General features: G+C 38.0%; 1 protein-coding gene and 1 pseudogene across 1 annotated transcript; both read left to right on the top strand.

Annotated features, from left to right (window-relative positions):
- The first annotated feature begins 8,164 nt into the window (after positions 1 to 8,164).
- LOC147340961 (uncharacterized) lies at positions 8,165 to 11,807 on the top strand. Its single transcript, XM_086388819.1, has 2 exons — positions 8,165 to 8,552; positions 9,563 to 11,807. Exon 2 carries the CDS (start codon positions 9,825 to 9,827, stop codon positions 10,908 to 10,910), a length of 1,086 nt encoding a protein of 361 aa, XP_086244945.1. The 5' UTR covers positions 8,165 to 8,552; positions 9,563 to 9,824; the 3' UTR covers positions 10,911 to 11,807.
- Positions 11,808 to 43,891: 32,084 nt separating this feature from the next.
- Positions 43,892 to 48,670, top strand: LOC147340960 (glutamate dehydrogenase 1, mitochondrial-like; annotated as a pseudogene).
- The last annotated feature ends 23,419 nt before the right edge of the window (positions 48,671 to 72,089 follow it).

The raw sequence follows: 72,089 nt of genomic DNA, 5'->3' as shown, positions 1-72,089 counted from the left end.
TCAGAGACCCTCAGTATAAGGGTTAGGATAATATGTTGCCTTAACAATTTAGGGATCACTCCCCTAAACAGCAGGAACTAGTTATGGAATGAAAACGACACCCCTTTCCCTTGGAAACATAATTCTCCTAAAAGAAAAGGGGGGAATGACTATGCTAAAGCCTTTGACTGTGGAGATCACAAAATCATTGTGGACATTGACTGTAGCCATGAAATTAAAGGACATTTTCTCCTTGGAAAGAAAGCTATGACAAACCTAAACAGCATATTCAAAACCAGAGGCATCACCAAAAAATTGATATTTTTGAGTTGTGATGCTAGAGAATTCTCTTGAGCATCCTGAGAGAGTCATTTCCTAGGCAGGTTGATAAGAAGTAGGGGTCTCCAAAGACAGAGGGCTCTGGAATTCTCAAGGAGGAAGAAAGGACAAACTTTTTTTCTCTCTACATTCCTTAGGATTATATAACAATAATGTATCCTGCTTGAAGACAGTCTCTAGAAAAAACCTTCTGGCTAATCTTGTTATCTTAAAATGTAAATTATGGGAGTAGGTCTAGTGAGGTCTTTACAACCTCCAAATATTCTTTTGATTCACAGCAATAACTAATTCACCAGATGGTCAACACCGAAATCAGATTGATTATGTTCTTTGCAGCCAAAGATGGAGAAGCTCTATACAGTCAGCAAAAACAAGACTGGGAGCAGACTGTGACTCAGATCATGAACTCCTTATTGCCAAATTCAGATTGAACCTAAATCAAATCCCTTATGATTATACAGTGGAAGTGAGAAATAGATTTAAGGGCCTAGATCTGATAGATAGAGTGCCTGATGAACTATGGAATGAGGTTCGTGACATTGTACAGGAGACAGGGATCAAGACCATTCCCATGGAAAAGAAATGCAAAGAAGCAAAATGGCTGTCTGGGGATGCCTTACAAAGAGCTGTGAAAAGAAGAGAAGTGAAAAGCAAAGGAGAAAAGGAAAGACATAAGCATCTGAATGCAGAGTTCCAAAGAATAGCAAGAAGAGATAAGAAAGCCTTCCTCAGTGATCAATGCAAAGAAATAGAGGAAAACAACAGAATGGTGCCGAGGACCAGCCCCGGCTGATCCAGGGTATTCGAAGGGGAGACGGCGTCGGCGACTATTTATATGCTAATTAGAGATATAGAGAACAATAGAATGAGGATAGCTCAGTAGGAAAATTCAGTGGAGAAAAGAAGCTGAGTAGCTTGGTTTACGCGGGAGACCAATAAAACTTCAAGACAAGAAGTTTGCACCACTTACGTAGGCCGCAGGCGCCCTCTCGAATAGCGGAAGGTGCCTCACCCTAGACACCTTCTCGAGTGGGTCTTAGAAGCCCAGGCATAATTAGTAAGCGTGGTGGGTTCCGCGCTCCAGATGGAGACTCAGCTGGAAGTTTAAAGAAAGAATGACATGGGGAGACCAAGTGTTGGTGAGCAAGGCCCGTAGCTTTATTTTTAACTGGGGCTTTTATACCCTAAGTTACACATAGAGGATAATAGGGGATGCAAAGTCAGCAGTCTTTGATTCTTATCAAAAACCAAGGTTTCTTTCCTGCAAATTTATCGTATACAAATGGTTTAGGTGATTTACATCATCTTCTGGCCAGAAGGCCTACTAACATTTTATGACTCTTGACAAGGACTTATCAACAAAGACTTATTTTCTCTAAGAGTAATTATTTTAAGGTTTGGCACCATCTTCCAAAGATAAAATTGCATTCCTATAGGGCGGATGTGTAATGGGTTTACAACAAAGAAAGAATTTATTACCTTAAGGGTCTAAAGTTACTAACACCAAGGCCACTACTTATTTTTTACTATATACCAACTATTAATTAATACACATTCAAGGATACAATTCAGGGGATGTGAAAACTTGGCAACAAGCATTGACTCATCAATGAAATCCTTTACTAGTTTATTCTGACAGTTTTTAACTCTCTGAGAGGCTCTAAGCTATTTGAATATCTTAAGCTTCCCGTGCCTCTGGAGGCTAGGAGACTGTAAACAATCGTATGCATAGCTGCAGGAGTCCGGGTAAACTTGTCAGGCGAGTTAGAGAGCCATCTGAGGGGTTTGGATTTAAACACTCCTAATTGCCCAGGAACTTTATTAATTGGAGCTGTAAGTTAACTCTTTGACAGAGAGAGAGAGAGAGATGGTGGTAGGGGACAGCCCCCAGTAAAGTCAGAGGTGAGAGCACAAAGCAATAAAGTAGGCAGACTCTGGTTTTTGGGGGGAAAATGCTCGAGAATATCCGGGGGGACTCCTGAGGCTCGATCCCGCCTTTGCGTATGCCGAGCCTCCTTCCTCATGACCTTTGTCATGAGCAGAATGCCTCACCGGCTCCCCGCAGAATGGGAAAGACTAGAGATCTCTTTAAGAAAATTAGAGATACCAAGGGGACATTTCATGCAAAGATGGGCTGGATAAAGAACAGAAATGGTATGGACCTAACAGAAGCAGAAGATATTAAGAAAAGGCGGCAAGAATACACAGAAGAACTGTACAAAACAGATCTTCACGACCAAGATAATCACGATGGTGTGATCACTGACCTAGAGCCAGACATCCCGGAATGTGAAGTCAAGTGGGCCTTAGAAAGCATCACAGGAATAAAGCTAGTGGAGGTGATAGAATTCCAGTTGAGCTATTTCAAATCCTGAAAGACGATGCTGTGAAAGTGCTGCACTCAATATGCCAGCAAATTTGGAAAACTCAGCAGTGGCCACAGAAATGTAAAGAGTCAGTTTTCATTCCCATCCCAAAGAAAGGCAATGCCAAAGAATGCTCAAACTACTGCACAACTGAACTCATCTCACATGCTAGTAAAGTAATGCTCAAAATTCTCCACGCCAAGCTTCAGAAATACGTGAACTATGAACTTCCTGATGTTCAAGCTGGTTTTAGAAAAGGCAGAGGAACCAGAAATCAAATTGCCAACATCCGCTGGATCATGGAAAAAGCAAGAAAGTTCCAGAAAAACATCTATTTCTGCTTTATTCAAAGCCTTTGACTGTGTGGATCACAATAAACTGTGGAAAATTCTGAAAGAGATGGGAATCCCAGACCACCTGACCTGCCTCTTGAGAAATCTGTGTGCAGATCAGAAAGTAACAGTTAGAACTAGACATGAAACAACAAACTGGTTCCAAATAGGAAAAGGAGTTCGTCAAGGCTGTATATTGTCACACTGTTTATTTAACATATATGCAGAGTACATCATGAGAAACGCTGGACTGGAAGAAGCACAAGCTGGGATCAAGATAGCCAGGAGAAATGTCAATAACCTGAGATATGCAGATGACACCCCCCTTATGGCAGAAAGTGAAGAGGAACTAAAAAGCCTCTTGTTGAAAGTAATAGTGGAGAGTGAAAAAGTTGGCTTAAAGCTCAACATTCAGAAAACAAAGATCATGGCATCCGGTCCCATCACTTCATAGGAAATAGATGGGGAAACAGTGGAAACAGTGTCAGACTTTATTTTTTTGGGCTCCAAAATCACTGCAGATGGTGCTTGCAGCCATGAAATTAAAAGACACTTACTCCTTGGAAGGAAAGTTATGACCAACCTAGATAGCATATTCAAAAGCAGAGACATTACTTTGCCAACAAAGGTCCGTCTAGTTAAGGCTATGGTTTTTCCTGTGGTCATGTATGGATGTGAGATTTGGACTGTGAAGAAGGCTGAGCACTGAAGAACTGATGCTTTTGAACTGTGGTGTTGGAGAAGATTCTTGAGTGTCCCTTGGACTGCAAGGGGATCCAACCAGTCCATTCTGAAGGAGATCAGTCCTGGGTGTTCTTTGGAAGTAATGATGCTAAAGCTGAAACTCCAGTTTGGCCACCTCATGCGAAGATTTGACTCATTGGAAAAGACTCTGATGCTGCAAGGGATTGGGGGCAGGAGCAGAAGGGGACGACAGAGGATGAGATGGCTGGATGGCATCACTGACTCGATGGATGTGAGTTTGACTGAGCTCCAGGAGTTGGTGATGGACAGGGAGGCCTGGTGTGATGCCATTCATGGGGTCCCAAAGAGTCGGACATGACTGAGTGACTGAACTGAACTGAATAACTAATTAGAGAATATATAATTCCGTTGCTAACACTAGCAAGAGGGTACTCTTTCTACCCCCTTCTGATGCCTATGTCAGAAGATTTCTCTATCTCCTTTATACTTTAATAAAACTTTATTATACACAAGCTCTGAGCAATCAAGCCTTGTCTCTGGCCCTGGATTGAATCCCTCTCCTCCGGAGGCCAATTATCCTGGTGTCTTTTCATAGTTCAGCAACAACCTTTCAATCCCCTGGACTATAAGGAGATCAAAACAGTCAATACTAAAGGAAATCATTCTAAATATTCATTGGAAGGACAGATGCTGAAGCTTAAACTCCAATAATTTAGCCACCTAATGCGAAGAGTTGACTCATTGGGAAAGACCCTGATACTGGCAAAGATTGATGGCAGTAGAAGGAACAACAATGGATGAGATGGTTAGATAGCCTCACCAACTCAATGGACATGAGTTTGAGCGAACTCCCAGAGATATTGAAGGACAGGGAAGTCTGGTGTGCTTGAGTTCATGGTGTTGCAAAGAGTCAGACATGACACACTGATTGAACAACAATGAAAATATCACAATAGCCTTTGCCTCAAACGTAATCTGGGCTTTATCTTTCTTTCTGACTTTTCCTCCTCACCTACAAATTCCTATATATCTGGCCTGTGCCACTGAGTTGGGTATGATTTTGAGACTGAACAACACCCTTTCTATTCGATCACAATGCCTTATACTAGATTATCCTCACCTGTTGCCATTAATATGCATATCTATTTAAAAAATAATAATGCCTGATACATAATTAGGGCTGAGCTCTGAGGAATTGATGCTTTTGAACTGTGGTGCTGGAGAAGACTCTTGAGAGTCCCTTGGACTGCAAGGAGATCCAACCAGTCCATCCTAAAGGAGATCAGTCCTGAGTGTTCATTGGAAGGACTGATGTTGAAGCTGAAACTAATACTTTGGCCACCTGACGTGAAGAGCTGACTCATTTGAAAAGACCCTGATGCTGGGAAAGACTGAGGGTAAGAGGAGAAGGGGATGACAGAGGATGAGATGGTTGGATGGCATCACCGGCTCGATGGACATGGGTTTGGTTGGACTCTGGGAATTGGTGATGAACAGGGACACCCGGTGTGCTGTGGTTCATGTGGTCACAAAGAGTCAGACACGACTGTAATACTAAACTGAACTGAACTGAATACATAATTGGTATTGACTATGTACCATAAATTCTTCTAAGAACTTTTAATGTAGAGATGTATAATCCTCATGAGAAGCATATATGGAATGTCTTGTTATTATCTAATTACTTATAAAGAAAATTAGGTACAGAGACATTAAATCACTTGCCGAAGGTCACACAGCCAGGAAGGAATGGTTTTCAAACTCAGAGACTCTTGCCCTCAAGTTTAAACTCGTAACGTTAAATGAACTAATTCAACAAAAATAGGAAGCTATGAACTCTTTATTCCTTTGGAAACCCAATATATTAAAAATTAGACAAAATGTGATACTCTAGTCATAATTAGCTACTTTGGTCCCCAATTATTTATTCTTTTTCTGTCCTCTGTCTTCACTTCATAGATTCTAGTCCCCAGAATAATTCTACCACCCCCTTTCCCATCCTCACTTGGATATCTACTAATCATACTCCTTCAGGACACTCAATTTAGCTGTCCCCTTTTCTAAAAGGCCTTTCTTGAGCTCCAAATATGGGATGAGGTATGTGTTCCCAGAGCAATTATTGCAGCTATTTTCATTGTCTGTTACTAGTCTGTCTTCCAATTAGACTTGAGAAGTCCCTAATATTTGGGACTGCATCTTACATATGTTTGATTACACCCAATCTAATTACTTACTTGTTTACAGGGATAATGTTCTAAATGTGTGTTGATTTCTTAGAACCTCTACTTTTTAGCACTTATAGATCTGATTAAATGTTTAGATTCTTACTAGGTACGTTTTACACTAGAATATACACTCTATGAAGGTAGGAACAATGTATCTTTTTTTATTCTATAACACAGTGCCTAACCTACAGCAGGCACTCTATCAATAGTTTTTAATTAAACAGAACCAAGTAAAAGAGTTAAGAATAATTCACAGAAACAGATAATCAGTAATTTCTTGGAAGACACCAGGTACAAATTAAAGTACACTTTTCACTTGGTATCTAATAACTGAAAAAGAAAGACAAGCCAATAGAAATAAGCAGGAAAAATATATGGAAGGTTGTGATCAGGATAAATTTTCACATAAAATATCTAAAAATGCTTTTGCATAAGTGGAAAACAGAAGTTAAATATATAATAGATGGTGAAATTCAAAAAATTCTTCATACAACACATAAAGAAATCTCAATATAGTTGCCTTAATGTATTCAAAAGTAATGTTGTTATTCACCTATGTAAAATGAGAGAAACCAATTTTTTAAAATACACATTCAAAGTATATTTTTCCATATGTCATTTGTCTAAACACTCATAAGTAGATTAAACAGGCAAAACCTAAGAAACAAGAGTAAACCGAGTTTATAAATTTATAGAGAATAATATCAATATAGATTCATACCTGGTTAATTCAGGTTTTAAGCAGAAAGAAATTTAATTTCAATTACATAGCAAAATAGATAAAATTTTGCCCTTCACTAGAATATGACAAATACTATGTAAAAATAACTGAATCAACTATGTTCTATTTACTCTCAATAATTTAACAGAAATGGAAACATACATGCATGGCAGCTTGTTTAGTTTTATTTACACATAGCCTATGTCTGTGAAAAAAATTTATTCTCCTTTATAGCACTATTCTTATGACCCCAGTAAAATTAAAGTTTAAAGGTGACAAATACACTGATCATCTAACATTTCTCTTATACACAAAGACAAACTGTAATGAGAAGGCCATGAAATATATATATATAATGTTACACCAGAATTCAGTCAAAATTTACCTCTGTTCTGACAGATCTAGACAAAGAGAACTTAATTTATCCATGAGTAGTGCTTCCCACAGGTCTAGCTATTTAGTTGCATAAGAAATACTCTAAGTTGATTTGATTATCTAGAGACAAATGCATATATATCTGATTGATTTTTTAACTAAAAGAACATGTTATGTTCCAAAAATCATTTACTTTTATGTATGTGTGTTCTTAAGTGCTTCTAGAATTATCTTTGCATCACTGTTGTTAAAATTCTCATGTCTTTCTTCCACCTTCAGTGGAAACCATTTGCTCTATCTTGAGCTTTGCTTTTTTTCCCTCAAGTGTCTGAGGACTCTTAAGAGAGTTGCAGGTTTTTTTTTTTTTTTTTTTTTTCTTTTCCAGCTAATGGATTTGTGTTCTTTTATTATCCATATAAGTGAGGTTACTGGGCACTCTCAAGATGCACTACACAAGCAAGTGCTTGAAGGTAGAGCAACTGCTATTTCTATAATCTGACCGAACACATATAAGAAACCACTCTCTCAGCTGAGGCTCTGAGAAAAATATCCTATTCTCAGTTCTCTCCAGGTTCAAGTTGGAGCTTTCTCGTAATCACAGGAACAAAAATCCATTTGCATTATGAGTGCAGGTCTCCTACAGGTTTACTTAGGTAAAAATATTGTAAAGTTCTAAGTATACCAAAGTAAGTCAAATAATTTGTAGATTCATCAGTTACTAAAGGAGATTCATGCACATCAGCAAAACAAAGTTTCTCGGGGAATCTGAAAGTCCTAAATTTCACTTATTTCTCCTCATGGGGAAGCAAACCTCGTATTCTGCTCCTTCACTTTGAGTCCCCAAAGCACAAAGCTTCAACAAATACAAGAAACTAAATTTCCAACCTCTATCTTCCTCTCTTGCTAAGAAACATGCACACACACTATCTCATCTCAATAAAAAGAAAATAAGAGTCTCAGAGGACAGATACAGGATATTGAGAGAGTCATTTCCTAGGCAGGTTGATAGGGAGTCTAGGGGTCCCCAAGGAGAGAGGGGTCTGGAATTCTCAAGGAGGAAGAAAGGACAAACCTTTCCTTCTCTACATTCCTTAGTATTATATAACAATAATGTATCCTGCCTGAGGATAGTCTCTGGATTAAGGACAGTCTTTGGGTTAAACCTTCTGGCTAATTCTGTTATCTTAAAGTGTAAATTATGGGAGTAGGTGTGGTGAGGTCTTTACAACCTCCAGACACTCTTTGGATTCATTGGAGAGTATATAACTTCGTTGTTAACACTAGCAAGCGGGTACTCTTTCTGCCCCCTTCTGATGCCTATGTCAGAAGCTTTCTCTATCTCCTTTATACTTTAATAAAACTTTATTACACAAAAGCTCTGAGCGATCAAGCCTCATCTCTGGCCCCGGATTGAATTCTTCTCCTCTGGGGGCCAAGAATCCCGGTGTATTCTCGTGATTCAACAACAACCTTTCATCTTGGGGGCTCGTCCGGGATCCTTCAGGACAAGGTAAGGATGCTTGGAGCTTTAGTTCTTTGTTCTCTTAGTGAACACGTTTTCTGCCATGCTTTACTAACTCTACCGTGTGCTTGTGTGAATGAATGGCATGCCCTGCGTGAAGCAAGTAAAGGGCCCTGCTCTGCGGTTCCACGGTGATCTCATAGGGTTTATGGCAGAAACCTGTCGGGGAGTTATACCGACCTGCCAATGCCAAGAGGCACCCAACGTCTCCTTCGGGAACCGACCAGAAATGGGCAAAGCATGTGGACAGAAATCTTTCTCAGTTAAACTTTTCAGTCTCTTTGACCATTTCATAACTCCTTGGGAATTAGAAGTACTAACTTAATCTATTGGATCATAGACTTTCAAGGGACTTGTGATCTATACTGTTATTGTGTACTGCAGCTTAGGTCCCAAACTTGGATTGGTATTCAAGAAAGCGCCTAGCCTCGCTAGGAATCAAAAGTTCAGAAGCTAGATGGAACTCTAGCTCCAAGAACATCTCTGAGGTTAAAGGTTACTCAGATTGGGACTGCAATGGGTTTTTTCTTTGGTAACGCTGGCTCTTAGTAGATCAGAGGAGGCTATTATACTGGTGTGGTGATGCTTGGAAAGAACATCTCAGTTTTATGTTTGCGTCAGTCTTACTGTAGTCAGGAAATTCTCAGGGTCGTGCACAGGCACTCAGGTGATGAATGTTTCTCACAGTGGTCTTAGCTTGGGAGGCATTCCAGAAGGTTACTCTGATTCACCCCGGGTGGCATCAGAGGCAAGCAAGGTTAAGGGTGAAGAGCTGGACGTCTAGGGATGCTATCAGGTCTACCCCTGGTACATCCTCACCCCATCTCAGTGGTAGAACTGGGAGGGATGCAGACTGCGCCTGCGTCGGTAAGGGACAGACTAAGTCCGACGAGGAAGGAAAAGCTTTTGGTGTAACGTCTGTCTACACCCCCATCTAGAGCAGGGAAGGACACCTCCGGTAGAAAAATGGCCTTGGTCACTTTTTTTCTCTCTTACAGATGGGAGCTAACAATTCCAGCCTCACTCCTTTGAACTGTATCCTGAAAAACTGGGATAGATTTGATCCCCAGGGCTTAAAGAAGACACACCTGGTCTTCCTATGTGATCCTGCATGGCCATGGTATCCATTGGAGGACGGCGAACGGTGGCCAGTTGGAGGGTCTCAAGTATAATACTGTTCTACAATTAGACTGGTTCTGTAAGGAACAAGGGAAATGGGTAGAAGTAGCATATGTGTTGCCCATTTTCTCTCTGCGAAATATGCCAGACTTATGTCCTAAGGGTATAGATTTGGGCGTGAAACCTTCAGCTCCCTCCTGTCCTCTTACTTTGCCCCTGTACTGGGGACTCCAAACTGGGATTCAAACTGCCCACATGGAGGTCCAAACAACTCCTGTCTCAGTACGACCTCAGACTACTCTGGTTTCAGTAGAAACTCAGACCATTGAAGTAAGAGATGAGATGGAGGACAGGAGACAAAGAGAAGAGGAAAAACAGGTTTCTCCAATCTATCCCTGGGATCATATGTGCAGAGCAGCCAAAGAGACTGAGGAACAGCCACACAAGTTGTTGCCTCTTTATGAAACACCCACCGGGAGAAATAATCAGTCTGTGAGAGTTAATAAGCCTTTCTTTTATCAAGAAATACAAAGAATCAAGGAGGATCTGGGAGACTATTTAGAAGACCCAGAAAAATATATTAGAGCTTTTAAAGGTGTTACTCTGCTTTATGACCTCACTTGGAAGGGTGTGATGTGTATCTTGGGACAAATGCTGACTCCCGAGTCAAAGACTCGAGTTTTGGGAAAAGCGGTTGCTTATGGAGATGAATGGCTTGGTAATAAATCAGTAGGGAAGAGGGAGAACGAGATAGCGGCCCTCCCCACTGGGAATCAGGTGGTCCCAACTATAGAACCAGACTGGGACTACAACACAGCTAAAGGAAGATTGGATCAGAGTCATTTTGTTAGATGTATTCTTGAAGGACTTAGGCAAGCGTGTTCTAAGCCTTTAAACTATGGCAAATTGGCAGACATAGAACAGGAGGAGAAGGAAGCTCCTGGTAAATTCCTAGATAGACTGAGAGAAGCCCTTCGCAGATTCACTGAGATTGATCCCGAAAGTGAAGAGGGAAAAGTGATCTTAAAGGATAGATTTCTCACTCAGTCGGCTCCAGATATCCACCGTAAGCTATTAAAACAGGCGTATGGACCAAATCAGTGTTTAGATACTCTGTTACAACTGGCTCAGTCTATTATGGTAGGGAATATGAGGAAAAGAAAGAAAGGCAAAAAAAAAAAAAAAAAAAGACAAAGGAAAAGGTGGAAGCCTTCGCCATGGCCATGAAAAACGTTCTTAAACAGCCTGAGAAAAATGCCCAGAGGGGCCCAGGTGAAAAGGGATGGGCTTGCTATTACAGTGGAAAGGAGGGGCACCTCAAGCGGGATTGCCCTCAGGCATCTAAGCCGCCCTTGGCTTCATGTCTGCAAAGGACTACACTGGAAGAGAGACTGCCCCCAGAGGCGTAGGTCTCCGGAGTCGGACTCTCAAGACAATCAGGACTGAAGGTGCCCGGGGGTCCCCACACAGGCTCCCATCCTAATTACACCTGAGGAATCCCGGGTATTAATAATTGTGGGAGGCCAATCCGTCGATTTTCTTTTAGATACTGGGGCAACTTATTCTGTGCTTACTCAAGCCCCTGGCCCACTTTCTTCCCGATCTGCTTCCATAATGGTACTGTCTGGATGAGCCAAAAGGTATTATTTCAGTTATTCTTTATCTTGCAACTGGGATTCTGTGCTGTTTTCACACGAGTTTCTGATCATGCCAGAATCTCCCTCACCCCTTTTGGGAAGGGATATACTGAGCAAGGTCCATGCCTCTGTTTTCATGAATATGGAGCCCTTCCTTTCTCTCCCTTTAGTTGAACAAAATGTAAATCCTAGAGTATGGGCTGATGGAAAAATCTGTGGGTCGAGCACAAAATGCTATTCCTGTAGTTGTTAAGCTCAAAGACCCACACGTATTTCCACATAAGAAGCAGTATCCATTGAAACCTGAAGTTAAGGAAGGGTTAAAACCCATCATCGAAAATTTAAAAGAACAGGGACTATTAATTCCCTGTAACAGTCCTTGCAACACTCCTATTTTGGGTATAAAGAAATCGAATTGTAAATGGAGACTAGTTCAAGATTTATGAATAATAAATGAGGCTGTATTTCCTTTACACCCCGTGGTGCCTAATCCTTATACTCTATTGTCTGAAATTCCTGAACAGGGCAAATATTTCTCAGTAATTGATTTAAAGGATGCCTTCTATTCAGTGCCTTTGGCAGAAGAAAGTCAATTTCTATTTGCCTTCGAAGACCCTACGCAGTCAGCTTCTCAGTTAACCTGGACAGTTTTGCCCCAGGGATTTCGTGACAGTCCTCACTTATTCAGACAAAGTTTGTCACGGGATCTACAAAACTTTAATAGCTCTGAAGCAGTGGTGTTACAATATGTAGATGATATTTTTCTCTGTGCTGAGATAGAGGAAGCTTGTTCACGAGCCTCAGAAGATTTCTTAAACTTTCTGGCAGACTGTGGTTACAAGGCATCAAGAGAAAAGGCTCAGCTTTGTCAACAATATCTAACAATTTGTTAGATATCTGGGCCTAATCATATCAGAGGGGACTAGGGCCATAGGCCCTGAGAGAATTAAACCTATACTAAATCATCCCCTACCTATAACTTTAAGACAATTGAGAGGATTTTTGGGAATCACAGGTTACTGTTGCATTTGGATTCTTTGGGAACTTGCCTGGCCTTTACATAAACTTATAGCTGAAACTCAGCAGGCCCAAACTGACAAACTGGTTTGGTCTCCAGAAACTCAAAAGGCTTTTAAGGTTTTTCAGACTGCTCTCCCGCAAGCTCTAGCTCTGAGCTTGCCCACAGGGTCAGAATTTAATTTGTTTGTCACTGAAAGAAAAGATGTGGCATTGGGAGTTTTGACACAACTCCAAGGGCCTCACCGGCAACCTATTGCTTATCTAAGCAGAGAATTAGATGTAGTTTCATGTGGGTGGCCCCACTGCCTAAGAGTAATTGGGGCAGCTGCTTTATTAGCACCTGAAGCTTTAAAAATATTTAATGGACAAAACCTTACTATACTGACTTCTCATGATGTGAGTGGAATCTTAAATTCTAAGGTTAATATTTGGATGACAGACAGTAGGCTTCTTAAGTATCAGTCATTGTTGTTAGAAGGACCAGTAACTAAGCTTAAAGTTTGTGAAAATTTAAATCCTGCCACTTTCCTTTCTGAGAAGGAAAATGAAACATCTGATCAAGATTGTTCTCGATGCCTAACTTTAAACTATGCAGCTCGGGAGGATCTAATGGATACCCCAGTAGACAATCCTGACATGGGAATATTTACAGACGGCAGTTCTTTTGTTCGGGATGGAAAGTGTAAAGCAGGTTACACTGTGGTGACTGCTGAACAGGTTTTGGAAGCAAAATCTCTCCCCCAGGGAACCAGTGCTCAGTTAGTGGAGCTTGTGGCTCTGACCCGAGCTCTAGAGTTAAGCAAAGGGCAGTGGATGGGCCTGATAATCTATGTGAGTTTTCTTCTACTGACTCCAAAAATCCTAAATCTGCCGTTTGATCCTCAAGACAATGCCTTCCTGTCCTGGGCTCACTCCTACGCTGCATTCCACAATCTTTCTAACTGCTGGGTCTGGGGAGCACTCCCCTCTTCATCAGTGGAAGGCTTCCCAAGGTGGACATCCCCACTTCAAGGAAAAGACTTCGTCCAGGTCTGTGAATATCTTTGACAACAATCACATGCGATGCCTCTTCTTCATCTGATGACATCTACCAACCCTAAAATGGATTGCTGCAACACGTTGCACTTTAACTATGGACATAATGTGACTTTTAATTTTGATTCTGTTTGTTTTGTTTTTGCTGTTTGCTCCCTGCATCTGTAACTGTATAACTGGATTTGTTTCTAGCTGCATGAAAGCTTTTAAGTTACAAATGGTTGCTCAAACTCCTGCAACAGCTGTAGCTTCCTCCAGCTACTCTTTGGGGCCCCTGGATCAGATAGCCTCAATATGAGGATTAGGAGAATATGTTGCCTCACCAATTTAGGGACAACACCCCTTGTCAGCTCGGAAGCAGTTATGGAACAAGAACGACGCCCCTTTTCCCTAGGCAACATAATTCTCCTAAAAGAAAAGGGGGGAATGAGAGAGTCATTTCCTAGGTAGGTTGATAGGGAGTCTAGGGGTCCCCAAGGAGAGAGGGGTCTGAAATTCTCAAGGAGGAAGAAAGGACAAACCTTTCCTTCTCTACATTTCTTAGTATTATATAACAATAATGTATCCTGCCTGAGGACAGTCTCTGGACTAAGGACAGTCTTTGGGTTAAACCTTCTGGCTAATTCTGTTATCTTAAAGTGTAAATTATGGGAGTAGGTGTGGTGAGGTCTTTACAACCTCCAGACACTCTTTGGATTCATTGGAGAGTATATAACTTCGTTGTTAACATTAGCAAGCGGGTACTCTTTCTGCCCCCTTCTGATGCCTATGTCAGAAGCTTTCTCTATCTCCTTTATACTTTAATAAAACTTTATTACACAAAAGCTCTGAGTGATCAAGCCTCGTCTCTGGCCCCGGGTTGAATTCTTCTCCTCTGGGGGCCAAGAATCCTGGTGTATTTGCGTGATTCAACAACAACCTTTCAATATCAAGTACAAAAATAAAATTCCCAAAATGAAATAAAAAATGATAATAAATTGAGGTGGAGTAGTGATTAAACAGAGTGAAAGATTATTTCAAGCTGAAGAAAGACCAGAGAATAGGTTGAAAATTTTCTCTGAATATCAAGTAAGATTTATAAGAAAAAAAAAATATAGATATAACCTAAAGAATGCTTCTGAATTTAAAGATGAAAAAGAAAATATTACAAGCTTATCATAGGAAAGAATAGCTTACTTACAAAGGAAACAAAATCAGGCCATTATAGTATTTCTCAGCTGCAAGATGAGATAAAGTTAGAGGACAAGAGGAGAGATTTACAAACAACTGAGAGAAAAAGTTTACAATCAACAGTTTGTAATACCTCAACACAATTATGTTCATCTGTAGAGGAAAAAAATATTTAAGAACACATGAACATTCATATATCATTAACAGCAAGAATATTAAGAAAATATGCTAGAAAATGTTACAATAGCTAATTTAGTTAGAACAGAGAAATCAACACAGCGGAAAGAAAAATGAGTGATGAATGTATTTCATAAGTTATTTATAATTTATACTAATACTTTTTATGTAATTGAAAATTTACAGCATACAAGGATTCTTGAAACAGAAAAGAAACATGTAAAATAAAATATAATAATAACCTAGAACTAATTTTTAAAAAATATCTTAGAAATGCCATAAGGTTTGTGAAGATTAGAAAAATGTCACATCTAGGAAGTAAATACTTCTAAACTTTAAGTTTCATCTGGGAAGGAGAAATGGGCAAGTAAGGCATTTTAGTGGAATGATAATTATTTTTTACTTTGAAATTAGGTATATATGTTTGTTTGAAAACCACTTTTTTAAAACTTTTTATTTATTTATTTATTTTTAAATTTATTTATTATTTATTTTACTTTACAATATTGTATTGGTTTTGCCATACATCAACATGCATCCACCATGGGTATACACATGTTTCCCATCCTGAACAACCACTTTTAAGAATGGAAAACTAACCACCTGAGGAATTAAAAAGCATAGTAGAATTTCTAGTTTAACAAGGAAGGAGTAATGAAAAAAACCTTGATTAACTCAGCAAAAATAAGAACAGAGGAAAACAATAACAACAAACTAGCAAATATAGGGGAAAAAAAAACATATCAGCTATTGCTTTAAATGTGAAATGGTTGATCTACATGTTTGTTTGTTTTTTAAAACGTGAAGTTAAAAACATATTACCAAAGCATATTTTCAAGAAATATGTATAAAACAAAGTGAAACAGTTTAAAAATTTTAAATGAAACATCACATTACAAACAAGTGTAAATGAAAAGACAGCAGAAGTGTTACCATTATTATCATAAAAAGTTGATTCCATGGTCAAACAGTGTTAAAGAGGAAAAAGATGGACATTAACTTCATACATATGAAATATAAGCTAAAAGAGAGAAAACCAGCAATCCACAGATAAGAATATAAGGATTTTAAAATACATGCAATAAGCTCAAATATGCAAACTTTTTTATTCTATAAACAGAAAATATACATGTTACTTATAATACTGAAATAGTTGCCTAAGTTAATGTATTTATTGAAAATATTAACAAATTCAGCTAAGTAAAACTTTTAGGGGTGTATTCTCTAATCATAGTAAAATTTAAAATTAATAAAAACAACCTGAACTATATGAAAATTAATAAACACATATCCAATAATGCCTGACAGCAAGCAAGTAGAAACAAAGATTACAAATTATCTGTAAGCTCATGAAAAAGAGAAACATTATAATTTTGAGACACACCTAAATTTGAAATTTACATGGTATTTTAAAACTGAAAATAAATTAACTAAATATTAACCTAAGATACTATAAAAATATCAATAAAAACAAATGAAACTGGAATAAGGTGCATAAATAAATATTTAATTAAATAACCAGAAAGATAGTAAAATGGATAAACAGTAAAATTTTTTCTTGAAAATATAACTTTGAAAACCTTAAAGTCATTCAAAATTAGAAATAAAGCATTGAAGAAAATCAATAAACCCCCATGGTAGCTGGATAATTTACCTTTCTCTGTAACCAAAACAGTAGACAGGGACAAACTAGTAGGCATATAAATAATTTGAGGAACACAAGTAACAATTGTGATTTAACTGACATGGATAGAACTCTGCATTCAGCAGTAACAAAATCCAAATCTTTTCAAGTATATATGAAATATTCACCATAATTGACAATATGTTTGACATTAAATCATGTTGCCACAAGTTTGAAAAGCCTGATGTCATACAGTGTCTGCTTCTGACAACAGTGAAATTCAGCTAAATATCAATTATCTAAATAAATGTCTTAAATGTGCATCTTTGAGAACAAGAACTTTTTATTTCACAAATCCAAGAATAACTCAAAGTATATCTTAGAAATTATTTTTTAAGAAATATAATATTTAAATATTGTGAAATGCAGCAAAAGTTTCCTTAGGACATGCATAGCTTTAAGTGGATATATAAGAAAAGAAGGGGCACTAAATAACAATGATCTAAGCAGGTATCTCATAGTTTTAGAAAAATAACATGAAGTTAAACCCACAAAATAGTAGAATGTGGAATTGATAATGATATGGTTAGGAATCACTGAAATAGTAAATAAATATTATTTAGAGAAAATCAATAAAAAGGAATTTAGTCCTTTGAAAATATGGCTGGTTCATGTTGATATCTGACAGAAAATAACAAAATTCTGCAAAGCAATCATCCTTCAATTAAAATCTTAAATTTTTTTAAAGAAATAAAGTATAAAGACTTTTTTAAGAAAGAAAATATGAGTACAATTGATAAATTCCTAGAACATCAGATCAAGGGGAGAAAAGAAAAAGCAAGAGATGCTACAATTGATTAACTCATGAGAGAAAAAGAGGGCAGCACTACCAATCCTACAAATATCAAAAAGATAAGAGGACACTAAGAAAAATGTTTTGAAAATAAATTTGAAAATTGAATGATATAGGAAAAAAAACTGTGAAACAACTTACAAAAGCTTACATAAGATAAAGTAGACCATCTGCATAGCCTTATATCTAATAAAGACATTAAATCCTTAATTAAATCTTATAAAGAAAACTTAAGCTTCAGATGGCTTTACTGGCAAATATTTCCAAATATTTCATGAATAAATAGTTCTAATATTACATATGATTCTAGAGAAAAAAAAAAGAAGAAATCTTGTCCATTTGTTCTATGAATCAGATAATCTTGATTGAAAACCTGACAAGAACATTTGAAGGCTGTAGAAGGAAAATAAAAATGGAGTCAATATTGGTAAAAGAGCACTTTAAAATGGAGCCAGGAGGCCATTGAGGAAGTGTGACTTATGCATGTCTCAGTCTATTTTTCTAAGAAAGGCATCCAGAACATGTGCCAGAAAATCAATGTATTTATTGGAACTTTGCCCTAAAATAATTTGTGATTCCTTAAGGACAAATATTTCCTGACTTGTGTCAGAGTCAGTCACCAGGCCACTTTATCAAACTTGTGGCTTTTGTCTTTATAAGCCCCGACTCTGTCTCTTTTCAGAATCTGGGTCTCCTGATTGCAATTTCTAAGAGCTCAAATACGGCTCTTTTTTTTTTTTAATTTTCAGCCTTGAAATTATTTTTTGACGAGGGGGAGATGGGAATATTAAGTCAACTTATCTCCTAATCTTAAATGTGAACTTCCTAAAAAATGTGTCATTATATAAAACCTGAAAATATATAACTAGGTTAACGTTCAAATGTTTAAGTGGGTATTACTCAAAGAATATGATGTTAGTTTAAAAAATCAATCAATGTAATTTTATATATTAATAGGAAAAAGAAAAAATAAGTGCTTGATTAATGTAATATTTGTTTATGATTTCTTAATCTGATAAAGGGCATTTACATACAATGTATAGCAAGGATGATACTCAATAGTGAAATAATGAAACTGCTCTACTTTTGATCAGATATGAGACAAAAATATCAGATATCACCATATCTAGTCAGCTTTATACTGGAGATTCTAGCTAGTAGAAGAATTGGAAAGGCTGAAATAGAATTATCATTATTTATAGTCAACATGATAGCTTATCAAAAATCTAAAGTTACAGATAAATCATTAGAAGTAAAAATAATTTTGACATTTGTGGATAAAAGGTTGACAAACAGCAATTATACTTCTGTTATTTTTCTATTATTCAGTAAGCAAAAAATAAATCAAATTTAATAATAATATACTTGGAGGAGCAAAAAATCAAAAGACCTAAAAATTACCAAAGAAAAGATGTGCAAGAGCCCTACATAGTAAACTGCAAAAATAAAAACATTGAAAAAAAGAAAACCTATTTACAAGGATTTACCATGTTTTTGAATTAGAATATTCAATATTTAAAAGATGTCAATCCTTCTCAAATTGATATATTCAATGAAGCTTCATTAGAAAAGTCTTTTGGACTCTGTGAGAGAGGGAGAGGGTGGGATGATTTGGGAGAATGGCATTGAAACATGTATAATATCATATATGAAACGAGTCACCAGTCCAGGTTCGATGCAGGATACTGGATGCTTGGGGCTGGTGCACTGGGAGGACCCAGAGGGATGGTACAGGGAGGGAGGAGGGAGGAGGGTTCAGGATGGGGAACACGTGTATACCTGTGGCAGATTCACGTTGATATATGGCAAAACCAATACAATATTGTTAAGTTAAAAAATAAAATAAAATAAAAATTCAAGCACCTGTTTTTATGCAAAATGAAAAATCTATTCAAACATTTATGTGGAAAATTTGAAATAGCCAAAAATAGCCAATATCATCCTAAATAGAACAAATCTGGGGAGGTTAAACTACAAAAATGTACTGAAGTGAAAACTCTGGATAACCTTTATACAGAAACTACTACAAACATCATACTCAATGATGAACTGCTAGTATTTTCATTAAAAATAAGACAGACATATTTGTTATTATTCTACACTATTTTAGAAGTTCTGGCTAACGTAAGAAAATATTGAAATTAAAACACTTGATAAATAATTCAAAAATAGGAAATAACTCTGGTAATTATATAATCATATACTTAAAAAAGAGATGTAATTTTAGGAAAACTATTAGAGTTTATATAATTTGATAGGTTAATAGATAAAAGATAAGTATACAAAAATCAATAGCTTTTCTTCATGTTATCAGTAAGCAACTAAAATGATGTTAATAATACTCCATTTACAATCAAGAGTAAAATTATAAAATACGTTGGAAAGTATTTCACAGGAAATCAAATATACATTTTAAGTCTATTTAAAACTTTAAAAGAACATAAAATAAGCCCTAAAATATGAGAATGTATGTTCATGAATGGGAAGATTTGGCAGTATAAAATGTCAGTCTTTCCAAAATTTATTACATATTTCAGTTCAGTTCAGTTCAGTCGCTCAGTCGTGTCCAACTCTTTGCGACCCCATGAACTGCAGCACACCAAGCCTCCCTGTCCATCACCAACTCCTGGAGTTCACTCAGACTCAGGTCCATCGAGTCAGTGATGCCATCCAGCCATCTCATCCTCTGTCGTCCCCTTCTCCTCCTGCCCCCAATCCCTCCCAACATCAAAGTCTTTTTAATACTATTCAAAAGCTCAATGATTATCTTTCATCTTATTTTTTAATTCAATTGAGCTAAGTTACTATGGAAGAATGATTTGGAATAGTCAATGAAAATATGTAAACATATACATATTTTTTTATCTAAAGATTGATGTGACAATACATGTGATAACATAATTTAGATAGAACTATCTCTATTGTATAGACTTCCACATAACTTGGTGATAAAAAATCTGCCTGCCAATGCAGGAGACATGGATTTGATCCCTGGGCTGAGAAGAACCTCTGGAGAAGGAAATGGCAGCCCACTCCAGTATTCTTGCTTGGGAAATCTCATGGACAGAGGAGGCTGGCCAGCTACAGTCCATGGGGTCACAAACGAGACAGACATTATTTAGTGACTAAACAATGACAACCTATATTGTATATATGGGAATATGATACATACATATGTATACACATACACATAGATATACACATAAACAAATTCCACAACTGAAGAACTAGACAAATAGATCAACACATCATTTAAGGAGAATAGACTGATCTAAATAAAATAAGTCTATGTGTCTATGGGAAATTGAATTTTGCTACAGCACTATTTAAATTTAGTGAGAAAGTAATGTTTCTTTTAATTAATATAATTAGCATAATAGAGCAATCATTTTGAATAAAAAAGGACAGATTTCCTCTCTGGGTAATAGAATTAAAAAATAAATTTTAGGAGAATTTTAAGGGTACTAGTACATATATTAAAATCTAAGTAAATGTTTTCATAATCCAGGAGTGGGAGAAATCTTCCCAAGCATGTCAGAAAAAGAAGACATAAAGAAGAGAAAAAAAATATTTGATTTCATAGTAAAAAAATCATAAAACAAAAGACATAAAGAATGAAGCAAAAAAAAGAAAAGAAACATGCATATTCAAATGTTTGCAGTGCATAAAATTTACAGAGGATCAATTTCTCTAATATGTAAAGTTCCTATATGTTATTAGGAAAAAGAAGCAGATCAAATATATTAAAAAAAATTAAGACTATGCATTCATGGAACAAAAAATGTTACATATGTATGTATATATTTCATATATATATATGAAAAGTTAGGTGAGTCAGTAACAGGAAGATGCAAATTAAAACAACCATGGGAACAATATTTTATTTATCAGATTGCCAAAATTAACAAATTAGTGGCATTTGTTCTGGCATAAATATGGAGAAATAATTACAGATTGTTTTGGGGACATCAATTACTATAATATTTTTGAAAAAGATATCTGCAATATCACGAACTATGCATACACTGTGTTTACAGAAATAAAAGTCACATGCCTATAAATATATGTGTGGAGAGGAGCTACTCCATGTCCAAGGTCAGGAAGGGCAGCAGTGAGGAGGTAGTACCCCTCATCCAAGGTAAGGAGCAGCAGCTGAGCTTTGCTGGAGCAGCCATGAAGAGATACCCCACGCCCAAGGCAAGAGAAACCCAAGTTAGATGGTAGGTGTTGCAAGAGGGCATCAGAGGGCAAACACACTGAAATCATAATCACAGAAAACTAGTCAATCTAATCACACTAGGAGCACAGCCTTGTCTAACTCAATGAAACTAAGCCATGCCCATGGGGCCACCCAAGACGGGCGGGTCATGGTGGAGAGGTCTGACAGAATGTAGTCCACTGGAGAAGGGAATGGCAAACCACTTCAGTATTCTTGCCTTGAGAGCCCCATGAACAGTATGAAAAGGCAAAAATGATAGGATACTGAAAGAGGAATTCCCCAGGTCGGTAGGTGCCCAACATGCTACTGGAGATCAGTGGAGAAATAACTCCAGAAAGAATGAAGGGATGGAGCCAAAGAAAAATCAATGCCCAGTTGTGGATGTGACTGGTGATAGAAACAAGGTCCGATGCTGTAAAGAGCAATATTGCATAGGAAGCTGGAATGCCAGGTCCATGAATCAAGGCAAATTGAAAGTGGTCAAACAGGAGATGGCAAGAGTGAACGTTGACATTCTAGGAATCAGTGAACTAAAATAGACTGGAAAGGGTGAATTTAACTCAGATGACCATTATACCTACTACTGTGGGCAGGAAACCCTTAGAAGAAATGGAGTAGCCATCATGGTCAACAAAAGAGTCTTAAATGCAGTACATGGATGCAATCTCAAAAACGACAGAATGATCTCTGTTCGTTTCCAAGGCAAACCATTCAATATCACAGTAATCCAAGCCCATGCCCCAACCAGTAACACTGAAGAAGCTGAAGTTGAACTGTTCTATGAAGACCTACAAGACCTTTTAGAACTAACACCCAAAAAAGATGTCCTTTTCATTATAGGGGACTGGAATGCAAAAGTAGGAAGTCAAGAAACACCAGGGGTAACACGCAAATTTGGCCTTGGAGTATGGAATGAAGCAGGGCAAAGGTTCATAGAGTTTTGCAAAGAGAACGCACTGGTCATAGCAAACGCCCTTTTCCTACAACACAAGAGAAGACTCTACACATGGACATCACCAGATGGTCAACACTGAAATCAGATTGATTATATTTTTTGCAGCCAAAGATGGAGAAGCTCTATACAGTGAGCAAAAACAAGAGCGGGACCTGACTGTGGCTCAGATCATGAACTCCTTATTGCCAAATTCAGACTTAAATTGAAGAAAGTAGGGAAAACCACTAGACCATTCAGGTATGACCTAAATCAAATCCCTTATGATTATACAGTGGAAGTGAGAAATAGATTTAAGGGCCTAGATCTGATAGATAGAGTGCCTGATGAACTATGGAATGAGGTTCGTGACGTTCGTCAGGAGACAGGGATCAAGACCATCCCTATGGAAAAGAAATGCAAAAGAGCAAATTGGCTATCTGGGGAGGCCTTAAAAATAGCTGTGAAAAGAAGAGAAGTGAAAAGTAAAGGAGGAAAGGAAGGATATAAGCATCTGAATGCAGAGTTCCAAAGAATAGCAAGAAGAGATAAGAAAGCCTTCCTCAGTGATCAATGCAAAGAAATAGAGGAAACCAATATAATTGGAAAGACTAGAGATCTCTTCAAGAAAATTAGAGATACCAAGGGAACATTTCATGCAGAGATGGACTCGATAAAGGACGGAAATGGTATGCACCTAACAGAGCCAGAAGATATTAAGAAGAGGGGGTAAGAATACACAGAAGAACTGTACAAAAAAGATCTTCATGACCAAGATAATCACGAAGATGTGATCACTCACCTAGAGCCAGACATCCTGGAATGTGAAGTCAAGTGGGCCTTAGAAGGCATCACTACAAACAAAGCTGGTGGAGGTGATAGAATTCCAGTTGAGCTATTTCAAATCCTGAAAGATGATGCTGTGAAAGTGCTGCACTCAATATGCCAGAAAATTTGCAAAACTCAGCAGTGGCCACAGGACTGGAAAAGGTCAGTTTTCATTCCCATCCCAAAGAAAGGCAATGCAAAAGAATGCTCAAACTACCGCACAATTGCACTCATCTCACATGCTAGTAAAGTAATGCTCAAAATTCTCCAAGCCAGGCTTCAGTAATACATGAACTACCAGTAATATGTGAACATCCAGATGTTCAAGTTGGTTTTAGAAAAGGCAGAGGAACCAGAGATCAAATTGCCAACATCTGCTGGATCATCGAAAAAGCCAGAGAGTTCCAGAAAAAACATCTATTTCTGTTATATTGACTATGCCAAAGCCTTTGACTGCATGGAGCACAATAAACTGTGGAAAATTCTGAAAGAAATGGGAATCCCAGACCACCTGACCTGCCTCTTGAGAAACCTATATGCAGGTCAGGAAGCAACAGTTGCAACTGGACATGGAACAACAGACTAGTTCCAAATAGGAAAAAGAGTATGCCAAAGCTGTATATTATCACCCTGCTTATTTACCTTATATGAACAGTGCATTATGAGAAACGCTGTGCTGGAAGATGCACAAGCTGGAATCAAGATTACCAGGAGAAATATCAATAACCTCAGATATGCAGATGACACCACTCTTATGGCAGAAAGTAAAGAGGAACTAAAGAGCCTCTTGATGAAAGTGAAAGAGGAGAGTGAAAAAGTTGGCTTAAAGCTCAACATTCAGAAAACGAAGATCATGGCATCTGGTCCCATCACTTCATGGGAAATAGATGGAGAAACAGTGGAAATAGTGTCAGGCTTCAATTTTTGGGGCTCCAAAATCACTGGAGATGGTGACAGCAGCCATGAAATTAAAAGATGCTTACTCCTTGGAAGGAAATTTATGACCAACCGAGATAGCATATTGAAAAGCAGAGACATTACTTTGCCAACAAAGGTCCATCTAGTCAAGGCTATGGTTTTTCCAGTGGTCATGTATGGATGTGAGAGTTGGACTGTGAAGAAAGCTGGGCGCTGAAGAATTGATGCTTTTGAACTGTGGTGTTGTAGAAGACTCTTGAGAGTCCCTTGGACTGCAAGGAGATCCAACCAGTCCATTCTGAAGATCAGCCCTGGTATTTCTTTGGAAGAAATGAGGCTAAAGCTGAAACTCCAGTATTTTGGCCACCTCTTGCAAAGAGTTGACTCATTGGAAAAGACTCTGATGCTGGGAGGGATTGAGGGCAGGAGGAGAAGTGGACTACAGCGGATTAGATGGCTGGATGGTATCACTGACTCGATGGACATGAATCTGTGTGAACTCCTGGAGTTGGTGATGGACAGGGAGTCCTGGCGTGCTGCAATTCATGGGGTCACAGAGTCGAACACAAATGAGCGACAGAACTGAACTGAACTGAACTGATGCTAACTGCCAAAGGCTTCCCCAATGGCTCAGCAGTAAAGAATCTGCCTGCAGGGCAAAAGATACAGTACACGCCTGTTTGACCTCTGGGGTGGGAAGAGACCCTTGAGTAGGATATGGCAAGCCACTCCAGTATTCTTGCCTGGAAAATCTCATGGTCACAGGAGCCTGGTGGGCTACAGTGCATGGGGTTGCAAAGCATCGGACACAGCTGAGCAACTGAACACATGCTAACCCTGTCTTAAGATCGTCATCAAGGCATAATGACATTGACATTGAAGTCGCTCAGTCGTGTCCGACTCTTTGCAACCCCATGCACTGTAGCCTACCAGACTCCTCCATCCATGCAATTTTCCAGGCAAGAGTACTGGAGTGGGTTGCCCTTTCCTTCTCCAGGAAATCTTTCCGACCCAGGGATTGAACCCGGTTCTCCTGCATTGTAGACAAACGCTTTACCATCTGAGCCACCAGGGAAGTCAAGGCACAGATGAGCAATTTTTCAGGTCACATTTATTATTTAAACCCCAGAATGTGGCCATTTGCTATATAACAAAGACATGAGAATTCTAAAACCTTGCAACCTTGAATTTGTTCTAGATGATTAGTGAATACATGGTCACTGAATTGTGATGAGGTTTATATTTTATAATCCTATATATTTCCCATTGGTGACTTTCTAAATTGGTTTGGTTTCAAAATTGGACAATGTTGTTGAAGCACTAACTAAATTTACATAAAAATTGGAAAGATTTCCAAAACAATTTCTACTTTTATCTGTTGTGCCTGCAGCAAAATAAGTACAATGGACTTGGGTTTGGCATCAAAGATCACTGCTGGGCGCCAAGTCTAGCCATGCACACCTGCATCTCAGCACTTATAGGCACTATCTTTGTCAAATGTTTGGCTCATAAATCTCTGAAAATCAAAAATACTACATTGTTTTGGGTAATATTCAACATCTGATTTGGAAACACAGGAAGATTCAAAACAGAATTGTTGAAACAGAAAATTTCAGTGATTCAAATGAAAAGCTTAATTATTTTTCAATGCATAGACTTTATTGTTGAAATTAATATTGGTGTTTTCTTTTGATTTGAAATAACATGTCTTGCTCTTTACTGATGAAAGTTTAAATTGTATCAAGATGAGAAAATGGAAAAGTATTTTTAAATTCAAACTTTATGTTGCTTTCTGTGGGAGTACAAAATTTTCTTGAGAATGGGTTTATTAGAGAATTCCTTTAAAGTTCTCATTTTTGGTCAAAAGAAGTCCTCTCCTACTTCTATGTAAGCAACCTAATAATAATTTTTTATCATAAAACCAAGAACAACATATAAAACACACTGGAAAATCATTCAATGGTTTTGAAATTCAGTTTACTGTTCTGATTACCCTATGCTTTAACTATAAACCTATCACATTACTATATTTTCCCTTAGACACCCTGAGTTGCGATCAGAATACTAATCTCCAATAGTATTTTGTTTTGTGCTTTCCAGTTGAGGAAATTAAGAACATAACTCCTAGTGACTATTAAAATATTAATTCAAATTTCAAGTACTTCAAACAGCTAAGCATATCATAGTTTTATTATTTTATAACTATGGATGCTGCAAGTGAAAGACAATTGCAAGAATGACCCTTAGGTTTAGCTTGAATACAGTATTTCCTAGGAGATTTAATAGAGCTTGAAAGGCAAAACATTCAGTATCACAGTAATCCAAGTCTATGCCCGAACCACTAATGCCGACAAAGCTGAAGTTGAACAGTTCTATAAAAACCTGCAAGACCTTCTAGAACTAACACCAAAAAATGATATCCTTTCATCATAGGAGACTGGAATGCAAAAGTAGGAAGTCAAAAGATGCCTGAAGTAACAGGAAAGTTTGGCTTTAGAGTACAAAATGAAGCAGGACAAAGGCTAACAGAGTTTTGCCAAGAGAACACACTGGTCATAGCAAATACCCTTTTCCAACAACACAAGAGATAACTGTACATATAGACATAACCAGATAATTAATACTGAAATCATATTGATTATATTCTTTGTAGCTGAAGATAGAGAAGATCTATACAGTCATCAAAAACAAGACTGGGAGTTGACTGTTGCTCATATCATGAACTCCTTATTGAAAAATTCAGACTTAAACTGAAGAAAGTAGGGAAAAGCACTAGTCCATTCAGGTATGACCTAAATCAAATCCTTATGATTATATAATGGAAGTGGCAAATAGCTCCAAGTAATTAGCCCTAATAGACAGAGTACACAAAGAACTACAGTCAGAGGTTCCTGACATTGTAGAGGAGGTAGTGATCAAAACCATCCCCAAGAATATAGGAAATGCAAAATGGCAAAATGGTTGCCTGTTGAGCCCTTACAAGTAAGTGAGAAAAGAAAGAAGTGAAAGGCAAAGGAGTAAAGGAATGATATACCCATCTGAATGCAGACTTCCAGAGAATAGTAAGGAGAGATAAGACACCCTTCCTAAATGAACAATGCAAAGAAATAGAGGAAAATAATATAATGGGAAAGACTATAAATCTCTTTAAGAAAATTAGAGATACCAAGGTAGCATTTCATGCAAAAATGGTCACAATAATGGTATGGAACTAGCACAATCAGAAGATATTAAGAAGAGGTGGCAAGAGTACACAGAAGAACTATACAAAAAATATCTTGTTGACCTGGATAACCATGATGGTGTGATCACTCACCTAGAGCCAGAAATCCTGGAGTGCAAAGTCAAGTGGGCTTTAAGAACCATCACTATGAACAAAACTAGTAGAGGTGATGTAATTCCATCTGAGCTATTTCAAATCCTAGAAGATGATGTTGTTAAAGTGCTGTACTCAATATGCCAGCAAGTTTGGAAAACTCAGCAGTCACCACAGGACTGGAAAAGGTGTTTTCATTCCAATCCCAAAGAAAGGCAATGCCAAAGTAGGTTCAAACTACTTCACAGTTGCATTCATTTCACATGCTAGCAAAGTAATGCTCAAAATCCTTCAAGCAAGGCTTCAACAGTATGTGAACCGAGAACTTCCAGATGTACAAGCTGGATTTAGAAAAGAAGAGAAAAATGATCAAATTGGCAACATCCAATGGATCATGGAAAAAGCAAGAGAGTTTCAGAAAAACATATATTTCTGCTTTATTGACTATGCTAAAGCCTTTGATTGTGTAGATTACAACAAACTGGAAACTTTTTAAAGAAAGGGGGACACCAGACCTCCTTATCTGCTTCCTGTGAAACCTGTATGCAGGTCAAGAAGTAACAGTTAGAACCAGACATGGAACAACAGACTGGTTCAAAATTGGGAAAGGAGTAGGTCAAGGCTGTATATTGTCACCTTGCTTATTTAATTTATATGCAGTGTCATCATGCAAAATGCCAGAATGGATGAAGCACAAGCTGGAATCAAGATTGCTGGGAGAAATATCAATAAACCAAAATATACAGATGACACCACCCTTATGGCAGAAAGCGAAGAAGAACTAAAGAGCCTCTTGATTAAGGCGAAAGAGGAGCATGAAAAAGCTGGCTTGAAACTCAACATTCAGAAAATAATGAGTATGGCATCTGATCCCATCACTTCATGGCAAATAAATGGTGAAACAAGGGAAACAATGACAGACTTTATTTTCTTGGGCTCCAAGATCACTGCAGATGGTGATTGCAGCCATGAAATTAGAAGATGCTTGCTCCTTGGAAGAAAAACTATGACAAACACAGACAGCATATTAAAAAGCAGTGGCATTGCTTTGCTGACAAAGGTCCGTCTTATCAAAGCTATGGTTTTTCCAGTAGCCATGTATGGATGTGAAAGCTGAAAAATAAAAAAGGCTGAGTGCTGAAGAATTGATGCCTTGGTACTGTGGTGCTGGAGGAAGCTCCTGAGAGTCCCTTGGACTGCAAGGAAATCAAGCCAGTCAGTCAAGGGAAATCCAACCTGAATATTGATTGGAAAGACTGATGCTGAAGCTGAACCTCCAATACTTTGGCTACCTGATACGAAGAGCCGACTCACTGGACAAGACTCTGATGCTGGGAAAGATTGAAGGCAAGAGGAAAAGAGGACGAGATGGTTGGACAGCATCCCTAACTCAATGGAGCTTGATTTGAGCAAACTCTGGGAGATGGCAAAGGACAGGGAAGCCTGACATTCCTACAGTCCATGGAGTCATTAAAGAATCAACAAGGTTGAGCAACTGAACAACAGCAAAACTATGGATGTTGCAAGTGAAAGACAATTGCAAAGATGACCCTTGGGTTTAGCTTTAATACAGTATTTCCTAGAAGATTTAATAGAGCTTAATGCTTCAATGGAATTAATGCCTCTATATGATTAAAATGGTAAACTGATCAAAACTGAAAGGGAAGTCTTTCAACTTCCACCTTAAATTGGCAATAAGTAATTCCAAAGCCTGGCTGAAAACCATAAATAGGATGGCCAGAGTAGTTTGAACTTCCATATCTATAATGGAAGCCTACCCATTCTTTTGAAGTATGACCCCGTTGAATACTGCTAATAAACCAGTTTTCTTTCTTTTTTTTTTTAATTTTATTTTATTTAACTTTACAATATTGTATTTGTTTTGCCATATATCAAAATGAATCTGCCACAGGTATACATGTGTTCCCCATCCCGAACCCTCCTCCCTCCTCCCTCCCCATACCATCCCTCTGGGTCGTCACAGTGCACCAGCCCCAAGCATTCAGTATCATGCATCGAACCTGGACTGGTGACTCATTTCATATATGATATTATACATATTTCAATGCCATTCTCCCAAATCACCCCACCCTCTCCCTCTCCCACAGAGTCCAAAAGACTGTTCTATACATCAGTGTCTCTTCTGCTGTCTTGTATACAGGGTTATTGTTACCATCTTTCTAAATCCTATATATATGCGTTAGTATACCGTATTGGTGTTTTTCTTTCTGGCTTACTTCACTCTGTATAATAGGCTCCAGTTTCATCCACCTCATTAGAACTGATTCAAATGTATTCTTTTTAATGGCTGAGTAATACTCCATTGTGTATATGTACCACAGCTTTCTTATCCATTTGTTTGCCAGTGGAAATCTAGGTTGCTTCCATGTCCTGCTATTATAAACAGTGCTGTGATGAACATTGGGGTACACGTGTCTCTTTCAATTCTGGTTCCTCAGTGTGTATGCCCAACCAACAGTGGGATTGCTGGATCATAAGGCAGTTCTATTTCCAGGTTTTTAAGGAATCTCCACACTGTTCTCCATAGTGGCTCTACTAGTTTGCATTCCCACCAACAGTGTAAGAGGGTTCCCTTTTCTCCACACCCTCTCCAACATTTATTGCTTGTAGACTTTTGGATAGCAGCCATTCTGACTGGCATAAAATGGTACCTCAGTGTGGTTTTGATTTGCATTTCTCTGATCATGAGTGATGTTGAGCATCTTTTCATGTGTTTGTTAGCCATCTGTATGTCTTCTTTAGAGAAATGTCTATTTAGTTCTTTGGCCCATTTTTTGATTGGTCATTTATTTTTCTGGACTTGAGCTGTAGGAGTTGCTTGTATATTTTTGAGATTAGTTGTTTGTTGCTTCATTTGCTATTATTTTCTCCCATTCTGAAGGCTGTCTTTTCACCTTGCTTATAGTTTCCTTTGTTGTGCAGAAGCTTTTAAGTTTAATTAGGTCCCATTTGTTTATTTTTGCTTTTGTAAACCAGTTTTCTTGACTCCTGCAAAACATTGAGCATGATCTTAAGAAGAAGGAGCATTCTGACTTGGAACCTCAGCCTGAATGACTAGGAAACAAATGTACTTAAATGCTCCCTTACGCATGTTTCCCTCATGATACTCAGCAAAGAATACCTTAATTAAATTCATATCTATCCAAAAAATTATTTATAATTGAATTAGGCTAAAAGGTTTAGGTGAACTTTATAATGATCCCAACAAAACCACATAATAAATGTTTCCTTTTTTCATATTCTGGATTCCTCAACATCTAAAATATTAACAATTAGTGCAAAAGCAAATAAAATTACTATAAACATACAGTTTACAAACACAAACCATTCTATAATTTTTTCAAAGCCTACTCATAAGCCTTAGGTGGACTTTCCTGTGCAATTATCCTGTTGTTCTCATTTTATGGAGAAAAGGCAGATGGTTGTTGTTGTTTAGTCACTAAGTCATGTTTGACTCTTTGGGACCCCATGGACTGTAGTCCATCAGGCTCCTCTGTCCATGGGATTTCCCAGGCAAGAATACTGGAGTTGGTTGTCATTTTCTTCTCCAGTGGATCTTTCTGACCCAGGGGTCGAATCCATGTCCCCTGCATTGGCAGGTGGATTCTTTAATAGTGAGCCACCAGGAAAGCCTGAAAGGCAGATTATCATAGTAGAAAAAGGATGCATTTTGTCATCAAACATGATAGAATTCTTATGCCAGATTCATTGCTTACTAACTTGATGATTTTAGGCAAATCATTTGATCTTTCTGATACCTTGTTTCTCCATCTTTGAACCAAAATTGCTATGTGATAAATAAATTCAGTTATGGAAGCAGTGATACTAATAACTACATTCATTGCATCATTCCTCAGTGCCAATCACTTTGCCTAGATGCTTTGTCTATTTAGGAGATGGTATATTAGTTAAGGGAGTAACATTTGGAGTCAAATATTAATTCAATTCTTAATTCTGCTAACCAGCTAGCTGTGTAACACTAGGAAGATTTCTTTTCTGAGCTGAAATTCCCTCAGCAACAGCATGAAAATCAAAATGCCTATCTAACAAAAAGATTGTTTTATGATCAAATTAGATTTTCAAATTTAACACTTCACCTCCCTCAATATCACTCTCTAGTCCCCCAACTTGCCTCTACTTTTTCTCTAATAGTGTTATCATCATTTGACATTATATTGCATATGTTTAAATTTGTTCATTTTTGTCCTCCCACAAATAGGTGAGTACCATGAGGAAAGGGATTTATTTTATATATCACAAGATCCCCCTAGTGTTTATCTCATTGAAGTTATTCAAATATTTGTCAAATTAATGAGTGAATATTAAGAGTTTTGAACTAATAGATTCAAAAATAAAAATTCAGTAGCTGTTCACTAATTTTCTGAAAATATATAGAGAGGGTAAATAACTTGCCAAAGAAGCACATCTGCTCAGTGATTGGGATATATTAGGACCCAGAGTTCTTTACTTCTGGTTCATTCCTTGTGCTACTCTAGTGGTTCTTCAAGTGTGGCCCCTGGGAAGATGACATGATATCACCTTGGAACTGTGTTAGAAACACAAATTCTCAGGCCCTAACCCAGACTTATAAACATTTGGGGTAAAGATAAGCAATTTTTATTCAAACAAGCACTCGATAATTCTGAAACATGCTAAAGTTGATAACCACTGTACTATAAACCCTAACACTTTCTAATACCATGGCTGCTTTCTATTATCATAACTTCTTCAATGCCAAACTGGAAAAAAAATAATATAATTTAATATAAACTAAAAATCTATTACTTTTTATAAAGATTAACTCACTCAAATTTAACTTTTGTTTTTTTTTCTGTTAGTATCAAACAAAATACTGCTAGTTTTATCTAACCCTTGGTTTTAGGAAAGCCAGAGATCAAATTGCTATAGGACTATGGCCACAGAAGTTTGCCCTTTTGAGCTGATATATTTGTCCTGTGACATACCAGTATAAATAATCTAGATCATGATAATTTATTCCTTGGTTGCTACTTAATCAGATGTGTCATGTGCATTCACTATTTTAAAATATCTTCTCATGCAAATAATTTGCAATAACTACCTGGATCTAGCTTGCCTGCAAAATGAGTGCCAGATATATTTCCTATAGTTTTTAAAACACTTTGAGGATCTTAAACTGCACAAAAATTTAAAAAATGGGCCAAAGAACTAAATAGACATTTCTCCAAAGAAGACATACAGATGGTTAACAAACACCTGAAAAGATGCTCAACATCACTCATTATCAGAAAAATGCAAATCAAAACCACACTGAGGTACCATTTCACGCCAGTCAGAATGGCTGAGATCCAAAAGTCTACAAGCAATAAGTGCTGGAGAGGGTGTGGAGAAAAGGGAATCCCCTTACACTGTTGGTGGGAATATAAACTAGTACAGTCACTATGGAGAACAGTGTGGAGATTCCTTAAAAACCTGGAAATAGAACTGCCTTATGACCCAGCAATCCCACTGCTGGGCATACACACTGAGAAAACCAGAATTGAAAGAGACACGTGTACCCCAATGTTCATTGCAGCACTGTTTATAATAGCCAGGACATGGAAGCAACCTAGATGTCCATCAGCAGATGAATGGATAAGAAAGCTGTGGTACATATACATGATGGAGTATTACTCAGACATTAAAAAGAATACATTTGAATAAGTTCTAATGAGGTGGATGAAACTGGAGCCTATGATATAGAGTGAAGTAAGCCAGAAAGAAAAACACCAATACAGTATGCTAACACATATATATGGAATTTAGAAAGATGGTAACAATAACCCTGTATACGAGACAGCAAAAGAGACACTGATGTATAGAACAGTCTTTTGGACTCTGTGGGTGAGGGAGAGGGTAGGATGATTTGGGAGAATGGCATTGAAATATGTATAATATCATATATGAAATGAGTCACCAGTCCAGGTTCGATGCATGATACAGGATGCTTGGGGCTGGTGCACTGGGACGACCCAGAAGGATGGTACAGGGAGGGAGGAGGGAGGAGAGTTCAGGATGGGGAACACGTGTATACCTGTGGCGGATTCATGTTGATATATGGCAAAACCAATACAATACTGTAAAATTAAAAAATAAAATAAAATTAAAAAAAAAGAAAAAAAAGAAACTCAAAAAACAACAACATAAAAAATGTCCCACATTCATTGATTGATTGTTGACTTTGATTCTATAGGAGAAAGCTAAATATTTTACATGTTATTCCTCAGTTCATTGGCTGCACAGTAAAAATTGGCTGTGCTTAGATTATTCTTAAAATGATTGAACAAAAAAGACAAGGCAATACTCAGAGTATTATATTTTTGTTAAAAACTTTAAGCCTTTATTTATTAGATTTTTTTCTCTTTTTTACTTCATAAATCTTGATCTTACATTGGCATTATGGTGCATTGCAAGAATTCAATTATGAATCTTCCATTCTCTTGGAATTAATAATAGCACAGTGTTGATGAACATAATTCTCATTTTGTAGGAAAAAAATGAAAATAATATATTTTGCTCAAATAATATTTTGCCCAATAATATTTTGCTTATGTAGTTTGGCATTTCAGTAATGTAAAGTTACAGTTTTCTTATAATTAATATCATTGCACAACAGACCACAGTTATTTATTCTTGTTAGAACAATTTCATTTCATGTAAAGGCTGACTCAGCTTGTTCTTTAGGAAATAAGCATTATGAAAATTAACTGAAAAAAAAAGAATATATAGTCATGAATTCAACCTGAAAACCAATGGAAGAAAATATCTGAATGTTAGTACTTCTTTATTCGTGATAGCTAGACATTTCAACATAGTAAATTATAGATTTCTGTGTTCATGCAACCTTGAGTATCAGTATAATTCTTCATTTATTAGCTCCAGTAAACCCTGGCCAATTCTAAGTGAAGAAGATTTCCAAAGAAGATTCTAATCTAAATAATTTGTTAGCTTGAATCATTTTGCTAATAGTAAGAATTTGCCATTCCATGTTTCTTGTACAAGTAATTTATTATCTCTGTATACTAATTCACAATAAATCTTACTCCCTGTAAACAAATGAAAATGTTTCTTCAACATAGTTGGCAACACGGCATAATATTTAGACTTCAAATATTAATCTGTCTGAGAATCCTATTTAAAATTATAAGCATCACTGAAAAGGGTAAGGCATTAGGCTGGAGTAATGCCTTAGTGAGTATTAATCTTATACTAGCAATTCCTTGCTAGAAACCTAGTGATGAGTTGAAAAGAAGGAATGAGTGATTTCAGTTAGAGGACTGAGTAAATTTAGATCATGAGTAGATATTTGTGATGAAATATCAAGCAAGAGTGATGAGATTGCAATAATGTTGAGAAAGCGAGGGCTGACTAGGGAAAAGGGGGTTTGCACACTTCCATATGTGAACAGCTTGAGTCCCCAGGAGCCAATTGTCACATAATGTGCAGATAGATAAGTGCCTGGGCTGACAGAAATTCTCACATAAATGTCAGTGTGCTTTGGGAGCTTGGGAGAAATACCAGAGAGGAGCTGAGAATGAGTAATATCACCTCTGCCCTCAGACAGTGCTTTGTTTCCTGATGCAGAAGGGACAATCAGGCTCATCGCTGCAGTTGGCCAAACAAGATCACCTAAATGTCATTTATTTTATACCTGATTGATGCTATCAACGATGGGACCTCTGCTTTGGGAAATTTTAAAGTAAAGCCCAATAAAAAGAGGCTAACCCAAATTTCATTTCCTGCATTTTACCCTTTTAGCTATCTCAGATCAATAACCATTCACTGGCTACTGTAATTCTCACATGAAGGAAAGAGCTGCACATTTTTCTTAATGACAGCAAGTGTTCAATTTAACTATAAATGGTTGAGTGTGATTTAAAAAAAACCATTAAAGCACCATGGAGCATTTCAGCATTCCATAGCATGTCTTTGTCTTTATATTATGTTAAAAACTGCTTCCGTTTTGTGGTAATAATGGAGATAAGAGCATGTATTAAGGCATTTTGTAAGAAGAAGAAATAAATACACATTTTATTTTTTAGTCTCCTTGTCCTATGACAAGTCTAAAGTTTAGAAAGTAAAGAAATTGGTAATCACATACCTACAGTGGCTTCTAATAGGTATATGGTTGGATTTCATTTAAGGAGTAAAGTCAGATGGGAAAGAAGAGAGAATATCTTGTATTGATACTTTCAAGCCATTGAATACTTGATACTGTGGCTTTCCTAAGTAACAGTACTATAGTGCTAAATGGTTTGGGAAAACTATTTGCCAAACAAGAAGTTGTACGTAACTCATTCTTAACTAAATAAGGAGGAAAGTATGAAAGGAGAGCGGTTAGCCAAATAGTTGGATGCACACATGCTGTCTACACAGAAACTTACCTCTGATACCAAGTAAACTCAGACTGTTTCATCTATACTTACCTTTCTACTTAATGTACAACTGTGTATGTAAAACAACTCATTTCTCTTAATTCTACACATTTGCATATAGTTTTCCAGACAGCAAAAATCTAGATGATCAATATTTTTAATTTGCTTTTCCACGCCTCAGAATTCTGATATACCTACTTAGTCATTGTACAATGGTACAGAAAAGATACATCAGTTTTATCTTCTTATGGGGCTACAATTATTATACTCACTCATAGTGGTGTGGTGTAAGCTGTGATGGTATAGGGTAGAGTGGTGGAACTCTTGCTCCATTTTATCTGGGAAGATGGTGGTTTTAAAAGATGTAGAAAGAGGTACAAACTAATTACAGTTGACAAGTGAAGAAAATGGCCATTTAATAAACAAAGTTGTCATTGATGGGGAAAGTAGAGTTGGAGGAAGATCATTCAGGGGAATGAAATTATCAGTGTTATGGGTGATGAGTAGTGTCATCAGGATGATGTAGTGGGAAAATAACAGGAATTTTGAGGTGAAAGGGATCTGTGTTTGAATACTGGCTTTTTTACTTAAGTAGCTGTTTGACATTAACTATATATATAGTTAATGTATATTTAGTTATAGTTAATGTATATATATAGTTATAGTTATATATATATAGTTATAGTTATATATATATAATTATAGATATATAGATATATATAAAACTTCTGCTGGCTCAACTATAAAACTATGTATATATATATAGTTAATGTATATATATATAGTTATAGTTATATATATAGTTATATATAACTGTATATATAGTTATATATATATATAACTTCTGCTGGCTCAACTATAAAATGGCAGGAAAAATCTTTACCGTGGAAGGTTATTATGAGATAAATCGTTGATTAATACAGAGTGTATCATAGGGGATTCTCACTAAGTATAACTATTAATGCTGTTAATTGACTGATGGGGCAAAATGTCCCAATATGTGAGTACTTACCATAAATGATAGCTATCATTTTCTTGTTTTCATGAAAAACACAATCTTCAGATTGGGTGGCATCAAAATTTAGGTTCAGTTCAGTTCAGTTGCTTAGTAATCTCTGACTCTTTGTGACCACATGGACTGCAGAACACCAGACTTCCCTGTCCATCACCAACTTCTGGAGCTTGCTCAGACTCATGTCCATTGAGTCAATGATGCTGTCCAACCATCTCATCCTCTGTTTTCCCTTCTCCTGCTTTCAGTCTCTCCCAGCATCAGGTTCTTTCCAATGAGTCAGCTCTCGCATAAGGTGACCAAAGTATTGGAGCTTCAGCTTCAGCATCAGTCCTTCCAATGAATATTCAGGACTGATTTCCTTTAGGACTGACTCGTTTGAGCTCCTTTCAGTTCAAGGGACTCTCAAGAGTTCTCGTTAACACCACAGCTCAAAAGCATCAATTCTTCAGTGCTCAGCTTTCTTTATAGTCCAACTCTCACATCCATACATGACTCCTGAAAAAATCATAGCTTTGACTAGGCCGACCTTTGTCAGTAAAGTGATATCTCTGCTTTTTAATGTGCTGTCTAGGTTGTTCATAGGTTTTCTTCCAAGGAGCAAGCATTTTAATTTCATGGCTGCAGTCACCATCTTCAGTGATTTTGGAGGCCCCAAAATAAAGTCTCTCACTGTTTCCTTTGTTTCCACATCTATTTGCCATGAAGTGTTGGAACCGGATGTCATAATCTTAGTTTTCTGAATGTTGACTTTTAAGCCAGCTTTTTCACTCTCCTCTTTCACTTTCATCAAGAGGCTCTTTAGTTCCTCTTAGCTTTCTGCCAGTGGTGTCATCTGCATATCTGAGGTTATTGATATTTCTCCCTGCAATCTTGATTTCAGCTTGTGCTTCATCCAGTCTGGCATTTCACATGATGTACTCTGCATATAAATTAGATAAGCAAGGTGACAATATACAGCCTTGTCATATTCCTTTCCCAATTTAAACCAATCCATTGTTCCATGTCCAGTTCTAACTGTTGCTTCTTGACATGCATACACATTTATCAGGAGGTAGGTAAGGTGGTCTGGTATTCCTATCTCTTTAAGAATTTTCCACAGTTTGCTGTGATCCACACAGTCAAAAGCTTTAGTGTAGTCAATGAAGCAGTATTAAGTGTTTTTCTGGAGTTTTCTTGCTTTTTCTATGATCCAGCAGATAGAAGTTATCAGTGCACGTAATGTTGAAGCCTAGCTTGGAGAATTTTGAGCATTACTTTGCTAGAGTTTGAGATGAGTGCAATTTAAGTTAAATAATGAGATTATAATAACTGGACACTATTGTTTTGGTTCCCAGCTATTTTGTGTTAGAAGACGTATAGAAATGGGGGAAAAGATATAAATTTGGAGGCATGGGCTTATAATTATACAGGAAGGGAAAGTGATACAGTAAAAAGAATCTATGTTTGGAGTATCAGTAGTTAGATTTGAATTCACCATTTAGAAGCTTAATAAATTGTTAAGCCTCAAATACCCCATTTGAAAACTGAGCATAAGGTATGTGTCAGAAACAAAGTATCATAACAAAGCACAGAGAACAATGCCTCACATGTAGTAAACTTCTCATTAACTGTTGGTTAATAATGCTGCTGCTGCTGCTAAGTCACTTCAGTCGTGTCTGACTCTGTGTGACCCCATAGACGGCAGCCCATCAGGCTCCCCCATCCCTGGGTTTCTCCAGGCAAGAACACTGGAGTGGGTTGCCATTTCCTTCCCCAATGCATGAAAGTTGAAAGTGAAAACAGAAAGGGAACTTGCTCAGTCATGTCCGACTCTTAGCACACCCATGGACTGCAGCCTACCAGACTCCTCCATCCATGGGATTTTCCAGGAAAGAATACTGGAGTGGGGTGCCATTGCCTTCTCCGTGGTTAATAATGGTCAGTGTCTAATACTCCAATATCATATTTCTCCAGAACTACATTGTATGCCCAGGAATTGTTTCAAATATAGGCAATCTTAATGTGCCTTGAAAATATTCATCAATGACCAAGAGAGCTTCCTGAGACTAGAGTAGGAGGTATATTTAAGAGTTCAAAAAAAGCATCAGGATTGCTAATAGAGGTAAATAATGTCAAACTCTGAGATTGATATGCAAATACTGTTTTGTTTAGATAACCAACAAGGACCGACTGTATAGCACAGGGAACTCTGTTCAATATTCTACAATAACCTAAATGGGAAACAAAGTTTGATAAAGAATAGATACATGTGTAACTGAATCACTTTGCTATATCCAGAAGCTAACACAACATTGTAAATCAACTCTACTCCAATATTAAAAATATATTAAAAAGGTATTATTTTACTTAGAGTATAGGAAATCATCAACTTATATTCCCACTTTTGTTTTTCATATACAAGAATAAAATAAAGTGACAAGGTTAAAGAATTTTCTAAATTGCAAGTAGAGTAAATGTTAGCTGAAAGCTAAGTAAGTCTTGTTACCAGTATTCTTACCTTGAGAACCTCATGAACAGTATGGAAAGGTAGAAAGATAGGACACTGAAAGATGAACTCCCCAGGTCAGTAGGTGCCCAATATGCTACTGGAGATCAGTGGAGAAATAACTCAAGAAAGAATGAAGAGACAGAGCCAAAGCAAAAATAACACCCAGTTGAGGATATGACTGGTGATAGAAGCAAGGTCTGATGCTGTAAAGAGCAATATTGCATAGGAACCTGGAATGTTAGGTCCATGAATCAAGGCAAATTGGAAGTGGTCAAACAGGAGATGGCAAGAGTGAACATTGATAATTTAGGAATCTGCAAAGTAAAATGGATGGAATGAGTGAATTGGACTCAGATGACCATAATATCCACTACTGTGGAAAAGAATCCCTTAGGAGAAATGTACTAGCCATCACAGTAAAAAAAAAAGAGCCTGAAATGCAGTATTTGGATGCAGCCTCTAAAAAGACAGAATGATCTCTGTTCATTTCCAAGGCAAACAATTCAATATCATGGCAATCCAAGTCTATGACCCAACCAAAAATGTTGAAGAAGCTGAAGTTGAATGGTTCTATGAAGACCTACAAGACCTTTTAGAACTAACATCCAAAAAAGTTGTCCTTTTTATTATAGGGGACTGGAATGCAAATGTAGGAAATCAAGAAACACCTGGAGTAACAAGAAAATTTGCCCTTGCAGTACAGAATGAAGCAGTGCAAAGGCTAACAGAATTTTGCCAAGAGAACACACTGATCAGAGCGAACACCCTCTTCTAACAACACAAGAGAAGTCTCTACATATGGACATCACCAGATGGCCAACACTGAAATCAGATTGGTTATATTCTTTGCAGCCAAAGACGGAGAAGCTCTATACAGTCAGCAAACACAAGACCAGGAGCCAACTGTGGCTCAAATCATGAACTCCTTATTGTCAAATTCAGAGTTAAATTGAAGAAAGGGGGGAAATCCACTAGACCATTCAGGTATGACCTAAATCAAATCCCTTATGATTATACAGTGGAAGTGAGAAATAGATTTAAGGGATTAGATCTGATAGAGTGCCTGATAAACTATGGACTGAGGTTTGTGATGTTGTACAGGAGACAGGGATCAAGATCATACCCAAGAAAAAGAAATACAAAAAAGCAAAATGGCTGTCTTAGTAGACCTTACAAATAGCTGTGAAAAGAAGAGAAGTGAAAAGCAAAGGAGAAAAGCAAAGATATGAGCATCTGAATGTAGAGTTCTAAAGAATAGCAAGGAGACATAAGAAAGCCTTCCTCAATGATCAATGCAAAGAAATAGAGGAAAACAATATGATGGGAAAGACTAGAGATCTCTTCAAGAAAATTAGATACCAAGGGAACATTTCATGCAAACATGGGCTCAATAAAGGACAGAAATGGTATGGACTTAACAGAACCAGAAGATATTAAAAGAGGTGGCAAGAATACACAGAAGAACTGTACAGAAAAGAACTTCATGACCCAAATAATCACGACGGTGTGATCACTCACCTGGAGCCAGACATCCTGGAATGAGAAGTCAAGTGGACATTAGGAAGCATCACTATGAACAAAGCTAGTGGAGGTGATGGAATTCCAGTTGAGCTATTTCAAATCCTAAAAGATGATGCTGTGAAAGTGTTGCATTCAATATGCTCACACATTTCAGAAGCTCAGCAGTGGCCACAGGATTGGAAAAGGTCAGTTTTCATCCCAATCCCAAAGAAAAGCAATGCTCAAACTACTGCACAATTGTACTCATTTCACACACTAGCAAAGTAATGCTCAAAAATCTCCAAGCCAGGCTTCAGCAATATGTGATCTGCGAAATTCCAGATGTTCAAGCTGGATTTAGAAAAGGCAGAGGAACCAGAGATCAAATTGCCAACATCCGCTGGATCATCAAAAAAGCAATAGAGTTCCAGAAAAAATCTACTTCTGCTTTATTGACTATACTAAAGCCTTTGACTGTGAGGATCACCACAAACTGTGAAAAATTCTGAAAGAGATGGGAATACCAGACCACCTGATCTGCCTCTTGAGAAATCTGTATGCAAGTCAGGAAGCAACAGTTATAACTGGACATGGAACAACAGACTGGTTCCAAATCGGGAAAGGAGTGTGTCAAGGCTGTACATTGTCACCCTGCTTATTTAACTTATATACAGAGTACATCATGAGAAACCCTGGGCTGGATGAAGCACAGGCTGGAATCAAGATTGTCAGGAGAAAAACCAATAACCTCAGGTATGCAGATGACACCACCCTTATGACAGAAAGTGAAGAAGAACCAAAGAGCCTCTTGATGAAACTGAAAGAGGAGACTGAAAAAGTTGGCTTAAAGCTCAACATTCAGAAAACGAAGATCATGGCATCCAGTCCCATCACTTCATGGCAAATAAATGGGGAAACAGTGTCTGACTTTCTTTTGGGGGGCTCCAAAATCAATGCAGATAGTGACTTCAGCCATTAAATTAAAAGACGCTTACTCCTCGGAAGGAAAGTTGTGACCAACATTGACAGCATATTAAAAAGCAGAGACATTGTTTTGCCAAGAAAGGTCCATCTTGTCAAGACTATGGTTTTTCCCGTGGTCATGTATCGATGTGAGAGTTGGATTATACAGAGGGCTGAGCACCGAAGACTTGATGCTTTTGAACTGTGGTGTTGAAGACTCTTGAGAATCCCTTGGACTGCAAGGAGATCCAACCAGATCATCCTAAAGGAGATCAGTTCTGAGTGTTCATTGGAAGGACTGATATTGAAGCTGAAACTTCAATACTTTGGCCACTTGATGTGAAGAGCTGACTCATTTGAAAAAATGCTGATGCTAGGAAAGATTGAAGGCAGGAGAAGAAGGGGATGACAGAAGATGAGATGGTTGGATGTCATGACCGATTCAATGAATATGAGTTTGAGTAGACTACAGGAGTTGGTGATGAACAGGGAGGCCTGGTGTGCTGCGGTTCATGGGGTTTCAAAGATTCAGACATGACTGAATGACTGAACTGAACTGAAGTAAGTCTTGAAAACTAGAATACAAGAAGCTCAAAAAATGAAAAGGTTAAAAAAATCATAGTGTTGTACACTAAGATAATTTGAGCTCTGAGGTTCATCTTCATGATAAGCAGAGAGAGAGAAAACTTTTTTGTAAAACTAGAACTTCTAGAAAAGAAAACTATGCCCTTAGAGCTTTTCCCTTACTGTCCTTCTGCTCTCACTATACGTTCAAACTGATGATTTCTGATTGCTTACGTAAAGAGCTTGGCAGTTGCCACTCCATCCTTACAAACTGAAAATCAACTCTTCCTGGATCTATAAAAGAGGAGGAGACACAGGGCAAACTGCCACTCCCAAAGTTGGAGAGAAAGGCAAATACTGGAAGAGTCACTGCCGGGGACCAGCCCCGGCTGATCCAGGGTATTCGAAGGAGAGACGGCATAGGCAAAGATCAGGAAACAACTGCTTAATTAAACATTAATTAAGGATATAAAGAGTAATAGAATGAGGATAGCTCAGTGAGGAAATTCAGTGGAGAAAAGAGGCTGAATAATTCAGCCAGAAGGTAAGAGAAAGAACAACATGGTGAGACCAAGTTTCCGTGAACAAGGCCCGCACTTTATTTTCCAAAGTAGTTTTTATACCTTAAGTTATGCATAGAGGATAATGGGGGAAGGGGTAGAGTCATGCAGCAAGCCAGGCTTTCTTCCTGCAAACTTATCACATGCAAAAGCTTGGGTGATTTGCATCATCTTCTGGCCCAGAGGCCTGTTAACATTTTAAGACCCTTTCTACAGAAAACTTATTTTTCTCTAAAGGTGATTGGTCAGGAGCCACCCTCCAAAAGCATTAGATAAAGTTGCATTCCTACAGAGCAAAGGTGTGGTGGGCTATAACAAGAAAAAGAATTAACTCAAGGGTCCCAGGTTACAAACATTAAAGCTACTTACACCAATTATATTAATCAATACACTGCCAGGGACACAGCAGGTAAGGGATATGGAAACTTAGCAGCAAACATTGGCCCAACAAGTGAAAATCCCTTCACCAATACAATTTCTAATCAATCTTTTAACTACTCAAAAGAATCTGTGTTTAGAAAGTTTAGAACATCTCCTGCCTCTCACAGTTGGGAGGCTCTGAATAATCACATGTGGCCGGAAAAACCTATTCAGGCAGGCTAGAGGATTTCCAAAGGAGTTTGTAGGTTGAAACACTGTCACACCCAGGAATTATTAACTGGAGCTGTAAGCTAACTCTTTTTTCAGAGAGGTAGTGGGGGACAGCCCACCGTAAAGTCAGAGGTGTAGGTGAAAGCACAAAGCAGAAAGTAGGCAGACTCTGGTTTTGGGGGTATATGCTCGAGAATTTCCAGGGGGACTCCTGAAGCTCGATCCCACCTTTGTGTATGCCGAGCCTCCTTCCTCATGACCTTTGTCATGGGTGGAGTTCCTCACGCTGGCTACCGGCAGTGATAGAATTCCAGTTGAGCTATTCCAGATCCTGAAAGATGATGCTGTGCAAAGTGCTGCACTCAATATGCAATATGCACTCAATATGCAATATGCCCGCTCCCGGCAAGTCACTGTTTATCAGAATAGACCCTCAGGAGCAGAAACTGCCTCGAAACTATTCCAGGGTAGGAAATCTTAAATTGATGAATTACTGTAGGCTCAACATGGTCAATTCTAACAGTTAAAAATGCAGACTGATCCTCTCATAGGATCAGATCAGATCAGATCAGTTGCTCAGTCATGTCTGACTCTTTGTGACCCCATGAATTGCAGCACGCCAGGCCTCCCTGTCCATCACCAATTGCCAGAGTTCACTGAGACTCATGTCCATCGAGTCAATGATGCCATCCAGCCATCTCATCCTCTGTCATCCCCTTCTCCTCCTGCCCTCAATCCCTCCCAGCATCAGAGTCTTTTCCAATGAGTCAACTCTTCACGTGAGGTGGCCAAAGTACTGGAGTTTCAGCTTTAGCATCATTCCTTCCAAAGAAATCCCAGGGCTGATCTCCTTCAGAATGGACTGGTTGGATCTCCTTGCAGTCCAAGGGACTCTCAAGAGTCTTCTCCAACACCACAGTTCAAAAGCATCAATTCTTCGGTGCTCAGCCTTCTTCACAGTCCAACTCTCACAGGATAGCCCCCATATTTTGTAAGTTTTACATCCAGTGTGCATGTTCAGCAGCTAAGTTGTGTCCAACTCTGTGACCCCATGGTCTGTAGCCTGACAAGCTCCTCTGTCCATGGAGATTCTCCAGGAAAAAAATACTGGAGTGGCTTGCCGTTTTCTTCTCCATTTATATCCAGATGGGAGGCCAAGTTTTCATAATAATTATTAGAGAAAATCAACTTATGCTTCTGGCAGTGGGAGGAGAAAAAGACCCATTTTACAATACCCCAGAGGTCCTTCTTCATAAAAAGGCAAGCCTTCTGGGGAAACTAGGTAAGGGGAACATAGCCTACTGGAATATTATCAGAGTATACTGAAGGAAGGAAAATACCCAACTCCAGTCCACTCTAGCCATTCTGTCCAACCTAAGGGAATAGAAAAAAAAAAAAAAAAGAAATTTGTGAAGTTCACAGTCTAGAAGCATAAGCTCACTAGAAGACTGAAACCTAATCATAAAACTATAGAATTCTTTCTCTTCTCTTAAAACTTAGAATCCCATTAATAAAGTACTATTAGTAGTTCCTTTTACTTGATACATCATGTATGGCTGTCAAGAAAAAAATTACACAAAAAGTAAAAAAAAAAAAAAAATATATATATATATATATGCTTTGAGCAGAGCAAGCATCAGAACTACATGCCAGGGAGGCTGGAATTATCAGAGTGAGAGTTTTAAAATAACTGCCCTGTCCTTAATTGCTCAGTTATGTCTGACTCCTTGTGACTTCATGGACTGTAGCCCACCAGATTCCTCTGTCCATGGGATTTTTCAGGCAAGAATACTGGAGTGGGTTGCCATTTCCTTCTCCAATAATGGTGTGACAATGAGATAAATACATGCAGAAAAATGAAACTCTATTCTTATCTAACACCACTCAAAAATTAATTTGAAATGGATCTAAGACTTAAACATAGACCTGGTAATAAAAAATTCCTAGAATAAAACAGGGAAAGAAGCCCCTCAATATTCATCTTGGCACTGATTTTTTTTTTTTGGGTGATACTGAAACCACAAGCAACAAAAGCAGAAATCAAAGTATTTAACAACTTAAGAATGATTTATTTTTTGGAAATGGTAGGCTAAAAAGCCACTATTCCATGTTATCAGCATTTTAGTTTTTCTTAACATTCTTTGGTTAAACCTCTAAAATTATTAAAGATTTGGTTACCTGTACAGCATTTTTAAAATGGTGTTTGAGTCTTCAACAGTTATTTAACTTGTTAATTGGAACAGGTCTAGGAGCTACTCAGTTTCAGCATAAAATTGGATCTAGTTACCTACATCAGTCGGAGAAGGCAATGGCACCCCACTCCAGGACTCTTGCCTGGAAAATCTCATGGATGGAGGAGCCTGGAAGGCTGCAGTCCGTGAAGTCGCTGAGGGTCGGACACGACTGAGCGACTTCACTTTCAGTTTTCACTTTCATGCACTGAGGAAGGAAATGGCAACCCACTCCAGTGTTCTTGCCTGGAGAATCCCAGGGATGGGGGAGCCTGGTGGGCTGCCATCTATGGGGTCGCACAAAGTCGGACACAACTGAAGCAACTTAGCAGCAGCAGCGGACCTACATCAGTAACTAAGCAATTTTTGAACATTGGCTGTGCTGTACTGTATTAGGTACTGGAAATATCAACTTCAGTAAAAGACTTGGTTCTCATGGATATTTAAAATTAAATGTGGATCCAAGCCTTAAACCAAAAAAATGTAAAATGTGGTATTATAGTTTAGTATTATTCCTGACATTATTTTATAATTTATGTTATTGTAATACTTTTAGAATATTATTCATAATCAAGAACAATGAAGTATATACATTTTCTTAAACTTTTTAATTTACAGCAGATTTTTTGATTTTCTTATTTAATTTAAAATGTTAGAGACAATTTTATTAAGGAATTTTAAAAATTGATCCTCATTGCTGTTATGTGTACATAAAGAAATTAGTTTCAAAATTGGGATGTTAGAAACTTCATCAGTTCTTGCTTGTGGTTAAGAGTAGAGGCAGGCAGATTGAAAACACAGGAGTAAGAGGAAAGTTTTGGAGTTAGTAGGAGTATTCTATATCGTGATCATAGTGATGATTATACTAATATATACATTTGTCAGAAGTTGTTGAACAGTAGTCTAAAATGAGTTTTATCATATATAAATTTTATACCAATATATTTATTTAAAAAGAAAAATGTGAGACAGTGCCAGGCTGGATGAATCTCCAGCTGGAATCAAGATTGCCAGGAAAAATAACAACCTCAGATATGCAGATGACACCACTCTAATGACAGACAGGGAAGAGGAACTAAAGAGTGTGTTAATGATGGTGAAAGAGAAGAAAAAGCTGGCTTAAAACTCAATAGCCAATGCAGGAAGCTGTGACTTAAAAGGGCAGCCGACCCCAGGCCCTTCCTCCCTCCGTCCATTTCTGAGTCTGTGATTCTCACAGGCCTGTGCCTCTTCTCCATGAGAGAGCACCTCCATCCTGTCACCATGCACCAGTGCCTGGTGAAGTGCTGCTGCTGTCCCGTGTCGAGCCTGCTGCCCTGGATTCTGTGGCTACTGACTCCACCACGCTGCTGGGCTGGCCCTGTGGGGCAGCATGCTGCAGCCATCAGTGCCCTGCAGCCAGGGCTTGTGCCATCCGCTCAGTGACACTACAGCGAGGTGGTGGCCAACCGCGAGGATGACCTCAGCTTCTTCAATATGGTGGAGGGCTTCTTCGGCCGTAGTGCCAGCATCATGGAGGACAAGCTGGTGGAGGACCTCAAGACCCAGGAGACCGAGGAGCAGAAGCAGAACCTGGTGCATGGCATCCTGCACTTCATCAAGCCCTGCGATAATGTGCTGAGCCTGTCCTTCCACATCCGGCGTGACGACAGCTCCTGGGAAGTCATTGAGGGCTACTGGGCCCAGCACAGCCAGCACCGCATGCCCTGCAAGGAAGGTATCCATTATAGCATTGATGTGAGTGTAGATAAAGTTAAAGCTCTGGCTTATCTGATAACATATAAGTGTGCAGTGGTTGATGTGCCATTTAGGGTTGTCAAAGCTGATGTTTAGGTCAATCCCAAGCACTATACTGATAATGAATTGGAAAAGATCACAAGGAGGTTCACCATGGAGCTGGCAAGAAGGGCTTTATTGGTCCTGGCATTGATGCGCCTGCCCCAGACATGAGCACAGGCCAACTGGAGATGTCCTGGATTGCTGACACCCATGGTAGCACTATAGGGCACTCTGGTGTTAATGCCCATACCTGTATTACCAGTAAGCCCATCAGTCAGCATGGAATCCACAGACGGATCTCTGCTACTGGTCAGGGAGTTTTCCATGGAATTGAAAACTGCATCAATGAATCTTCTTACATGAGTATTTTAGGAATGACACCAGGATTTGGAGATAAAACATTTGCCATTCAGGGATTTGGCAATGTGAGCCTGTACTCTATGAGATATTTACATCGTTTTCGTGCTAAATGTGTTGCTGTTTGTGAGTCTGATGACAGCATATGGAATCCAGATAGTATTGAACAAAAGGAACTGGAATACTTCAAATTGCAACATGAAACAATCCTGGGCTTCCCCAAAGCAAAGATCTATGAAAGGAGAATCTTGGAGGTTGACTGTGACATCCCTGCTGCCAGCGAAAAGCAGCTGACCAAGTCCAATGCACCAAGAGTCAAAGCCAAGATCATTGCTGAAGGTGCCAATGGACCAACAACTCCAGAAGCTGATAAGATTTTGCTAGAGAGAAACATCATGGTTTTTCCAGATCTCTACTTGAATGCTGGAGTAGTGACAGTATTTTACTTTGAGTAGCTAAAGAATTGAAATCATGTCAGCTATGGCCATTTGAACTTCAAATATGAAAGGGATTCTAACTACCACTTGCTCATGTTTGTTCAAGACAGTTTGGAAAGGAAATTTGGAAAATATGGTGGAACTATTCCTTATTGTACCTACAGCAGAGTTCCAAGACTGGATATCTGACAAAGACATTGTGCACTCTGGCTTAGCTACACCATGGAGCACCCTGCCAGGCAAATCATGCACACAGTCATGAAATGTAACCTGGGATTGGACCTGAGAACAGCTGCCTATGTCATCACCATTGAGAAAGTCTTCAAGGTGTACCATGAAGCTGGTGTGACCTTCACATAGACCAGACTGTGGCTGACTTCTTCACTACCCTCTTCACCTCTTCTGCTGCAGACCTATCATAAGTTTACATGTAACCACAGAAATCTTTCTCATGACCTAATAGATGATAGACACCATTCTCAACAAGTCAATCCAAATCAGCCCCTTAAGGAAAAAAAATAATAATGAGTTTAGGGGATCATATATAAGCTAATAAGTGATAGTAGAAATTAGCCATGCCAGAAAGTCATTTGGGCATTTTGCCCTTAAATAAAAGATTTGTTTCCATCTGCTTGTGCTGCCTTTCTCCATGGCTGCTTCCCAGCACATTCAGCTGTGGCCCTAGGAAGGCACCTGTTATCCAAGATGAGTCAATCACTTGCCCCTTCAGCTCTTAAAAAGTCTATCAGGTGCTTTGACACATTTAAGAAACAGGTATATGGCATTTTCAGAAGGTAGCATGGTCCTCAAGTGAGTTATTGCTATTTTACATCAGCAAAATAACTCAATTTTACAGGTTACAAGCAACAACAACAACAAAAACTTTATGCATTTCATTCTTTTAGAATAAAATAAGTACATGCTGCTGTAAGAAAATTGCCTTCAATCACTTAACAAGCCTAACCTTGACTCAAGCAGTGAATGCCTATAAACATAATAAGTGAAAAAAACTAGTATTTTTATAACATAAAACAATATCAATTATAGCTTGTCAATTGCAAACTGTCACCTCACACGCTATCAAAATAATGCTCAAAATTCTCCAAGCTAGGCTTCAACACTACAGTTGAAGTTCAACAGTTCAACTGTGAACTTCTAGATGTTCAAGTTGGTCAAATCGTCAACACCCATTGGATCATCAAAAAAGCAAGAGAGTTCCAAAAAGACATCTACTTCTGCTTTATTGACTATGTCAAAGCCTTTGACTGTGTGGATCACAACAAACTGTGGAAAATTATTAAAGAGATGGGAATACCAGACCACCTGACCTGCCTCATGAGAAATCTGTATGCAGATCAAGAAGCAATGGTTAGAACTGGACATGGAACAACACCCTGGTTCCAAATTGGGAAAGGAGTATGTCAAGGCTGTATATTGTCACCCTGCTTATTTAACTTGTATACAGAGTGTATCATGAGAAATGCTGGGCTGGTTGAAGCACAAGCTGGAATCAAGATTGCCAGGAGAAATATCAATAACCTCAGGTATGCAGATGACACCACCCTTATGGCAGAAAGCGAAGAAGAACCAAAAAGCCTCTTGATGAAAGTGAAAGAGGAGAGTGAAAAAGTGGGCTTAAAGCTCAACATTCAGAAAACAAAGATCATGGCATCTGGTCCCATCACTTCATGGCAAATAGATGGGGAAACAGTGGAAACAGTGTCAGACTTCATTTTTCGGGCTCCAAAATCAATGCAGATGGTGACTGTAGCCATGAAATGAAAAGACACTTGCTCCTTGGAAGAAAAGTTATGACCAACCTAGACAGCATATTAAAAAGCAGAGATATTACTTTGCCTACAAAGGCCCATCTGGTCAAAGCTCTGTTTTTTCCTGTAGTCATGTATGGATATGAGACTTGGACCATAGAGGAAGCTGAACACTGAAGAATTGATGCTTTTGAGCTGTGATGTTGGAAAAGACTCCTGAGAGTCCTTTGGACTGCAAGGAAATCAAACCAGTCAATCCTAAAAGAAATCAGTCCTGAATATTCATTGGGAGGACTGATGCTGAATCTGATGCTCCAAAACTTTGGCCACCTAATATAAAAAGCTAACTTATTAGAAAAGACCATGATGCTGGGAAAGTTTGAAGGCAAGAGAAGGGGACGAGGATGAGATAGTTGGATGGCATCACCGACTCGATGGACATGAGTTTGAGCAAGCTCTGGAAGTTGGTGATGGACAGGGAATCCTAGTGTGCTTCAGTCCATGGGGTCACAAAAAGTCAGATAAAACTAAACGATTGAACTGAACTGAACACAGGAGTGACACCTGGGTAGCCAAGCTAGCAGGTAAACATAAGAAAAAAGTTTTGAACAGGAATATCAGAGTCACCACCCTGTGAGGAAAATAGACTTCACAGAATTACTTCAGTCAAAGCATAAAACAAACAAATGACTAATCAACCAATAGCAACAACACTCCTCTAACAGGAGGTAGTAGGTATTGTTATCCATGTTGCTGCCATATGTTATCTAAAATATCTAGTATTCAACAAAAAATTATGAAGCATGACAATGAAATAGAAAAGTATAATCCTACACAGGGATGTGGGGAAGAAGTTAATAGAAATTGACCACAAGGAAGCCTAGACATTGTAGACAAAGACAAATATCAACTGTCATAAATATGTCCCAAAAATTACAGGAAACCATGTTTAAAGAAGTAAAATATGAGAACAAAGTCTCAATAGAGAATATAAATAAATACCCAGAAAAGATTAAAAGAAACAAATAGAAACACTTCAGTTGACAAACTGAAACGAAAAGTTCACTAGAGGGGCTGAACAGCAGATTTAATAAGCAGACAGAAGAATCAGTTAGCTTGATAGAGTAATAGAGATTTGAATACAGATAAAAAAGAATCAAGAAGAATGAAAAGATACCACTGTCAAACTTCTGAAAACAAAAAAGAGAACCATAAAAGTGACAAAATAAAAAAAATGAGTTGTCATGTACAGGGAACCTAATAAGTTTTACAGCTGGCATCTTATCAGAAACAATAGAGACCAAAGGCAGTGGCATGATATATTTAAAATACTAGGGAAAAAAAAAAAAAAACGGTCAACTAAGAACATTATATCAAGCAAAATTGCATTTCTAAAATAAAGACAAAATAGAAGCATCCCAGATAAACAAAGACTGAGAGAATTTTTGCCAGTAGACCTAGCTTAAAGAAATACTAAGGGGAATTTTTCAGGCTTAATGCAAGTGACACCAGTCATTTATTCAAATCTGCACAAATATACAAAAAACAGCAGTAAATGTAAGTATGTAGGTAGTTATACAAGATGGTATAACTGCCTATCTATCCCACTGTCTTCTCTTAGATTATTTAAAAATTGCCCCAAACAGTATGTCTACAACTGTTTTAAAGGATAAAGAACATATATAAATGGGTTTCCATGTTCTCCTCCAGGGAAGCTTTCTCACCCAGGGATAGAACCTGCATCTCTTATGTCTCCTGCATTAGCAGGTGGGTTCTTTACCACTAGCACCACCTGAGAAGTCTCAAATAAGAGGGTTACTATAACAAACTCTATAAGCATACTTGTTCTCCTTTCTTGTTAAAACTTATTCAGACTTATATAAAGAAATTATGTAAAGTAATAATTATAGCAAGGTATTGTTGGCTTTGTAACATGTACAATTACATATGCACAATAATAATGGGCTTCCCTGTTTGCTCAGCAGTAAAGAATCCACCAGCCAAGCTGGAGTGAGATCACAGGCCAGGAAGATCCCCTGGCAGAGGAAATGGCTACTCACTCCAGTATTCTTGCCTGGGAAATCCCATGGACAGAGGAACCTGGCAGCTCCAGTCCCTGGGGTCTCAAAGAGTTGGACATGACCGAGTGACTAAACAACAATGATAACAAAAATGACAGCAAATAGAGTTATATTCTATGAAAGTTTCACTATTTTGCCAGAATTTAGTATACATTTTAAATATATTTTGATAAGTTGATATTCACATTGTGAGTTCTAGAGAAATCACTAGTAAATAATTTAAAAATATACCATTAAAAAACTCTTAAACAGATTAAAGTGCCATGATAAAAATATATACATGAAACCAAACAAGGCAATAAAGATGGAAAAAAGATGTAAGATATACAGATAAAAATGGTAGATATGAATTCCAGCATATCAATAATAATATTAAATATTAATATTTTAAATAATGATAGAAAAGTCAAGTTTACCATTATTATTTAAAACTAGTATAATTATATAATATCATTACATATTTAAAAGTAATGATAACATCCTCTGACATAAATCACAGTAAGATCCTCTATGACCCACCTCCCAGAGTAATGGAAATTAAAACAAAAATAAACAAATGGGTCCTAATTAAACTTAAAATATTTTGCACAATGAAAGAAACAATAAGCAAGGTGAAAAGACAGCCTTGAAAATGGGATAAAATAATAGCAAATGAAACAACTGACAAAGACTTAATCTCCAAAATACACAAACAGCACATGCAGCTCAATACATGAAAAATTAACAATCCAATCAAAAAGTGGCCAAAGAACTAAACAGACATTTCTTCAAAGAAGACACACAGATGGCTAATAGACACATGAAAAGATGCTCAGTATCACTCATTATTAGATAAATGCAAATCAAAACCACAATGAGGTATCATCTCACACCGGTCAGAATGGCTGCCATCAAAAAGCCCACAAACAATAAATGCTGGAGAGGGTGTGGAGAAAAGGGAATCCTCTTACACCGTTGGTGGGAATACAAACTGGTACAGCCACTATTGAGAACAGTGTGGAGATTCCTTAAAAAACTGGAAATAGAACTGCCATACGACCCAGCAATCCTACTGCTGGGCATACACACCAAAGAAATCAGAATTGAAAGAGACACATGTACCTCAATGTTCATTGCATCAATGTTTACAATAGCCAGGACATGGAAGCAACCTAGATTTCCACTGGCAAACAAATGCATAAGAAAGCTGTGGTACATATACACAATGGAATATTACTCAGCTATTGAAAAGAATGCATTTGAATCAGTTCTAATGAGGTGGGTGAAACTGGAGCCTATTATACAGAGCAAAGTAAGTCAGAAAGAAAAACATCAATATTATATATTAATGCATATACATAGACTTTAGAAAGATGATAACAACGATCCTATATGCAAAGCCACAAAAGACAAACAGATGTAAAGAAGAGACATTTGGACTCTGTGAGAGAAGGCAAGGGTGGGATGATTTGAGGGAATAGCATTGAAACATGTATATTACCATATGTGAAATAGATGACCAGTGCAACCTGATGCATAAAGCAGGGCAATCAAAGCTGGTGCTCTGGAACAACCCAGAGGGATAGGGTGAGGAAGGAGGTGGGAAGGGATTCAGGATGGGGGGACACATGTACACCTGCAGCTGATTCATGTTAATGTATGGCAAAAACTACCACAATATTGTAAAGTAATTATCCTCCAATTAAAATAAATCAATTAATTTTAAAAAGAACTAATGGTAAAACTTGACTCTCTTATGATTATTTAAAATATTAATACTTAATGTTATTGTTGATATGCTGGAATTCAAATAATGGTGGGAGAGTCAAGGGGCTTCGCTGGTGGCTCAGATAGTAAAGAATCTGCTTGCCATGTGGGAGACCTGGGTTCAATTCCTGGGTTGGGAAGATCTCCTGGAGGAGGGCATGGCAACCCACTCCAGTATTCTTGCCTGGGAAATCCAATGGACAGGGGAGCCTGGCTGGCCACAGTCCATGGGGTCTCAAGGAGTCAGACACGACTGAGTGACTAAGCACAGAAGACTTTCAGTATGATGCACAAAAGCAGTAGTGAGAGGGAGCATCCTTGCCTTGTTCCTGACCCATAGCAGAAGTTTCAAGTTTTTTACCATTAAGTATGATGTTCAGTTCAGTTCACTCAGTTTTGTCCGACTCTTTTCAACCCCATTAATTGCAGCACGTTGGGCCTCCCTGTCCATCACCAACTCCTGGAGTTCACCCAAACTTATGTCCATTGAGTCGATGATGCCATCCAGCCATCTCATCCTCTGTCGTCCCCTTCTCCTCCTGCCTCCAATCCCTCCAAGCATCAGGGTCTTTTCCAATGAGTCAGCTCTTCGCATGAGGTGGCCAAAGTACTGGAGTTTCAGCTTTAGCATCACTCCTTCCAATGAACACCCAAGACTGATCTCCTTTAGAATGGACTGGTTGGATCTCCTTGCAGTCGAGGGACTCTCAAGAGTCTTCTCCAACACCACAATTCAAAAGTAATAATTCTTCGGCACTCAGCTTTATTCACAGTCCATACATGACCACTGGAAAAACCATAGCCTTGACTAGACAGACTTTTTTTTGGCAAAGTAATGTCTCGGCTTTTGAATATGCTATCTAGGTTGGTCATAACTTTCCTTCCAAGGAGTAAGAGTGTCTTCAAGAAAGATATCTCTGCAAGAAAATTAGAGATACTAAGGGAATATTTCATGCAAAGATGGGCTCGATAAAGGACAGAAATGGTATGGACCTAACAGAACCAGAAGATATTAATAAGAGGTGGCAAGAATACACAGAAGAACTGTACAAAAAAAGATTTTCATGACCAAGATAATCACGAAGATGTGATCACTCACCTAGAGCCAGACATCCTGGAATGTGAAGTCAAGTGGGACATAGAAAGCATCACTATGAACAAAGCTAGTGGAGGTGATGGAATTCCAGTTGAGCTACTTCAAATCCTGAAAGATGATGCTGTGAAAGTGCTGCACTCAATATGCCAGCAAATATGGAAAACTCAGCAGTGGCCACAGGACTGGAAAAGGTCAATTTTCATTCCAATCCCAAAGAAAGGCAATGTCAAAGAATGCTCAAACTACCGCACAATTGCACTCATCTCACATGCTAGTAAACTAATGCTCAAAATTCTCCAAGCCAGGCTTCAGCAATACGTGAACTGTGAACTTCCTGATGTTCAAGCTGGTTTTAGAAAAGGCAGAGGAACCAGAGATCAAATTGCCAACATCTGCTGGATCATGGAAAAAGCAAGAGAGTTCCAGAAAAACATCTATTTCTGTTTATTGACTATGCCAAAGCCTTTGACTGTGTAGATCACAATAAACTGTGGAAAATTCTTCAAGAGATGGGAATACCAGACCACCTGACCTGCCTTTTGAGAAACCTATATGCAGGTCAGGAAGCAACAGTTAGAACTGGACATGGAACAGACTGGTTCCAAATAGGAAAAGGAGTACATCAAGGCTGTATATTGTCACCCTGCTTATTTAACTTATATGCAGAGTACATCATGGGAAACGCTGTGCTGGAAGAAGCACAAGGTGGAATCAAGACTGTCGGGAGAAATATCAATAACCTCAGATATGCAGATGAAACCACCCTTATGGCAGAAAGTGAAGAGGAACTAAAAACCCTTTGATGAAAGTGAAAGAGGAGAATGAATAAGTTGTCTTAAAGCTCAGCATTCAGAAAACTAAGATCATGGCATCTGGTCTCATCACTTCATGGGAAATAGATGGGAAACAGTGGAAACAGTGTCAGACTTTAATTTTTTGGGTTCCAAAATCACTGTAGATGGTGATTGCAGCCATGAAATTAAAAGACGCTTACTCCTTGGAAGGAAAGTTAAGTATGATGTTAGTTTGCAGTATTTAAACAGATGTTCTTTATCAAGTTGAGGAAGCTCCTCTTTGTTCCTAGTTTATTGTGATTTATTTAAATCAAGCTTTAGTATTATATTACATGAAATACTTTTTTTGCATCAGTTATTATCATATGATTTTTATTCTTTAGCATTTGATATGATGAATTACATTAATTGGTTTTGAAATATTGAACCAGACTTGCACACCTGGAATAAATCCCACTGATTATGGTACATAATTTCTTTTATATTTTTTATTTAAATTTTTAATATTTTATTTTGGATTTTTGCATCTATATTCATGGGAGGAATTGTTCAGTAGTTTTCTTTTTTTGTAGTATCTTTGTTTAGTTTTGGCATTAAAATAATGCTGGCCTCACAGATTGAACTAGAAAGTATTCTCTCTGATTCTATCTTCTGAAAGAGATTGCTGAGCAATGGTGTAATATTTTTCCTTAAATGTTTGGTAAATTTCACCAGAGAACCCATCTGAGCCCAGTGCTTTCTGTTTTGGCAGGTAATTAATTATTTATTCAATGTCTTTAATAGACACAGGCCTATTCCAATTATCTATTTCTTCTCTCTGAAAGATAATATCTTTCTTGGAATTGCTGTTATCAAATTTATAGGCATGGAGTTCAAAGTGTTATTTATTTTATAATCCTTTTAATGCCCATAGGCATCTCAAGTGATAGTCTCTTTCATTTCTGATATTGGTAACATCTGCCTTGTCTCTCTTTTTTCTTAGCCTGGCTAGAATCTTATTGATTTATTGATCTTTTCAAAGAGTCGGTTTGGGATTTTGTTAATTTTCTCTTGATTTTCTGTTTTCAATTTCATTAACATCTTCTCTAATTTCTATTGTTTCTTCTGCTCACTATTGATTTTTGTTTGTTTGTTTGTTTTTTCTTGTTTCCTAAGCTAGAAGTTTAAATGATTGATTTTAGATCTTTTTTCCTCATATATTCATTCAATGCAATAAATTTTGCTCTAAGCACTGCTTCACTGAATGCCATAAATTTTGATTAAGCTATTTTCACTTTAATTTAGTTCAAAATAATTTAAATTTCTCTTGACATTTCGTCTTTGACCCATGCATTACTTAGACATGCTTTGCTTAATCTCCAAATATCTGGGGATTTCCCAGTTATCTTTCTGTTACTGGTTACCAGTTTAATTTCATTGTGTTCTGAGAACATTGTATGATTTCTGTTAAAAAATAAAGTTTTTATTTATGGCCCAGAATGTGGTGTATCTTGGTGAATGTTCCATGTGAGCTTGAGAAGAACTACTGTTGTTGGATGAAGTAGTCTATATAGGAATACCTCAATATCTTCTCTGGTGGCTCAGAGGTAAAGAATCCACCTGCATTGTGGGAGACCTGGGTTTGATCCCTGGGTTGGAAAGATCCCCTTGAGAAGGCAATGGCTACTCACTCCAGTATTCTGGGCTGAAGAATTCCATGGACAGAGGAGCTTGTCAGGCTACAGTCCATGGAGTCTCAAAGAGTTGGACACGACTGAGCAGCTTTCACTTCCTTTCAGTATCTGTATGAAATTAGTTCTAGGACCCCCAACCAAAGCCATGGATGCTCAAGTTCCTTATATAAAAAGGTGTAGTATTTGCATTTAACCTATGCACATCCTCCCATATACTTTAAATAATATCCGGATTACTTATATCTAGTACAATCCAAATGATGTGTGTGTGTGTGATCAATCATGTCCGACTCTTTGAGATCCTATGTACTGTAGCCCGTCAGGCCCCTCTGTTCATGGGGTTCTCCAGGCCAGAATACTGGAGTGAGTAGCCACTTTCTACTTTAGGGGATCTTCCCAACCCTGGGATTGAACCCAGGTGTCTAGCTTCTCCTGCATTGGCAGGTGAATTCTTTACCACTAGCACTACATGCTATATAAATTGTTGTAAATCCAGTGTAACGCCTTGCTTTTTGGAACATTCTGAAGGTTACAAAAAATATTTTCAATTCTTGGCTGGTATAATTAGATGCACAACTCATGGATATGAAGGGCTGACTGTACATGTCAATTATATGCAGTTGATTAATTGTGTCCTTGGGCTCATTTTGCTGATTATCTGCCTGATGGATCTATCCATTTTTTTATAGAGTGATATTGAAGTCTCCAACTATTATAGTGGATTCATCTATTTCTTCATGCTGTTTTGTTTTTGCCTTACTTAATTTGATACTCTGTTTTTAGGCATATACCCATTAAGGACTATTATATCCTCTTGAAATAGTTACACTTTTATCATTATGTAATTCTTCGGTTTGCCCCTAAAGAGTTCCATATTCTGAAGTATCTTATGTCTGAAATTAGTACAGATACTTCAGATTTCTTTGATTTGGTATTAGGACGGGAATTTTTTTTTCTATCTCTTTAATAAACAGGTGTCTTTATATTTAAAGTGAGTTTCTTAAAGACAACTTAGACTTGGGTCTTATTTTTTTAATCTATTCCAGCAATCTCTGTATTGAAATTTATATATTTATACCATTAATGTTAAAGTAATTCTTTTTTTTTTTTAAATTTTTTATTGAAGGGTAATTGCTTTACATAATTTTGTTGTTTTCTGTCAAACCTCAACATGAATCAGCCATAGGTATATATATATATCCCTCCCTTTTGAACCTCCCTCCAATCTCTCTCCCCATCCCACCCCCCTAGGTGGTTACAGAGCCCCTGTTTGAGTTTCCTGAGCCATACAGCAAATTCCCGTTGGCTATCTATTTTACATATGGTACTGTAAGTTTCCATGTTCCTATTTCCATACATCTCGCCCTTCCCACATATCCATAAGTCTATTTTCTATGTCTGTTTCTCCACCGTTGCCCTTTAAATAAATTATTCAGTACTATTTTTCTAGATTCCATATAGATGCATTAAAATATGATATTTATCTTTCTCTTTCTGACTCACTTCACTCTGTATAATAGGTTCTAGGTTAATTCACCTCATCAGAACTGACTCAACTGTGTTCCTTTTTATGGATGAGTAACATTCCATTGTGTATATGTACCACAACTTCCTTATCCATTCATCTGTCAATGGACATCTAGGTCGCTTCTGTGTTCTGGCTATTGTAAATAGTGGTGCAATCAGCAAAGGGATACATGTGTCTTTTTCAATTTTGTTTACTCAGGGTATATGACTAGGAGTGGGATTTCTGGGTCATATGGTGGTTTTATTCCTAGGTTTTAAGGAATCTCCATACCGTCTTCCATAGTGGCTGTATCAAATTACATTCCCACCAATAGGGTGTGAACGTTCCCTTTTCCCACACCTTCTCCAGCACTTATTGTTTGAGGCTTTTTCATGATGGCCATTCTGACCAGAGTGAGGTGATATGTCATTGAACTTTTGATATGCATTTCGCTATTAAAGAGATCTCTTCAAGAAAATTCGAGATACCAAGGGAAAATTTCATGCAAATATGGGCTCAATAAAGGACAGAAATGGTATGGACCTAACAGAACCAGAAGATATTAAGAAGAGGTGGCAAGAATACACAGAACAGTACAAAAAAGATCTTCAGGACCCAGATAATCACGATGATGTGATCACTCATCTAGAGCCAGACATCCTGAAATGTGAAGTCAAGTGGGCCTTAGAAAGCATCACTATGAACAAAGCTAGTGGAGGTGATAGAATTCCAGTTGAGCTTTTTCAAATCCTGAAAGATGATGCTGTGAAAGTGCTGCACTCAATATGCCAGCAAATTTGGAAAACTCAGCAGTGGCCACAGGACTGGAAAAGGTCAGTTTTCATTCCAATCCCAAAGAAAGGCAATGCCAAAGAATGCTCAAACTACCGCACAGTTGCACTTATCTCACATGCTAGTAAAGTAATGCTCAAAATTCTCCAAGCCAGGCTTCAGCAATACATGAACCGTGAACTTCCTGATGTTCAAGATGGTTTTAGAAAAGGCAGAGGAACCAGAGATCAAATTGCCAACATCTGCTGGATCATGGAAAAATCAAGACAGTTCCAGAAAAACATCTATTTCTGCTTTATTGACTATGCCAAAGCCTTTGACTGTGTGGATCACAACAAACTGTGGAAAGTTCTTCAAGAGATGGGAATACCAGACCACCTGACCTGCCTCTTGAGAAATCTGTATGCAAGTCAGGAAGCAACAGTTAGAACTGGACATGGAACAACAGACTGGTTCCAAATAGGAAAAGGAGTACGTCAAGGCTGTATATTGGCACCCTGCTTATTTAAATTGTATGCAGAGTACATCATGAGAAAGGATGGACTGGAAGAAACAAAAGCTGAAATCAAGATTGCTGGGAGAAATATCAATGACCTCAGATATGCAGATGATACCACCCTTATGGCATAAAATGAAGAGGAACTAAAAAGCCTCTAGATGAAGTGAAAGAGGAGAGTGAAAAATTTGGCTTAAAGCTCAACATTCAGAAAATGAAGATCATGGCATCCAGTCCCATCACTTCATGGGAAATAGATGGGGAAACAGTGGAAACAGTGTCAGACTTTATTTTTTTGGGCTCCAAAATCACTGCAGATGGTGACTGCAGCCATGAAATTAAAAGACACTTACTCCTTGGAAGGAAAGTTATTTCCAACCTAGATAGCATATTCAAAAGCAGAGACATTACTTTGCCAACAAAGGTCTGGCTGGTCAAGGCTATTGTTTTTCCTGTTGTCATGTATGGATGTGTGAGTTGGACTGTGAAGAAGGCTGAGTGCTGAAGAATTGATGCTTTTGAACTGTGGTGTTGGAGAAGACTCTTGAGAGTCCCTTGGACTGCAAGGAGATCCAACCAGTCCATTCTGAAGGAGATCAGCCCTGGGTGTTCTTTGGAAGGAATGATGCCAAAGCTGAAACTCCAGTACTTTGGCCACCTCATGTGAAGAGTTGACTCATTGGAAAAGACTCTGATGCTGGGAGGGATTGAGGGAAGGAAGAGAAGGGGACGACAGAGGATGAGATGGCTGGATGGTATCACTGACTCGATGGATGTGAGTCTGAATGAACTCTAAGATTTGGTGATGGGCAGGGAGGCCTGGCGTGCTGCGATTCATGTGGTCGCAAAGAGTTGGACACGACTGAGTGACTGAACTGAATAAAGAGTGATGTTGAGCATTTTTTCATGTATTTGGCATCATCTGTATGTCGTCTTTGGAGAAGTGTCTATTTAGCTCTTTTTCCACTTTTTGATTGGGTTATGAGCTGCTTGTGTATTTTGGAGATTAAGTCTTTTTCAGTCATTTCATTTGCTACTCTTTTCTCCCATTCCACGTGTTGTCTTTTCGCCTTGCTTATAGTTTCCTTTGCTGTGCAAAAGCTTTTACGTTTAATCAGTTTCCACCTGTTTACTTTTGTTTCTATTTATATTACTCTAGGAGGTAGATCATAGAGGATCTTGTGTTGATTTATGCCATCCAGTGTTCTGTCAATGTTTTCTACTAAGAGTTTTAATGTTTTGGTCTTATATTTAGGTCTTTAATCCATTTTGAGTTTATTTTTGTGTGTGGTATTAGGAAGCGTTCTAATTTCATTCTTTAACATGTAGCTGTCCAGTTTTCCTAGCACCATTTATTGAAGAGGCTGCCTTTTCCCCACTGTATATTCTTGCCTCCTTTGTCAAAAATAAGGTACCATAGGTGCATGGGTTTATTTCTGGGCTTTATATCTTGTTCTATTGGTCTACATTTCTGCTTTTTTCTGCCAGTACCATACTGTCTTGATGACTGTAGCTTGATAGTATAACCTGAAGTCAGGAAGGTTGATTCCTCCAGGTCCACTCTTCTTTCTCAGGACTGCTTTGGCTATTTGGGTTCTTTTGGGTTTCCATATGCATTGTGAATTTTTTTGTTCAAATTTTGTGAAAAATGCCATTGGTAATTTGATAGGGATCACACTGAATCTGCAGATTGCATTTGGTAGTATAGTCATTTTCACAATAATGATTCTTCCTACCCAAGAACATGGAATATCTCACCATCTGTTTATGTCATCTTTGATTTCTTTCATCAGTGTCTTATAATTTTCTGTGTGTTTTTCTTTTGTCTCCTTAGGTAAGTTTACTCCTAGATATTTAATTCTTTTTGTTGCAATGGTGAATGGGATTGGTTCCTTAATTGCTCTTTCTGATTTTTCATTGTTAGTATATAGAAACTCAAGTGATTTCTGTGTATTGATTTTGTATCCTGCAGCTTTGCTAAATTCACTTTAGCAAACTTTCTGATACTATCTTTAGGGTTTTCTGTGTACAGTATCATGTCATCTGCAAACAGTGAGAGCTTTACTTCTTTTTTTTCTGATCTGGATTCCTTTGATTTCTTTTTTCTTCTCTGATTGCTGTATCTATAAGAACTATGTTGGATAAAAGTGGTGAAATTGGACACCCTTTTCTTGTTCGGGACCTTAGGGGGAATGTTTTCAGTTTTTCACCATTGAGAATAATGTTTGCTGTAGGCTTATCATACATGGCCTTTATTATGTTGAGGTAGGTTCCTTGTATGCCCATTTTTTGAAGAGTTTTAATCATAGATGGGTGCAGAATTGTTTCAAAGGCTTTTTTCTGCATCTATTGAGATGATCATATGGTTTTATCTTTCAGTTTGTTAATGTAGTGTATTGCATTGGTTGATTTGCTTATACTGAAGAATCCTTGCATTCCTGGAATAAACCTAACTTGATCATGGTGTATGAGCTTTTTGATGTGTTGCTGAATTCTGTTTGCTAAAATTTTGTTGAGGATTTTTGCATCTATGTTCATCGGTGATATTGGTTTTCTTTTTTGTGTTGTCTTTATCTGTTGTGGTATCAGGGTGATGACGGACTCATAGAATAAGTTTGAAAGTGTTCCTTCCTCTGAATTTTTTTGAAAGAGTTTTAGAAGGATATGCATTAGCTGTGGTTTTCAGGCTCTCTGCCCACTGATGAAGAATGGTAAGAGGCTTAGAAAGCTTCCTGATGGAAAGACTGATTGAGGGGAAAACTAGGTCTTGTTCTGATGGGCAGGGCAATGTTCAGTAAAACTTTAATCCAATTTTCTATTGATGGATGGACCTGTGTTCCCTCCCTGTTATTTACCTGGGGCCAAACTAAGGTGGAGGTAATGAAGATAATGATGACCTCCTTCAAAAGATCTTATGCAGGCAGTGCTACCCTCAGTGCCCCCAAACCTGCAGCAGGCCAGCACCAACCCACACCTCTGCCAGAGACTCCTGAACACTCATGGGCAAGTCTGAATCAGTCTCTTCTGGGGTCACTGCTCCTTTCTTCTGGTTTCTGGTGCCCACAACGTTCTCTTTGTGCCACCCCCCTCCCAAGAGTCTGTTTCACCAGTCCTAAGTAAGTTCTGGCAGCTCTATGGTGGGGTTAATTGTGACCTCCTCCAAGAGGGCTTATGCCATACCCAGGTCTGCTGCACCCAGAGCCCCTGCTTCTGTGGAAGTCCAATGCTGACACAAACAGAGCTCTGTCTCAGTCTCTGTGGGGTCTCTGGGTCCTGGTGCACATAAGGTTTGTTAGAGCCCTCTGAGCATCTCAGGCAGGTATAGGGTTTGATTCTAAATGGAATTTTGTCCCTCCTACCATTTGCTGGGGCTTCTCCTTTGCCTTTGGATGTGGGGCTATCTCCTCAAAGTTGCTCCAGCACAGCACAGCTGTCACTCGAGCACCTACCATCTTGCTGGGGCTTATCTGCGTTTGGAGGTGGGGTATCTCCTCACACTCTCTCCAGCACCATGTAGCCGCTGCTCCAGTGCCATACCGGAAACAGTATGTGAACCATGAACTTCCAGATGTTCAAGCTGGATTTAAAAAAAGCAGAGGAACCAGATATCAAATTGCCAGTATCCATTGGATCATCAAAAAAGTGATAGAGTTAAAAAAAAATTCTACTTTAGCTTTATTGACTATGCCAAAGCCTTTGACTGTGTGGATCATAACAAACTGGAAAATTCTTAAGGAGATGGGAATACCAGACCACCTGACCTGCCTCCTGAGAAATCTTCATGCTGATCAAGAAGCAAGTTAGAACTGGACATGGAACAACACACTGATTCCAAATCAGGAAAGGACTGCATCAAGGCTTTATATTGTCACCCTGCTTATTTAACTTGTATACAGAGTACATGATGAGAAATGCTGAGCTGGATGAAGCACAAGCTGGAATCAAGATTTCCAGGAGAAATATCAATAACCTCAGATATGCAAATGACATCACTCTTATGGCAAAAAGTGAAGTAGAACTAAAGAGCCAGTTGATGAAAGTGAAAGAGGAGAGTGAAAAAGTTGGCTTAAAACTCAACATTCAAAAAACTAAGATCATGGCATTTGGGCCCATCACTTCATGGCAAATAGATGGGGATACAATGAAGACAGTGACAGACTTTATTCTTTGGGCTCCAGAATCACTGCAGATGGTGACTGCAGCCATGAAATTAAAAGACGGTTGCTCCTTGAAAGGAGAGTTATGACCAGCCTAGACAGCATATTAAAAAGTAGAGACATTATGTTGCTTACAAAAGTCCATCTAGTCAAGGCTATGGTCTTCCAGTAGTCATGTATGGATGTGAGAGATGGACTATAAAGAAAGCCGAGTGCCAAAGAATTGATGCTTTTGAACTGTGGTGTTGGAGGAGACTCTTGAGAGTCCCTTGGACTGCAAGGAGATCAAACCAGTCAATCCAAAGGAAATCAGTCCTGAATATTCATTTGAAGGACTGATGCTGAGGCTGAAGCTCCAATACTTTGGCCACCTGATGTGAAGAACTGACTCATTGGAAAACACCCTGATGCTAGGAAAGATTGAGGGCGGGAAGATAAGGGGATGACAGAGGATGAGATGGTTGGATGGCATCACCGGCTCAATTGACATGACTTTGAATAAACTCCTGGAGTTGTTGATGGATAAGGAGGCCTGGTGTACTGCAGTCCATGGGATCACAAAGAGTCGGACACAACTGAGTGACTGAACTTAGGCATTAGCTCTTCTCCAAATGTTTGATGGAATTCTGTGAAGCCATCTGGTGCTGGGCTTTTGTTTTTTGGGAGATTTTTGATCACTGGTTCAATTTCAGTGCTTGTATTTGGGTTGTTCATAATTTCTATTTCTTCCTGGTTCAGTTTTGGAAGATTGAACTTTTCTAAGAATCTGTCCATTTCTTCCAGGCTATCCATTTTATTGCCATATAGTTGTTCATAATAGTCTCTTATAATCCTTTGTATTTCTGCATTGTCTGTTGTAACCTCTCCTTTTTCAACTTTAATTTTGTTGATTTGATTCTTCTTTTTTTCTTGATGAGTCTGGCTAATGGCTTGTCAATTTTATTTATCTTCTCAAAGGACCAGCTTTTAGTTTTATTAATCTTTACTATTGCTACTTTGATTTCTTTTCATTTATTTCTGCTCGGATCTTCATGATTTATTTCCTTCTACTAATTTGGGGGGTTTTTGTTCTTCTTTTTCCAGTTGTTTTAGATGTATAGTTAAGTTGTCTACTCGACGTTTTTCTTGTTTCTTGAGGTAGGATTGTATTGCTATAAATTTCCCTCTTAGAACTGCTTTTGCTGAATCCCATAGGTTTTGAGTTGTCATGTTTTCTTTGTCATTTGTTTCTAGATTTTTTTTTTAATTTCCCTTTTGATTTCTTCAGGAACCTGTTGGCTATTTAGAAACGTGTTGTGTAATCTCCATGTGTTTGTGTTTCTTACAGGTTTTTTTTTTTTTTTTCTTGCAATTGATATCTAGTCTCATAGTGTTATGGTCTGACAAGATGCTTGACATGACTTCAATTTTCTTAAATTTACTGAAGTTTGATTTTTGACCCAAGTGTTGGTCTATCCTGGAGAATATTCCATGTGCACTTGAGAAGAAGGTGTATTCTTTTGCATTTGGATGCAATGTCCTGAAGATATCAATGAGATCCATCTCATCTAATGTATCCTTTAAGACTTGTGTTTCCTTATTAATTTTCTGTTTTGATGATCTGTCCATTGGTGTGAGTGGGGTGTTAAAGTCTCCTACTATTATTGTATTACTGTTAATTTCTCCTTTTATGCCTGTTAGTGTTTGTCTTATGTATTGAGGTGCTCCTATGTTTGCTGCATAGGCATTTACAATTGTTATGTCTTCCTTTTGGGTTGATCCCTTGATCATTATGTAGTGTCCTTCCTTATCTCTTGTAATCTTCTTTATTTTAAGGTCTATTTTGTCTGATATGATGATTGCCAATCCAGCTTTCTTATGCTTCCCATTTGCATGGAATATATTTTTCCATCATTTCACTTTCAATCTGTATGTGTCTTGAGGTCTGAAATGGGTTTCTTGTAGACAGCATATAAATAGGTCTTGTTTTTATATCCTTTCAGCCATCTGTGTCTTTTGGTTGGAGCATTTAATCCATTTACATTTAAAGTAATTATTGATATATATGTTCCTATTGCCATTTTCTTAATTGTTTGGGGTTGATGTTTTAGATCTTTTTTCTTCTGTTGTATTTCTTGACTATGGAAGTCCATTTAGCATTTGTTGTAAAGCTGGTTTGGTGGTACTGAATTCTGTTAACTTTTGCTTGTTTGAAAACCTTTTTATTTCTGCATCAGTTTTGAATGAGATCCTTGCCAGGTACTGTAATCTTGGTTGTAGATTTTTCCCTTTCAATACTTTAAATATATCTGCCATTCCCCTTTGGCCTGCAGAGTTTCTGCTGAAAGATCAGCTGTTAAGTGTATGGGGTTTCCCTTGTATATTACTTGTTGCTTCTCCCTTGCTGCTTTTAATATTCTTTCTTTGTGTTTATTCTTTGTTAGTTTGATTAGTATGTATGTTAGCATGTTTCTCCTTGGGTTTATCCTGTATAGGACTCTTTGTGCCTCTTGGGCTTGATTGACCATTTCCTTTCCCATGTTGGGGAAATTTTCAACTATAATCTCTTCAAAATTTTTCTTCATATCCTTTCTTTTTCTCGTCTTCTTCTGGGACCCCTATTATTCGAATGTTACTGTGTTTGATATTGTCCCAGAGGTCTCTGAGACTATCCTCTGTTCATTTCATTATTTTTACTTTATTCTGCTCTTCAGAAGTTATTTCCACCATTTTATCTTCCAGTTCACTGATTTGTTCTTCTGCTTCAGATATTCTGCTATTGATTCCTTATAGAGATATTTTTAATTTCAGTAATTGTGTCATTTGTCTCTATATTTTTTTCTTTAATTCTTCTAGGTCTTCTTTAGTTGATTCTTGCATTTTCTCCATTTTGTTTTCAAGGTTTTGATCATGTTTACTATCATTTTTCTGAATTGTTTTTCAGGGATTTTGCCTATTTCCTCCATTTACTTGGGTTTCTGTGTTTCTAGTTTGTTCCTTCATTTATGTAGCATTTCTCTGCCGTTTCATTTTTTTTTTTTTTTTAACTTATTGTGTTTGAGGTCTCCTTTTCCTAGGATTCAAGGTGGAATTCTTTCTTCCTTTTGGTTTCTGCCCTCCTAACGTTGGTCCAATGGTTTATGTAAGCTTCCTATAGGGTGAGATTTGTGATGAGTTTTTGTTTGTTTTTCCTCTGATGGGCAAGGCTGAGTGATGTGGTAATCCTGTCTGCTGATGATTGGGATTGTATTTTTGTGTTGATTTTTGTTTAGATGAGGCATCCTGAGCAGGCTACTGATGATTGGATGATGCTGAGTCTTGATTTCAAGTGGTTTCCTTTGTGTTAGTTCTCACTGTTTGATACTCCCTCGGATTAGTTCTCTGGTAGTCTAGGGTCTTGGAGTCAGTGCTCCCACTCTAAAGGCTCAGGGCTTGATCTCCCTGCACCTCTAAACCTACACTCCAAATGAGAGCAACTCAACAATAGGTGTGGGTTTGGGGGTGTCGGAGCCTGTGCCAGGGCTGAACTCACAAAGTTGATCAGCCATGGGAGCCCCCAGGCAAGCAGGAGACTTCGGAGCAAAAACTAAAGCAATTCTTGATATATTTGGATTAATAGCAGATTTATTGTTATTTTTATTGATTGCCTGCCTTTTTTCTCTATACCTATTTGTCTTCCACAATTTTGTACCTTTTGTAGTATTAATGGAATTTTCTTTGTGACTGCACTTTCTCTCTTTGCTAAGCATATCAATTATACTTTTAAAAAACTTTTTTAGTGATTTTCTTTTAGTTGCAATATCCATTTGCAAATAACAGAAATTGGCTTCTAAATTATGCTATAATACTTCAAAGATGATGAAAGTACAAAGTATTCCTATTTCTTCCATCTTGTCCTTTGTATAATTGTTATCATTCATTTCACTCATACATCAGTTCAGTTCAGTCACTCAGTTGTGTCCGACTCTTTGCAACCCCATGAATTGCAGCACGCCAGGCCTCCCTGTCCATCACCAACTCCCGGAGTTCACTGAGACTCACGTCCATCGAGTCAATGATGCCATCCAGCCATCTCATCCTCTGTCGTCCCCTTCTCCTCCTGCCCCTAATCCCTCCCAGCATCAGAGTCTTTTCCAATGAGTCAACTCTTCGCATGAGGTGGCCAAAGTACTGGAGTTTCAGCTTTAGCATCATTCCTTCCAAAGAACACCCAGGGCTGATCTCCTTCAGAATGGACTGGTTGGATCTCCGTGCAGTCCAAGGGACTCTCAAGAGTCTTCTCCAACACCACAGTGCAAAAGCATCAATTCTTCAGGGCTCAGCTTTCTTCACAGTCCAACTCTTACATCCATACATGACCACAGGAAGAACCATAGCCTTGACTAGCCGGAACTTTGTTGGCAAATAATGTTTCTGCTTTTGAATATGCTATCTAGGTTGGTCATAACTTTCCTTCCAAGGAGTAAGCGTCTTTTAATTTCATGGCTGCAGTCACCATCCGCAGTGATCTTGGAGCCCAAATAAATAAAGTCTGATGCTGTTTCCACTGTTTCCCCATCTATTTCCCATGAAGTGATGGGACCGGATGCCATGATCTTCGTTTTCTGAATGTTGAGCTTTAAGCCAACTTTTTCACTCTCCACTTTCACTTTCATCAAGAGGCTTTTGAGTTCCTCTTCACTTTCTGCCATAAGGGTGGTTTCATCTGCATATCTGAGGTTACTGATATTTCTCCTGGCAATCTTGATTCCAGCTTGTGCTTCCTCCAGCCCAGCATTTCTCATGATGTACTCTGCATATAAGTTAAATAAGCAGGGTGACAATGTACAGCCTTGATATACTGCTTTTCCTATTTGGAACCAGTCTGTTGTTCCATGTCCAGTTCTAACTCTTGCTTCCTGACCTGCATACAGATTTCTCAAAAGGCAGGTCAGGTGGTCTGGTATTCCCATCTCTTGAAGAATTTTCCACAGTTTATTGTGATCCACACAGTCAAAGGCTTTGGTATATTCAATAAAGCAGAAATATATGTTTTTCTGGAATTCTCTTGCTTTTTTGATGATCCAGCGGATGTTCGCAATTTGATCTCTGGTTCCTCTGTTTTTTCTAAAACCAGCTTAAACATCAGGAAGTTCACAGTTCACATATTGCTGAAGCCTGGCTTGGAGAATTTTGAGCATTACTTTACTAGCATGTGAGATGAGTGCAATTGTGCAGTAGTTTGAGCATTCTTTGGCATTGACTTTCCTGGGATTGGAATGAAAACTGACGTTTTCCTGTCCTGTGGCCACTGCTGAGTTTTCCATATTTGCTGGCATATTGAGTGCAGCACTTTCACAGCATCATCTTTCAGGATTTGAAATCGCTCAACTGGAATCCATCACCTCCACTAGCTTTGTTCATAGTGATGCTTTCTAAGGCCCACTTGACTTCACATTCCAGGATGTCTGGCTCTAGATGAGTGATCACACCATCTTGATTATCTGGGTCGTGAAGATCTTTTTTGTACAGTTCTTCTGTGTATTCTTGTGTAATCATATATATGTGTGTGTATATAAAATAAAATACATTGTTGCTGTTGTTATTTTGAACAAATCATTATCTGTTAGATCAATAAAGAATAAACAGTAAATGTTTTTGTTTTATCTTTACTTATTCCTTCTTAGTTGCTCTTCCTTTCTTATGTAGATCCAAGTTTTGTACCTATACTGTTTTCTTTCTCTCTGAGGAACTTCTTTTAATATTTCTTTCAAAGCAGGTATTTTGTCAGTGTGTGCATTTGTCCTAAGTCGCTTCAGTTGTGTCCAACTCCTTGTGACCCTATGGACTGTATCCTCTCCATGCGATTCTTCAGGAAATAATACTGAAGTAGGTTGCCATGCCCTTTTCCAGGGGGTCTTCCCAACCTAATGATTGAATCTACATCTCTTGAATCTCCTGCATTGGCATGTGCCTTCTTACCACTAGCACAACCTGAGAAGTCCCATTTTGTCAATAAATTCCCTCGTTTGTTTCTCTAAGGAAATTTTTGTTTATCTGAGAAATTTTCTCACTGAATAATGGTTTCTAAGTTGGTAATTTTTCTCTCAACTCTTTTAATATTTCACTCCACTCTCTTCTTGCTTCCATCATTTCTAAACAGTTCATTGTAATTCTTATCTTTTCTCCTCTATAAGCTAGGTATTTTTATTTTGTTGATTCTTTCAATATTTTATCGTTTTTTTTTTAAGTTTGTATATGTTACACCTAATTATATATGTTTTTTGGAATTTATCCTGTGGGGCTTTCTCTAAGCTTCCTATATCTGTGGTTTGGTGTCTGACATTAATATCGGGAAAATTCTCAGTGATGATTGTTTAAAATATTCATTTTGTTCCTTTCTTTTTTTCTTCTTCTGGTATTTCCATTATGCATATGTTACGCCTTTAGTAGTTACCCCACGGTCCTTGGACATTCTGTGTGTGTGTGTGTGTGTGTGTTTCAGTCTTTGTTTTCATTGCTTTTCAGTTTGGGAGTTCTTTTATTAAAATATCCTCAAGCTTAGAGTTTTCCTTATCTGTGTCCAGTCTACTAATATGCTCATCAAAGACACTCTTTGTATATTTTACAGTGTTTATGATATATAGCATTTCTTTTTGATTCTTAGAATTCCATGTTTCTGTTTAGATTTTTCAACTGTTCGTATATGCTCTCTACTCTTATACATTATAGCCCTTAGCATAATAATCATGGTTTTTTCCTCTTCTTTTTTATTGAGGTACAGTTGACTGACAACATTATATTATTTTCAAGTGCCCCTGAACTGTGAAATTTACCACTGTTCTCAGTCCTTCCCTCCCACCCTTAGGTAGGACAGGATGGGGACTGGATTTGGGTGTTTCCTTTCTCCCATGTAGAAGGCTAAGCTACCTAGAGTTAAGTTTTCCAAAACTGAACTTCTTTCCTGAAAGAAGCCCAGCAAATTATGATCTGGTAAAATAGTCTCTACTTGGGGCATGCCATGTTAAGAAGAAAAGAATGCTCTACCGTATTTCAAAATGATTTGTTTTCCCCTTTTACAGCCAAAAATATGAGGGAATTTTTCTCATGTATTCACTGTAAGGACCTGGAAGAACTCCTCTAGGTAAATCTAACAGAACTTTATAGGCCCTTCTATGACTGGGTCTTCCTAGAGTTTTAACTCTCAGAGCTGTCCACATTGAGCCTCTAGCCATTTGTCAATTACAGTTCAGATTTTCTTACCCTGGCATTGCTTCACATAGAAGTTCCTGCTCATGGATTTCTGCTCTATAAATTATGATTCTCTGTATCTGCCTGTTTGTCTCTCCAATTTTGGTACATGTGTTTGCCCTGTGACCTCATTTTCTGGTTACTATAAGAAGAGTTGTTTTTTCAGTTTGTTCAACTTTTTATTTGTTGAACAAATAAAATTCCTAGAAACATGGAATTATAGGATTGAGTGGTGACTTCTAAGCTTCTTGCATGCTGAACCAGAAATAGGGAGTCTCTAGCTTTTCTAATTAATTTCTAAGGATAGGATAAAATTAATTTTTTAGGGATAGTTTTAGATAAACATAAAAGTTTCAAAGATAGTACAGACAGTTTATATTAATATAAACCCCAGGCCTAATTTCTCCTGTTATTAGCCTCTTACACTGGTATGGTACATTTACCACAACTAACAAACCA

The sequence above is a fragment of the Bos grunniens genome, chromosome X, assembly GCF_055505025.1.
Source record: "Bos grunniens cultivar Pamir isolate PY7600 chromosome X, Bosgru_T2T1.0, whole genome shotgun sequence".
NCBI lineage: Eukaryota > Metazoa > Chordata > Mammalia > Artiodactyla > Bovidae > Bos > Bos grunniens.
This window is presented reverse-complemented; position numbering and strand designations above follow the sequence as displayed.

Bases quoted from the DNA above. Each gene is read 5' to 3' on its own strand.
- LOC147340961 (XM_086388819.1), top strand. From the start codon at position 9,825: ATGCCAGACTTATGTCCTAAGGGTATAGATTTGGGCGTGAAACCTTCA.